Consider the following 71240-nt stretch of genomic DNA (forward strand, 5'->3'; position numbering starts at 1 on the left):
AAAGGAGGACTTGTGGCACCTTAGAGACTTACCAATTTATTTGAGCATAAGCTTTTGGGCGCTACAGCTCACTTCATCGGATGCATTCAGTGGAAAATAGTGAAATCCACTGAATGCATCCGATAAAGTGAGCTGTAGCTCACGAAAGCTTATGCTCAAATAAATTGGTTAGTCTCTAAGGTGCCACAAGTCCTCCTTTTCTTTTTGCGAATACAGACTAACACGGCTGCTACTCTGAAACCTGTGTTGTTGATGATACCATCCTTCAACTAAGATAAAATGCCAGTGCTCTGATAATTTCCGTTTAATACAGAGCTGAAGTACTTTTAACGATGACAGGCACATTAGCCATGCAACCTGTTTTGCGGAATTACCTAATTATGCTTACAATTTTAATTCGAAACAGAATTCCTTATTTATTGTTGCTTACAATCCATTTAATCTCTGATAAGCACCTGCTGTGTTCCAGTGCAGAAGTACCTGCATTTCAGTGACAGAATAAACAATCCCTATTTAGAATAATCAAAAATGATAACTTACAACATTGTAGACTCTGTCTTAGCTGGCCTTCAGCTTTCATCTAGCCATTCTCTCCATTCACTGAGAAGTGGAATTTTTAAAATAGTCAGATAAGGAACTACATAGTTCAGAGAATTAGAAACAGGATACAAAAGTGTATCCATCTGTAGGATTCCAGTTCAAATCGAGCCTGGGTCGGTAACTGGAAGCCTTCCTTCTCCTTGCACAATGTCTCCCATCAAAAGCTTCCCTGCTTCCTTCCTTCAGGTGACGCCACAACAGATTTCGAGCTGCATTGTAACAACTTATGAATACTCTACATTGGGGTTGTTTTCCATATGACTGTATTAGTTTACAATAACAGGAGAGTGTCTTAAAAAAATATCATCCAGGCAGGAAGGAAAAGAATGGCTCAAGATAAGCTACTTCTCTGCAAATGCTTGAGTTGCTAAGGGACAATGACAGGACTATTAGCTTTGTTGGTTCTGCCGCCTCTCTAACTAAACTACAACACTAGTGTGGACCAACTCAGGAAAAGGCAAAAGATCTAAAGTCCTGGGGCAGGTTTATAAGGGAACATAGTCTGAAGAGGAGGGTGGTAATCGTTCGGAGGGAGACTGGGGGTGGCTAAAGAAGTCGGGCCTGCCTGCGTTACCGGCAGCAGACAGGGACGCCTTTAGGGAAGGGCGATACGCAGGTAAGAGGGTGGTTTTAGAACCCTTCTCTCTCGAGGTCTCGTTCCTGCCGCTCCAGCGAACCCGGCATGGCCGTCGGGCAGACCGCAGCCCGCTGGGCAGACTCCTGCAGGGAAGGACTGCGGGCGCCCGAAGTCGCTCGGTAAGGCAGGTCGATACGCGGGGGGGACTGTAGCCCAGGGCCCGGTCGAAGGCTGCGAAAATTGGGGAACTCCCCCTAGCTTAGCTGGACCCCCGGGAGGGGACGCCGGTGCCCGTTGCCCTGTAAGCATACCAGGCACCTCCCCAAAATGGAGCCCAGCAGCCTCCCTTCTCCTCAAGGGCCACACCCCCAAGAGCAGCTTCCCCACACGATGCCCCCTCACCCCAGCCACCCTGCTCCCCCGACGCGCCCGCCAACAGCGGCCTCCCCCGCACGCGCGCCGCGTTCTCCCCGCTCACCTCACCCCCGCGCGCGGGCCTCGGCCTCGGCCGCCACGCTCCCGCTTTACTCGACGCCCTTCCCGCCGCCCGGCACGCTGCGCATGCTCAGTGCGTCCCTCTCCACACACCCCCCACCCGCACCCCTCCCCCCTCCGTCTCCCCGAGCGTGGCGTCGCGGCGCTGAGGGACGGCGTCGCGGCGAGGCCCGGATGTGTCGGTTTGGGGCAGTATGAGGAGACCACAAGGGGACAGCAACAACCAGCGGCGCAACCTCAGGTGAGGTGGGAGGGGGAGACCGGATGGCGGAGTGGGGCGAGACCCGAGGATCTCCCCAGGGAGGTGTTGGTGGCACCATACCCCCTCCGGGAGTCGCATGTAGGGCAGCCCCAAGCCGGGACTGACCAGCTGGCTGGGAGTGAGAGAGCCGCTCCGGACTGCCCCTCTTTCCATACTGGCTCTTCAGATGGCACTGCGACAACGGCAGCCCGCTGCTAAATAGTGAGCTCTCAGTGTGGAGGGGAACAGAAGGAGAACAGCGCATGCGCCGCAGCGCTGCCAAAGTGTGAGCCGCTGAGAGCCGAAACAGCGGGGAGGCGCGGACGCATTTGTTGGGAGGAGGGCGCGCGAGCGCGGAACTCCAGTCGGTGTTGGGAAGGCGCGTGCGCAGCAACAGGAGGCGTCCGCCAGAGTCCGAGATGAGGCAGTGTGCGCGCGCAGCCTCGATCAGGGTGCCGGAGGAGGGACAGTCAGGATACCACGCACGCGCACCTTGAAGGGAAGAGCCAGGAGCAGCAACATCCTGCTGCTTCGTGTGCTCAGCGCCTGCGCAGAACGTCGCTGCAGGGACCTGCGGAATAATGATCCTCTGCACCTGCGCGGGGAGCATTGGAGAAGGGAGACATGCTGCCAAATAGTGAGCTTTGGCTGCTTGTATTCTCACAGGGGGCTGGCTGCAGAAAGTGTGGGTAAGAGTCCTGGGGGAGGGGCTTTATCCTTAGCCACTGCACCTGTCTGGGCCTGGGCCAGGGCCAGGGCCCCTTTGACTCGTTACCGTGCTGTAGAACAAAGCTGCCTACAGCAGTAGGGGTAACTCACTGAAGCCAGGAGGTAAGAGTCTTGGGGAAGGGGACCAGTAGTTAAACCAGTGAGGATAATGGCGAAGGGGGAACAAGCTGTTGAATCAGCAAGGAGCAAAGTGAGGGAGAGAGGTAACCACCCACTTAAGGATTGGGTGGCAAGACCAGTAGTTAGGAGGGAAATAGTTCAGTCAACGAATTCGAGTTGGGAGAAGGGGGACAAGGATTGGCATAAGGAAAGTGAGATGACCAGCAGCTAAACAAACAAAGAGAGTGTGTTGTTGGGGGTGAGGGGGTGGAAATGACCAGTATTAGCTAAACTAATGAGAATTGTGAAGAAAACAGCTAACCGGCAGGGAATGTTAGTTTTTATATCTGCTTAGTACTGCATCGTATAGGTATTGATATTTCTCTTAGCAGAATGTCCCAGGCCTCAGACTGTATTAGTGCATCATCACAGTTGATGAAGAGGCAACAGAGTTCCTTTTGCTCATGTTAAATATGTTTATAATATAAGCTGATTGCTAGATGTGTTGGTATTTGTTACTGGAATACCTTGATTAGTGACGTACGCTATTACAAGTGTAAAATAATTATCTGCATGGCTGTGGTCTGTGAGAAGGAAAGTATTTTTGTAAAAGGAAAATTTCCTTTTTAAAATGTGTGTCACTTGATCGTGTCTTCATATTTCTGTTACCAGAGGGTGTTAGATGTGATGTGATTTTGTGATGTCAGGACATCATCATGGCTTATGAAAAGGAATGACTTTTTTGTAAACTAATGTTTGCTGGTTTCTATGTGTTGTCAGTCTGAGATGGCTTGCTGTAAGCAGTGTGACAAATTATTGTTAGCACTGCAGATTTGTCATAGCATTTTTTTAAAATAAAAAAATCGTACTGCAGTCATGGTAAATCTAGTACATGTTATGGGTTTAGGAGGAAATGGTGTATAAAGTCACAGTGTGGGGAGGTCAGGTCCTGTCCCTGGGTTGGGAGGTCATTGGGGGTGAGGGAGGGGGGAAGAGAGGTGGTTTTCAGAATGAGTGCCCTGCTCTCAGCCCTCAGCAATGGCTCCTGTCCTGCAGGACTGACCCAGCTCTCTGCTCCAGCCCTCTGGTTCTCGCCACATTGTGCAGGCGGGACGCTCCCCCTAGAACATGTTGCCCCCACCCTTCCTGGCCATGGTGCTGCCAGATCACTTGCCCCAAGCTATGGTAGTAAACATGATCAGGCTGTGTCCCAGAGTTAATCAAAGACACAAAGAAAAGTCACAGACAAACAGAAAAATCACAGTATCTGTGACAAACCTGCAGCCCTAATTATCAATATTCATGGTCATATGCTTTATGAAAATGAATAGTTTCCTCTGGAAAAGTCAAGTACAATGTGTGGGAGCCTTGATTCTGTGTGTGTGTGTATGGTAGAATATATATTCTAACACCAAGTGATAGGCCTGAAAATGGTTTGGTTTGATGATGTCACTTGCATCGTTGTAGTTTATGGAGTGAAGATATGTGGCTATGGGTGGTTTGTTTGTTTGTTTGTTTTTATCACTGGTGTATCTAGAGGCCTCAAACTTTGGCAGCCTGTTACTAAATCAGAAATGGTCAGTAATAAAAAACAGATACACAGTATAAGCCTCAGTAACTACTGTAAAATCTGATGTATGGACTTCAGGAACGCTTATTCTTTATTCTGATAAAATTTGATATTGAAAAATCAACTTTTATAAACCACGTATTTTACTCTTTGGTATTTCTATTATCAAGGTGGTGATATACTTTTTAAAGCCATAATAGAAAGTTACAAGATGGTTTTGGCACCTTTTTTTAACATTACAATTATAGTAAATTTCTAAATTTCTTAGGAACATGCCCGATCATTTTATATGTGGTCAGTGTAGTCAGCAGTACCCCTCTTCTGTAGCTGGAGCTTTATGTATGATGTCATTGTACTTTATATAATGGAACTTCATCTTCAAATTGTGGTGGGAACTGTAGTTGGGACACTTTTTGGAAAACAGTTTCCACGAGTGGTACCATTGCTGATCCTCATGTTAAGGTTGTGCAGTATCAACAATGGGAACACTTACAAAAAATTCCCACTAGTTCAGTTGAATGGATGTTAGAACTGGTCCATGATCTAATGTATATAAGGCTCTAGCCACGAGCCTTTTTTTCACTACTGTGTCAGTTAGACCTGCTGAAAAGTAAAAACAGTTCCAGCTACCAGAACCATCCCTAGATTAGTGTTCAACTGAACCAGTGTTGGCGCTAGTGGAATTTTTTGGGGGGTGGGGATGGGAATGTACATTTCTGTAGCATAGCCCAGGCTTTAGATGTACAATGTTAGATTTGTTGTGGGCTGTGTGTCTGTCCTCTGTGAGTTTTCTAGATCCAAATACAGTATACAATTGGAGGGACTTAGTAGCTTTATTCTTGGTATTCACCCTTCTGTTTAGTATTTGGCTCATGTGACTTGCCATTCCACTGCCTCACACGTATTCTCAACCTGTACACTTCAAACTATCTGGTTCAGTTCTTCTTGGATGTTTTATTTCTGTAAAAGTTTGACCCAGAGATGGCAAAAGGTATATTTATTGAACTAATAAGAAGCAGTGTTGATCTTTGCTTGAAAGAGTGATAGAAGGCTCAAAATGACTAGGTTCAAATTGGTGTGTTTGGAAACATGTGTTGATGAAGATCTGCACAGGTTTCTCTCCTCTTCCCCCCCCCCCCCCAACCTTTTGGCTTAGTTCTCTGCACAATTGAAGTATTACATAAGATCCTGCTGTAATGCTCCAGCCTCTGATTACTGCTGCTTGCTGTTCAGCATGAAAAGGGAATCAAACAGAAATTTATTTATAATAGAAATGATTTATGTACTCAGTTTCTGATGCATTGCTTGCTGCCTCACTTCTAATTCAGAATCTAGCAGGATGCTACTGGGTTCTAGCAGGAACAGTGAACTCAAGAGACTTATTAATGCATCATGTGTCCCAAGTTCTAAAGACACATGACAGTGCAGAAGGATAACATAAGATTAAAAATACTCAAGTCTGGGTTTAACATATGTCCTTTGTTGATCAGGCAGTTTTAGTCTTCTGTTTCAGAAACTCCTCTCCAGAGATTTAGCAGAGGGTGTCTCCTCTTCTTGGTTTCACATTCTTACTGTTGGCCCTGTACTGAACTCTGTTGGGATTGGGGGTGGAAGAAAGAGTGTTCTGTAAACCTATCTTTCTGTGCTTGTGATATGACGACGAATCAAGAAAATACATAGCAGACACTGAATGTGCTGTTTACTTTATTTATTTTTCCACATGTCTAGGACAGAAAAGATGCAGACCCACTGACTGTGCAGCAAATGCCCAGGAAAGACTTGGGAGTTCATTTTTACACTGTGAGTAAATTCTGTTGCTGATTACAGGAGTTGCATAGCTGCATTATGTGTGGCAGAGCTGGTCTTACAGCTTTGGGAGTGTTGGATTAATAAAGAAGCTAGCAGCACAGAAGGAATTAGACATTCAAACAATAACCCTTAACTGGACATATTGTTCTAGCTACTGCTTTGGAAGAGGCTAACAAAATATTGCTAACTGCAGTGGTGTCTACCACTGTAGGAACAAGTATTAGAATTTCTATACTCTTCTGTAGACATTAGTGTTATTACTTCTTAGCCTGTAATGTGTATCATATTCTGTCCATTACACAGTACGGTTATAGTCGCGTCAAATTGCATTAGTAATAGACCCAGTGTGTACATTGTTGGTGTTGACTATCGTTTTTTGGTACAGAAAAGGCTGAATTAATTTGACCTTCTGTATTTCACATGGTCCATCTAAAGCAATTTCCAGTGCTCTTTTGACAAAGCTTCAGCTTTCTCTAATAACGTCTACATAAAAGGATTTTTTGTTATGTATGCAGACATTGGGAGAATGGACTACAAAATAAAAGCAGAATATATGCACTTAAAAATAGCAGGTGAACATGCTCACTAGTTACTACTACAACCATTTTAAATATTTTGGAATCTCATTATTCATTAAATTGCACTTTGTCTGAAATATGGTAGAATCTGAAAAAGACTGAATTCTTGCAACTGTTACACTTTCAGGAGCCTCATAACTCAAATGTCGTCAGAGGTATAAATTTATTTAAATTATGACAAGGACTTCGAAATTATGGTATACTTAAAAAAGACACTGGGTTTGGGTCACTCTGACCCCATCACACATTCTTCTCTGTTGGGATTGGTGCAATTAAAATTGACAGTTGTACTGCTAGAGGGTCAGACCTCTCTGAAAATCCACAATAGATGTCTGCTATAAAATCTGAAACAACCCCCCACTGGCAACATCTATACCAGTGGTTCTCAACCTGCGGGCCACTTGTGACCCAGTCAGCACACCGCTACGGCCCATGTGACATCCTCAGGGCCATACGGGGAGGTGTGTGTGTGTGTGTGTGTGTGTGTATTTATATTTTTAATTTTTATGAGTGCGGCCCACGTAACACACAGAGAGCTGGATATGCTGCCCACAGTGGTAGGCTGAGGGTATGTCTACACTACGGAATAAGGTCAAATTTATAGAAGTCGGTTTTTTAGAAATTGGTTTTATATATTCGAGTGTGTGTGTCCCCACAGAAGTGCATTAAGTGCATTAACTCGGCGGAGTGCTTCCACAGTACCGAGGCTAGAGTCGACTTCCGGAGCGTTGCACTGTGGGTAGCTATCCCACAGTTCCCGCAGTCTCCGCTGCCCATTGGAATTCTGGGTTGAGATCCCAATGCCTGATGGGGCTGAAACATTGTCGCGGGTGGTTCTGGGTACATATCGTCAGTCCCCTCTTCCCTCCCTCCCTCCGTGAAAGCAAGGGCAGACAATTCTTTCGCGCCTTTTTTCCTGAGTTACCTGTGCGGATGCCATACCACCGCAAGCATGGAGCCCGCTCAGGTAACCGTCACTGTATGTCTCCTGGGTGCTGGCAGACGCGGCACGGCATTGCTACACAGTAGCAGCAACCCATTGCCTTGTGGCAGCAGACGGTACAATACGACTGGTAGCCGTCCTCGTCATGTCCGAGGTACTCCTGGTCGCCTGTGTGAGGTCGATCAGGAGCGCCTGGGCAGACATGGGCGCAGGGACTAAATTTTTAGTGACTTGACCAGGTCATTCTCTTTAGTCCGGCAGTCAGTCCTATTGAACCGTCTTATGGTGAGCAGGCAGGCAATATGTCCTTCTGCACCGTCTGCTGCCAGCCAAAGATGTAAAAGATAGATGGAGTGGATCAAAACAAGAAATAGACCAGATTTGTTTTGTACTCATTTGCCTCCTCCCCTGTCTAGGGGACTCATTCCTCTAGGTCACACTGCAGTCACTCACAGAGAAGGTGCAGCGAGGTAGATCTAGCCATGTATCAATCAGAGGCCAGGCTAACCTCCTTGTTCCAATAAGAACAATAACTTAGGTGCACCATTTCTTATTGGAACCCTCCGTGAAGTCCTGCCTGAACTACTCCTTGATGTAAAGCCACCCCCTTTGTGGATTTTAGCCCCCTGAAGCCAACCCTGTAAGCCGTGTCGTCAGTTGCCCCTCCCTCCGTCAGAGCAACGGCAGACAATCATTTCGCGCCTTTTTTCTGTGCGGACGCCATACCAAGGCAAGCATGGAGTCCGCTCAGCTCACTTTGGCAATTAGGAGCACATTAAACACCACACGCATTATCCAGCAGTATATGCAGCACCAGAACCTGGCAAAGCGCTACCGGGCGAGGAGGCGACGTCAGCGCGGTCACGTGAGTGATCAGGACATGGACACAGATTTCTCTGAAAGCATGGGCCCTGCCAATGCATGCATAATGGTGCTAATGGGGCAGGTTCATGCTGTGGAACGCCGATTCTGGGCTCGGGAAACAAGTACAGACTGGTGGGACCGCATAGTGTTGCAGGTCTGGGACGATTCCCAGTGGCTGCGAAACTTTCGCATGCGTAAGGGCACTTTCATGGAACTTTGTGACTTGCTTTCCCCTGCCCTGAAGCGCATGAATACCAAGATGAGAGCAGCCCTCACAGTTGAGAAGCGAGTGGCGATAGCCCTGTGGAAGCTTGCAACGCCAGACAGCTACCGGTCAGTTGGGAATCAATTTGGAGTGGGCAAATCTACTGTGGGGGCTGCTGTGATGCAAGTAGCCCACGCAATCAAAGATCTGCTGATATCAAGGGTAGTGACCCTGGGAAATGTGCAGGTCATAGTGGATGGCTTTGCTGCAATGGGATTCCCTAACTGTGGTGGGGCCATAGACGGAACCCATATCCCTATCTTGGCACCGGAGCACCAAGCCGGCAAGTACATAAACCGCAAGGGGTACTTTTCAATAGTGCTGCAAGCTCTGGTGGATCACAAGGGACGTTTCACCAACATCAACGTGGGATGGCCGGGAAAGGTACATGACGCTCGCATCTTCAGGAACTCTGGTCTGTTTCAAAAGCTTCAAGAAGGGACTTTATTCCCAGACCAGAAAATAACTGTTGGTGATGTTGAAATGCCTATATGTATCCTTGGGGACCCAGCCTACCCCTTAATGCCATGGCTCATGAAGCCGTACACAGGCAGCCTGGACAGCAGTCAGGAGCTGTTCAACTACAGGCTGAGCAAGTGCAGAATGGTGGTAGAATGTGCATTTGGACGTTTAAAGGCGCGCTGGCGCAGTTTACTGACTCGCTTAGACCTCAGCGAAACCAATATTCCCACTGTTATTACTGCTTGTTGTGTGCTCCACAATATCTGTGAGAGTAAGGGGGAGACGTTTATGGCGGGGTGGGAGGTTGAGGCAAATCGCCTGGCTGCTGGTTACGTGCAGCCAGACACCAGGGCGGTTAGAAGAGCACAGGAGGGTGCGGTACGCATCAGAGAGGCTTTGAAAACCAGTTTCATGACTGGCCAGGCTACGGTGTGAAAGTTCTGTTTGTTTCTCCTTGATGAAACCCCCCGCCCCTTGGTTCACTCTACTTCCTTGTAAGCTAACCACCCTCCCCTCCTCCCTTTGATCACCGCTTGCAGAGGCAATAAAGTCATTGTTGCTTCACATTCATGCATTCTTTATTCATTCATCACACAAATAGGGGGATGACTACCAAGGTAGCCCAGGAGGGGTGGTGGAGGAGGGAAGGAAAATGCCACACAGCACTTTAAAAGTTTACAACTTTAAAATTTATTGAATGACAGCCTTCTTTTTTTTGGGCAATCCTCTGTGGTGGAGTGGCTGGTTGGCCGGTGGCCACCCCACCGCGTTCTTGGGCGTCTGGGTGTGGAGGCTATGGAACTTGGGGAGGAGGGCGGTTGGTTACACAGGGGCTGTAGTGGCAGTCTGTGCTCCAGCTGCCTTTGCTGCAGCTCAACCATACACTGGAGCATACTGGTTTGGTCCTCCAGCAGCCTCAGCATTGAATCCTGCCTCCTCTCATCACGCTGCCGCCAGATTCGAGCTTCAGCCCTCTCTTCAGCCCGCCACTTGCTCTCTTCAGCCCGCCACCTCTCCTCCTGGTCATTTTGTGCTTTCCTGCAGTCTGACATTATTTGCCTCCACGCATTCGTCTGTGCTCTGTCAGTGTGGGAGGACAGCATGAGCTCGGAGAACATTTCATCTCGAGTGCGTTTTTTTTTCTTTCTAATCTTCACTAGCCTCTGGGAAGGAGAAGATCCTGTGATCATTGAAACACATGCAGCTGGTGGAGAAAAGAAAAGGGACAGCGGTATTTAAAAAGACACATTTTATAAAACACTGGCTACACTCTTTCAGGGTAAACCTTGCTGTTAACATTACATACATAGCACATGTGCTTTCGTTACAAGGTCGCATTTTGCCTCCCCCCACCGCGTGGCTACCCCCTCAACCCTCCCCCTTCCCTGTGGCTAACAGCGGGGAACATTTCTGTTCAGCCGCAGGCAAACAGCCCAGCAGGAATGGGCTCCTCTGAGTGTCCCCTGAAGAAAAGCACCCTATTTCAACCAGGTGACCATGGATTATATCTCACTCTCCTGAGGATAACACACGAACGGATGTTGCTTGAACGCCAGCAAACATACACTGCAATGCTTTGTTGTACAATGATTCCCGAGTACGTGTTACTGGCCTGGAGTGGTAAAGTGTCCTACCATGAAGGACGCAATAAGTCTGCCCTCCCCAGAAACCTTTTGCAAAGGCTTTGGGAGTATATCCAGGAGAGCCACGAATGCCAGGGCAAAGTAATCCTTTCACATGCTTGCTTTTAAACCATGTATAGTATTTTAAAAGGTACACTCACCGGAGGTCCCTTCTCCGCCTGCTGGGTCCAGGAGGCAGCCTTGGGTGGGTTCAGGGGGTACTGGCTCCAGGTCCAGGGTGAGAAACAGTTCCTGGCTGTCGGGAAAACCGGTTTCTCCGCTTGCTTGCTGTGAGCTATCTACAACCTCATCATCATCATCTTCTTCTTCTTCTTCGTCCCCAAAACCTGCTTCCGTATTGCCTCCATCTCCATTGAAGGAGTCAAACAACACGGCTGGGGTAGTGGTGGCTGAACCCCCTAAAATGGCATGCAGCTCATCATAGAAGCGGCATGTTTGGGGCTCTGACCCGGAGCGGCCGTTCGCCTCTCTGGTTTTCTGGTAGGCTTGCCTCGGCTCCTTCAGTTTCACGCGGCACTGCTTCGGGTCCCTGTTATGGCCTCTGTCCTTCATGCCCTGGGAAATCTTGACAAAGGTTTTGGCATTTCGAAAACTGGAACGGAGTTCTGATAGCACGGATTCCTCTCCCCATACAGCGATCAGATCCCGTACCTCCCGTTCGGTCCATGCTGGAGCTCTTTTGCGATTCTGAGACTCCATCATGGTCACCTCTGCTGATGAGCTCTGCATGGTCACCTGCAGCTTGCCACGCTGGCCAAACAGGAAATGAGATTCAAAAGTTCACGGTTCTTTTCCTGTCTACCTGGCCAGTGCATCTGAGTTGAGAGTGCTGTCCAGAACGGTCAAAATGGAGCACTCTGGGATAGCTCCCGGAGGCCAATACCGTCGAATTGTGTCCACAGTACCCCAAATTCGACCCGGCAAGGCCGATTTAAGCGCTAATCCACTTGTCAGGGGTGGAGTAAGGAAATCGATTTTAAGAGCCCTTTAAGTCAAAATAAAGGGCTTCATCGTGTGGACGGGTGCAGGTTTACATCGATTTAATGCTGCTAAATTCGACCTAAAGTCCTAGTGTAGACCAGGGCTGAGAGCCACTGATCTACACAAATAAACAGGCTCTTACAGATAAGTGAGGTGGTAAGTGAGACAGCTGAACTGTGATGTAATGGTCTTTAGCACTAGCACTTGTCATTTAAACATTGAAAAACCATTTTATCTTCCAGCAGAGTCAGAGATATAGAAGAGTTATACCATCTTAGAAACAAAGAATAATAACAAGTTAACTGTAAGCCAATGCATTTTGAGCTGACACCCCCCCCCCCTCCTCCCCTTTGAGTTACAAGTTTTGGTTGCACCCTCCCCCCACATCCCAGCCAAAAATAGACACATGTAAGGCTGGGTGGCCCACTGAGGTGAGTTAGGGGGTGGAGGTGGTGCTCCCTCCCCGAGCCCCCCAGGGGACACCTTGGAAACCTTTGCCTAAATCATACCCAAGAAGAGAACCACTTGTGGGTTAAATATTGCTACTCTAGTGTCCTGTCTCTTCAGTTTCAGCACTGCATTACATGACACAATAGTCTTCGTGTTTTCACCACCTAAGCTTACACTGTGTATAAAGTCAGACCTCAAGCAGTAGTGCATAATAATTGAATCAGTATCAAAACCAGTCAGGTAAAGAGATTTTTAGAATCCATTGTGGAGCGTTTACAAACATCTGAAAACTGTATTGCAGTTTTTAGTTTGAATTTGCCTGCTATTTTTCACACTAGCTATTAAGTGTCTGTCATTACATTCTGAAATATCTTCCACTGGGCAGAGAATCCTGTCTACCTTTTCTAGGTATGAGGAGCATAGTTAGTCAGTACAAGTGTTTGGAAGTCCAAAGGTTTGGTTGGAGTCTTGCTGGTACAGTTATGTAACTGCCTTATAGATATTTGCTCTCCTTCAGGCAAGACTGCAGTGCATTTGTATGCAAATTAAATTTCCAACTCAGAATGAAATGACATTCATTCAATTTACGCTACCTTTAGAATTAAGCAAGAAAATTAAAGTAAGTTCTAACCTGACCTCCTGAATAAAAGCATTTTAAAGTAACCTTAATTTTAGTGACTGCTTCTTTAAAAGGCAAATGGAACGTTCAAAGTATTTTGAGACTGTTTATGATGGACTTGCCCACTATTGTCAAGAGAGCAGAAAGAGAGTTACAAGTCCTACTGCAACTGATAGCGAATGGAAACTTTTCTTTTAACCTATGTTTAACCTGATGTTTGCAAAAAGAAAAGGAGTACTTGTGGCACCTTAGAGACTGACCAATTTATTTGAGCATAAGCTTTCATGAGCTACAGCTCACTTCGGATGAAGTGAGCTGTAGCTCACGAAAGCTTATGCTCAAATAAATTGGTTAGTCTCTAAGGTGCCACAAGTACTCCTTTTCTTTTTGCAAATACAGACTAACATGGCTGCTACTCTGAAACCTGATGTTCACAGTTGTAATATCTAGTCTCTATGTTGCATGTATGTGGTTAGCAGACCTTTGGTGTCTATAGTTCTATATAACATGCAACATGGCTCTATAACATTGGGACTTAGTGGGGTGTGAAAGAGAAGTAGGAAGAAGACATACAAAAGTAAAAGTAAAAATTCATTCTGCTTTCTGTTTGAGAATGATGGAGAAATGGACTTTGAAGCCTTCTTTTAAAAAAAGAGCAAGCTGGATTGGTATGGGGCAGTCTTTTGCGGCTAGACGTAAGAAAAAAGGAGGAAAGCTTAAGTGTCGCCCTTTCCCCCTTCCCCACCCAAAAAGAATCTGACTAAAAGAATATCACAATGATCTCCATGCTGTCTTTTTTGCTTTAGAAAGGTGAACTGAATTCTTTGTGCAGGCAAAAACTTAAATATATTTTAAAATAAAAATAGCTGGAAAATCAATTCCCCATAATTTAAATCTTGGCAGGTAAGGAAAGTCCCTTATTGTTTTCTATCCCTTCTACGAGTGATAATATCATTAATGCCAAATGCAGTATACAGATTGCAGCACCAAACTCTGCTTTAAGTGTTAATGATATAAACAGTTGCAGGAGAAATACAATAGTTTCTCTTGTGCAGTGTCTTTTGTGAAACTATCTAAAAATGCATTAAAGTAATACACACAGAGCATGTACTTCCTGAAGTCAATTCTTACCTTTGTCAAGCCAGTTGGACACAACGTTGCTTGATTAGTATCTGCAAACTTGGATCTATGTGAATGCCACAATTTTGTGTCAGTTGCAGAGTTCTTAATTCAGTTCTGAAATGTGATTATACATATAAACGTGTGGACTGGGCATTATACCCTAAAGTCTCGTTAGAAAAATTCAGGTTTTTTTTTAGCGAACATGGGCATACTTAAGATCCTTTGTGTAAGGAAAGCAAGACTACTGATTTGAAGTAAATTCAGGAGGTTTTGAAGTGGAAAGTACTGGCCAATTTGATATTTTTCTATCTTGTGACTGATAAGGTCACATAAAAAAAAAAAGTACGTGCAACCTGGGAGGGTGCCGCCCTCCCACCCCCCGGAAGGAACTCTTATGTCCTGTAAAGCAGAAGGGCCAACAAAGTGCTAGCTGATAGCAAATTGCAGAACTCTGACAAGCTTAATTTCCAGTCCCTGAAAAGCTCTGAATGCTTTTGATTAACGTGACATTGAGGGGTTTTCAGTGGCAGGAGTTTGTTGGGCATCTTGAAGGCTGATGTGTGGCTGAAGGTGGTGATCTTGCAAGGGTAGAAAGTTTTGGAACAATATACTGGAACCAGAGGAAGAGGCTGCTGCTACCAGTATGTTTCCAGGTTGAGAGGCCTTTCTACCACCTTGGGGAATATTGTGGTAGAAATGTGCTCTGGGGAAAACGAGTATCCTGGGCAATTTATGGACAAGGTTTATTAAGATTTTTGTTATAAGCTTATATATAACATCTCAAAGTGGCAACATCAAGTAATGAATGTGTGTACTCTGCCCACACTTGATAATTAACAGCTAATGTCTTAAAACTTAATTAGAAACCATAGTAGCATTTTGTAGATACATTCGCTCACACATTTAACAGTAACACAGAAAATAACACAGCCCAACCCAAACTCTTTATTATTTTTTGAAAGATCCAGTCTCCTGTTAAACAGGATTCTCGTTTTTAATTGACTGCCCTTTTAAGAGGTGGATTGATATGTTGCTTAACAAGAGAAGAGAAACAGTCTGAGAATAGTTTGTGCCTGTGCAAGAGGAAGAGAATGTAGCTAGAGAGTGTCAAATAGGAGACAAAAGTGAAATTGTCTCTTTAAAAGCCCTTACGGTCTGATCTCAGAAATTATGAGGAAGACTAAATTGTGAGAGGGAAACAGTTTTGAGAAGACTTTAGGAGAAGGAGGCATTTTCCTGAGAGTGTTAAAAAGATTCAAGTGGATGAGCATAGAAGAAAAAGGCAAATACCTGGTAAAAACAAAATAGTGAGTTAGCCCCGGAAATTCTTTAATGTTAGTTTTGAAACTTTCTTTTAACTTTTCATCATTCTTTAGGTTTTGATTTCTTTTTACTTATTTATTTGTGAGAGTAATGATTATGGTTTTTACTTCCTACTATGGTTTAGCCCAACAAAGCAAATATCTTCTAAGTTAACATTTCTTCCTTCACTTTGCCTTCTTGTTCTTAGGTCTAGAAGAGAAGCTCGCAAGATTAGTGATGATACATACCATACGAAATTTACCTTTTCACCATTAAGAGCCTGAATTATTAAAAACATTATGTTCTGGTCAGAACTTCCTCCATTCTGGTTTATACCTAGAATGCCTAAATTTTACATTAATAATGTTCTTTGTATGTTTTCACTGGCTTTGGGCATTGCAGTTTTGCTATATGTTCGCTCTTATTGGTAGTTAAAGGCTTTTGTGTTTTATGTGGGGTGGTTTCTTGTGGCTTGGATTCCAAATATGATTTCTACTTCTTTCTGCTTGAGCTGAGTTAAGGGTATATGTCACCTCCCCAAGAGAAGGACTCAGTATTTTAATTCAGGTTTACTGGAATTCTTCTGGGAGCCAGATGTCATTCACTGTTAATTTTAGTAGAATATTTCTCCAGTTTTTTAATGTGGTTTTTCATTTTATAATAGTGCTACTATTTGATGATAATAACTTCCTTCTCTTTACTATATAAAATGAGACTGTTGCTTCTCCACTTCCATCTGAAGGAGCCATTGACCCTATGATTTTCCTGGGCTTGGTTGTCCTGTGTTGTAGTATAAAATGCTTCTAAGAGATGCATTGGACATGGGTTACTTAAAAATATGAACACATTCTTTACTGGACTAATATATAATCAAATCATGAAATGCTTTGGGCCAGTGAGTCATTCCTGTGTTAGGTTTCAGAGTGGTAGCCGTGTTAGTCTGTATCCGCAAAAACAAGGAGTCCTCCTTGTGGCACCTTAGAAACTAACAAATTTATTTGGGTATAAACTTTTGTGGGCTAAAACCCACTTCATCAAATGCATGGAGTGAAAAATACAGTAAGCAGTATATGTATTGCAGCACATGAAATATGGGAGTTGCCTTACCAAGTGGGGGCCAACGAGGCCAATTCAATTAAGGTAGACATTGCCCATTCCCAACAGTTGACAAGAAGGGCTGAGTATCAACAGAGGGAAAATTACTTTTTGAAGTGACCTGTCCACGCCGAGTCTTTATTCAGACCTAATTTGATGGTGTCCAGTTTGCAAATTAATTCCAGTTCTGCAGTTTCTCGTTGAAGTCTGTTTTTGAAGTTTTTTTGTTGAAGAATTGCCACTTTTAAGTCTGTTATTGAGTGTCCAGGGAGATTGAAGTGCTCTTCTGCTGGTTTTTGAATGTTACAATTCTTGACGTCTGATCTGTGTCCATTTATTCTTTTGCGTAGAGACTGTCCGGTTTGGCCAATGTACATGGCAGAGGGGCATTGCTGGCACATGATGGCATATATCGCATTGGTAGATGTGCAGGTGAACGAGCCCCTGATGGTGTGGCTGATGTGGTTAGGTCCTATGATGATGTCCCTTGAATACATATGCGGACAGAGTTGGCAACGGGATTTGTTGCAGGCGTTGGTTCCTGGGTTAGTGTTTTTTGTTGTGTGGATCTACAACCTATCCTGAAGGACGATCCCTCACTCTCACAGACCTTGGGAGACAGGCCGGTCCTCACTTACAGACAGCCCCCCAACCTAAAGCAAATACTCACCAGCAACCACACACCACACAACAAAAACACACAGCAGCTCTGGTCCTTCCTCTTAAAGGAAAAATGATGCCTTCTGTTCTGTTTCCCTGCTCTTTTCTGGCCCTTCTACAAAAGAGGAGCAGTTCCTGCAACCCTGATTTCTGCCTCCTTTCTGAAAAATAGCACATGGCTCAAGTGCCATTCTGCTCCTTTCTTCCTCCCATCTTTCAAGGGTGTTGATGGCTTCTCTAGTCCAACTCTGCCCACTCACCTGGGTTTTTCAAACTCTTGGTTAGCTAGGATTTACCCAATCCTCAATCTAGTTATTGAAAAGCACTCAAACAATATAATCCAGATCCCACATCATAAGTGTAAAATGGATATTCATTTTATTCTGAACAAATGTGATGAAGAAACCACAATTTTTTTGTTGTTGTTCCAAGACTGATCACACATTCTAGTTCCTGATTTAAAAGCTGTGATAAAATTGGTTTTGTGGACTGTTCTGTTTTTGTACCACTTCATGCAGTTATCTTGTTTGGTGCTTGTTTGAGAGAAGACTTGAGCTCTTGCAGATAGTTTTGCAGGCACTTGCAGGGATATTTCTTTAGTTTGTACTCTGATAATATTTGTTTTGTTAGATGTTGATCAGCTCTGCCTGAAACTCGCTTAAATAGAAGATCTATTGGAAACTAATAGAAGGAAACCAGCAGCAATACCTCAGTTTGCTAGTTAGGTTTCGTTTGTTTCTTTGTTTTTCTAAATATAGACTTATTCTGCCTAATATCAATAGGCTTCTGAAAACTCCTTTGTTAGTAGAGTTCAGTAGATCCTGAAGTTATGACATTGCGGGTGAAACAAGTGGCTTTAAAATTACCCGGCTCTTTGCAAAATTATCGTTCACAGAAAAAGTTTATAACTGAATTATTAGCTTCTAAAAGAGGCTGCCATTGGAAACATTGATGTAGTCTTAAGATCTGACTCTTTTGTGTTCAGATCCAACCTGGGAAAAAGGTGGGAGAGCCTCTTTTTTCTGTACTACATATAAGACTTACCACAGAATTTTAGGGAGAACAGTGCAGTAGCAGAAGGTAAACATCAAATTCTCTTAATATGTAGCTTTAGTTTGACTTGATTGTATCTGAGCACCTCCCAAGCATTTCAAAAGAGAAATAATCTATCTTCCTATTCTGTGGGGGAAATAGTTCAGTTAGTTTATATGACTTTTTATTTTGTGTGGGGAAAAATTCAAAGAAAAGCCACATCAATGAAATTCGTTTTAAGTTTAGTTCTAAAAATGGTCATGTTCCTGGTCATTCTTGTGCTGGAGTAAGTTCATGTAGCTCAGCCCCTGTAAATTCTGTCTCCAGCACTCGCAAGCCTCCACCCTGTTGTTGTGAAATGTAGCTGTTGGGAGAGGTGATTTATTGGGTAACAGAAGCCAGTCCCAGGGAGGGGTTTGAATATTGGTACAGAGATCTTGAACTGGACTCTTAACTGGAATCCCATGCAGAAGACAGAGCTGTGGGGAGATATGTTAACAGTGAGTTGTGTTCTCATTTTGGACCACTGGATTTTTTTTATAGTGTTTTGCTTCATTCCTATATATCACTTTTAGTATTGTATTCCGAAGATCTTGAATGCATGCTGCATCATTGCCAGGTCTGTGTGCGATTGGAAGTGATGCACTTTTCTAGCCCTCTGCAACCAGTAGCATAAAGGAAACCAGAAAAAGCCCAAGGCTGTGGCTTAATTTAACAACTTGAGAAAAAAGCCCTTGCTGGCAGAATTGTTATAAGGAGGCAGGTTCCTTCTTCGTACCATCGATCTCCTCAGTCTTGCCTTAGTTTAGCTTTAGTCATCTGCTGTTCGCCCAGTTTTGATTTTAGTTAAACCCCAAGGAAATGAAGCTGTGGTGCTGTTTCCTTTGATGTAAAAGAGATATGGAATTTGGTCTTGTCTGCATACTCTTGTCTGCACGCTCCAACCTATGGTGCCTCCCCAGTTCTAACGAATTCATGTGACTTTTGAGAATTGAGCCTTTTGGGACTCTACAGATGGGTGCTTTGAAGGAAGAGGAGCAGTTAATAGAAAAGCTTGAAAACTTTTTAAAAAAGGTTTTTTGACATTCTTAAACTAAGTTTTTAAAGGTGGAAAACTAGCAAATGAAATTATAATGGGCTGCCAGTCTTTAGGACTGTCCAAGGAAACCCACATGTTTGGGTTCTGTCTTGATGATATTCTGGTAAATTGATCCTCTTTGCCTTCCTATGCTCTCTCAATAAAAAAAATAATTCTGTGTGTCCAGACTAGGTGGTGGCAAGAACTTAATGCAATGTATTTAACCAAATTACATGTGCTTGTTGCAGATTTTATTTTATGCATCTTAAAGTCACTCAGCTTCCAGACTCTCCTATTACCTCCGTAACTCAGCTGACTAGTTAATAGAGGAGGGAAGCGTCTATCGCACACTATGCCAGGGACTGTTATAGAAATGAATTGGCATGGAGTTACTTTAAATAAATTAAAATAACAACAGGGTGTCTATCCAATGCTCTTAAAGCACCGTTAACAATACAGAATAGCATGTATGGGCAGTTGTGATTTAAGGGCGCACCTTCAACTTAATCACATCTCTGAATATTTTGGACCTGGATAACTGTAACTGAAAAAAACTAGCACAAAAACAAACAAATTGTGTAGTTTGTTCATTCTTCCTCCTGTATACTCAGTTTCTCCGTTGATGAAAAATCCTGTTGTTTGTAGGGTCATTAAGTGTGTAAAGAGGAATATCATTAGCAAATGGTTCTGATTCGCTTATACATTCAGAGAGACTATTGGACTGAGACTGGCAACCAGTTCACTGGAACCTAGAGTGACATGCAGAGGTTTTTGGTCTCTGAGAGAGCATTCATGTTTTGATTAATGCAAATAATCAACTGAATTTATTTTACATCCCAAATAGGAAGTAGTGCAATGCATCAAGGTGGAATGAATTTTCCAAAGGACGCTTCTCTCCTTACTATGATGATATCACTTTTCTAATCTCTTCTTCTGCCTGTGAACATCACTATTGCCAACCTCCAAAGATTAAAAATCGAGAGATTGACCACAAAATTGTTTGTGTGTGTGTTGTCTTTTGATTATTTTTTTTAACTCCCTCTGCCAATCCTGTGTGTGTGTAACAATTAGTGTTGCCTTCTCTTCCAAATTTATTGGGTAGGTGATTTTTGACTGTCACTGCAGGAGCTTTCACCACCTCATCCGCCTGTCCTTTGCCAAGAATTAATTTTGCCCCCCCCCCCCCCCCCACCAGCCTCCAAATCAGTCCTGTCCCCACCGTCAGTTCAGCCCCCCAGCCTCACTGCAGCACCTCCTGAGGTTCTTCACCCCCCATCTCCCAGGCCTGAAGGGTGCTGCAGCAGGGTCCCTCTCCTCTTCTAGGTTTGGGGGGGCAGCAGTTCCAGAGACTCTTCAGCCCCTTCTGCCTCTTCCCATGCTTGGTGTTGCCGGGAGAGAGTGAGGATGAGCAGAGGAGCCATGCTGACAGGCGTCGGGGAGGGAATAGATGTACCTTGAACTGCTTTTTCTCCTGCTGACTCCTCTTCTGTGAGAGAATGGCTTCAGGTTGCTGTGGGGATGGGGAGAGGGAGAGGAGGAGAGTTCTTCCTACATCAGTCCTGATTGGTGGCTCTGTTCCAGCGGGTGAGAAGTTGAGGAAGGCAGCTAATCGGAGGATGTTTTTCCCCCTCCCAGGCTGGGCTCAGATTCATGTTAGGGCCAGAGTTGCTCACGTAGTGATGAAGTGGACTCTAGCTCCAGACAGAATCCCAACACTGGTGGAAAAAATCACAAGAGTTGCCAGTACTGGAACACATTGGATGCAAACTCTGTATCTGTTTGCCTTTTGATTCCCAATAATTCTTCCTTGGTACTTAGTTAAGAAGAAGAGATCTGTAAGGTCTTCAGTGTTTGATTGTTACAGAATGCAAAGGAGGCTGAAGTGCAAAAAAAAAAAAAAAAAAATTAAACTGGATTATCCAGCTCCTGTTTGACATAAATGGATCCCTCCCTCTACCTTAGAAAAGGAGAACCCTAGCTGACATGGAAAGAGTTAAATTTCTGCACATCCCAGTTCCCTTATTTCTCCATAATTGGCATGTTTAATTCATAGAATTTTGCGCATTACTGTATTTCAGTTTTCCAGAAGGAAAAGTCTTTGGTTGTTAAAGGATGTTTTCACCTTTCTGAGACGTAGCTTTATATTAGAAGGAATAGTCTGTCTAATGTGGCAAGTGCTTTAAGGTGAAAAACTATCCATTTTATTAATTCAAAATAATCGCTTCCCACAATTTCTCTGCATGCCACAGTTACAAATGTTTACATGTCATGAACTCTAAAAATTACACGGCTAGAGGCTTACTACAAACTATTTATTCAAATCTGCCTTTTCTTTGCAGCAAGATTAGCCTTCCTATCTGGTAGGAGAGGTTGTAATAATAATCGGCAGCAGCAGTATCACTTGAACAGTCATTAGCAAAGACCGTATGAAAGCTTTGCTGCTTAATCCACGGTTGCTTTCTTCTGTGTGCACTCCAAGTGGGGAAAAGCTGACATTGTTTCAGCAATGTTTAAGAGCTACATTTAATTCTGAAAGTTCCTTCTCTCATTAGATAATATTGCATCCCACTTTCAGTCTATTACTTGTCGTCTTGTTTTTTTATGGCATCAAGTTCAAGCTCTTCCTCCTTATTTTCAAGTCTGTGCATAATCTTGCTCACAATTATGTGTCTTTTCATTTGCTCCTACTTCTTCCAATCCTCTTGTCCTGTTGCTCCTGTTTTCTCCCATTCCTTCCTCTTCACATTGTCATTCTTGGAACATCCTTCCTCTTCCTGTCCACCAAGCATTCCCCCTCTAATTAAATCCATTTTTTATAAATCCTTCAGTTAATAGTAACTGTCCATATCCTCCCTTTGGGTCATTGTTTTTATGTATAAAAACATTATATATAATATATGGAGGGGATTGGATTGGAATCTTCTCTGGGCTGGGAATGTAACTGCTTGTAAACACCTTGTAAATGTATAGTGCTGTAGAAGTGATTATCAGTGATAACTGGTGTCTAAAGAAATACAAACTGAGAAACTGTTACTTGAAAAACAACCCCTTAGAGACTTTTGGTAGCCTTTCCTGGAATGATTGATTCATTTTGTTTGGGTTTTGTCCTCTCCCCCAGTTCAAACTTCCACTGTTCACAAAGTTAGTTTTTCTGCATGCTCCTCAGTAAATGGGTATGAGCTGCTGGGGTTTCTAGACACAGCCACTGGATCAGGAGATGATCAATAGGTCAGGATGGCAAGGGAACACTTCTTCATGCTTTGAAAGAGATCAAAATTGCCTGTGAAAGTTTCTGCATCTAAAAGCAGTTGTGTACAAAGTGAGATCTATTCTGTATCTTAACCTTTGCACTGATTGTACTCTACTAAACTGCAGAGGCAAGTGTTGCTTGTTGTCGTTCTATATCCAAGAAAGAAGGATACTGACAGATTGTAAACAGGCAGCTCACAGAGGTCTGTAAGGCAGCATGAGCATTCTGCTGCTAACTCCTACGACTTGCCATTTGTTTGTGCGCCCTCCTTGTCTATCCCCTCTCATGCCTGCCAGGGAAAGATTTGATGTCCAAACTGTTTATGAAATGTCTTCCTAAAATTTCTGTGTAAGCAGAAGCTGGTCCAGGCTTCATGGTGTATTCACAGCGCAAGAGACACCAGCATTGTTACTAAGCAATAGTGTTACATATTGGTGAGTATTTGTATAGAAATAAGCGCAATGAATACTCTAAATGTTTAAAGATTTTGTATACTAAGTATATTTAGAACATGTAGTTATAGCTCTTTTTTAAAAACTAGTTTTATATCTGGCTATGTCAGAAAACTGTTTACCATTGAATTTAAAGAGCTTGTTCCACCAACTGAAATAAGTAGACTTAAGGACATGTTTGGGTATCTTTGTGTGTTTTGTAAGCAAGAACAGTGGCAAGATTTTCCTACCTTTTTAACATCTGTTACTCAATTTTGTGGAGATTGTACCTGTTTTTGTTTGTTTTTTTCTTTTCTTTATGGTTTGCTACAGAGTCGATAAGTATGGGTATGGTGGGTTGAGCTAGGGGTGAAGTGCACTGACCCTGGGAAACTGGCTGTCTTTAAACCATTTAATTGGCATGCAGAGTGTCTTTAGAAAGATTCATATTCACAAATACCAGACTAAAACTGTTTCTGAAGTAAAGAGAAATCTAGATCCTTCTCCCCCACTGGGCCGTTTTAAAAGTATTGCAATCTAGTAGACGGGTTCTCAAGATGGGGTCGTGACCTCTCAGGGGGTCATGAGGTTATTACGTGGCGGGTCGTGAGCTGTCAGCCCCCACCCCCAAACCTCGCTTCACCTCCAGCATTCAGAATAGTGTTAAATATTTAAAAATGTGTTTTTAATTTATGGGGGGGGGGGTCATACTGAGAGGCTTGCTGTGTGAAGGGGGTCATCAATACAGAAGTATGAGAACCACTGATCTAGTAGGCCATTTGTTACAACTCATAAGAACACAAGAATGGCCATACTGGGTCAGACCAAAGGTCCATCTAATGCAGTACCATCTTCCGACAGTGGCCAATGCCAGGTGCCCCAGAGGGAATGAACAAAACACATAGTCATCAAGTGATCCATCCCCTGTCGCCCCTTCCCAGCTTCTGGCAAACAGAGGCTAGGGACACCATCCCTGCCCATTCTGGCTAATAGCCATTGATGGACCTATCCTCCATGAATTTATGTAGTTCTTTTTTGAACCCTGTTATGGTCTTGGCCTTCACAACATCCTCTGGCAATGAGTTCCACAGGTTGACTGTGTGTTGTGAGAAGAAATACTTCCTTTTGTTTGTTTTAAACCTGCTGCCTATTAATTTAATTTGGTGACCCCTGGTTCTTGTGTTATGAGAAGGAGTAAATAACACTTCCTTATTTACTTTTTCCAAACCAGTCATGATTTTATAGACCTCAATCATATCCGCCCCCCTTAGTCGTCTCTTTGCCAAGCTGCGAAGTCCCAATCTTCTTAATCTCTCCTCATATGAAAGCTGTTCCATACCCCTAATCATTTTTGTTGCCCTTTTCTGAACCTTTCCCAATTCCAATAGATCTTTTTTGAGATGGGGTGACCACATCTGCACTCTATTAGCATCTTGTCATAACTTTATTACCCTGCTTGTCTAAGCTTTATGGGGGGAAATTATATCGTGTAAAATTAGCAGCTAGGTATGTAGGGCAATTTCACCTATATCTAGGTTCATGTGTTTGATGTTTAGTTTCGCGCTCTCTCTCTCGTATAAAGGCTACTAGATCTGATAAAAGATAAACAGTTTTCTGTAATAGGAGTGTACAAATAGTGTGTGTAATAGCAAAATCTGGTAGCTTAGAGAACGACCAAGGTGGAACTTACTCCTCTCAAAGAGAGAAGGTGTAGTCTATACTTTGAGAAGGGGATTGGGAGTAAGGATTCCTGAGTTTTATTACTAGCTCAGCCACAGAATTGCTTATGTTTTTGAGCAAGTTGCTGATCCTTTCCCTATTGGTGAAGTGGAGATGAAACTGCTTAAATTCATTTTAGGAATCATTTTGAGATACACAGATGGAAGATAGCTATATACGTTCTTGGTGGTGATGGTGTTTTATATCTTTGCCCCTCAAATGGCTGATGCTTCAAAATGTAACTCTGCTTTTGGTGTTCATTACCTGGAGACTGTGGAACAAAAATGAACTTGAGCAGAAGAGCTTTAAAAAGTATTTCTGTGGAAACTGTATAACCTTAGAGGGGACCTCTACCATTTCTGGTGGACTTTACTAGCCATTCAGGTTTTTTTTTATCACATGAAAAGCCAAATCAGATCTATATAACCCACTAAACCTCTTTTTTAATCTGGAAGGCCTTGCACTGAATAATACTCAATTCAACAGGCAAATAAACAATGTTTCAAACTTAGATGCCTTATGACTATCAGAGATTCAGTAGCCTGCTACTTGTAAAAGAGCTGTTCCCCCTGTACCTGCCTTCTGTGTTTAATTATGGAGAAACTTACCAACCCCTTTCCCAAAAATGGCACATTGACGTTTACGTAGCTTTATGGCACATTTCATTTTAAACTAGCTCTCTGGTCTGCAGCCTACGTTTTTCAAAATGACTAGTGATATTTAGGTGCCTAAATTTCTGGGTGTCCAATTTAAGTCACCTTTAAAGGAATCTGATTTTTCAGAAAGTGTTGGGCACCTAAAATCACTCGCCACTTTTGAAAATTTAGGACCACTTACTATAGTATCTAGAGGTTAATGTGACCTGTTTGCAAACTAAGAGGGCAAATAAATCAGTTCACCACCCAAACTCTCCATTCCTTTTAACTTTAAGAAAACACTTTTCCTTGTATCTAACCAGTGTAACTAATATATTCATAATATATATATCTAGATGTATTCTGCATGATTCTCACATACAGTTTTATCATGTTGCATCCACACTGTTTTCTTCTTTAAGAAAGCAATAAAATCTATAGATAAAAAATTACTGTAACCAATGCTTTTCTCCACAGTGTAGATCTGTCAAAAAGCACTCTCCATATTTAGTGTAACAGAGTTGAAAATAATTTTTTGACCTCTAGGGCCTCATTTCTGTCCTCTCCACTGTAGTTGGGATTCATGCTGACATGTTCCTTTTCATGTTGGCATCATCTTAGATGATGATTTTCTTAATGTCCTACAAGGCTAGCAGCACCATAGCCTTGTAATGTCACTGGAAAGCATTCTGTAGAGATACTTGTGTGGAGGTTTCTGTTAACCTACAAGTTAATGTCTTTACACTGTGGCTTCAGCAGTTGTGCTGTGAAGGTATATACAGAATACTATAAACTGCTTCTGAAGTCCCTTTGTAGAGAGGGGGAGCTATCTAGAGGCAGTAAAATGGATCGTTCTGGATTGAAGTTTGATGCTTAGCACTGAAATGTGAAATCCTGATTTGGAGAGGGATGTGGCGATGTTCTTGGTGTCAATATTTAATATCAGTATCTGCTGCATTCCACAAAGTTATGATCTCTGTTTAAAAGGAAAACTAAACTGATTCTTTTTTCTCTTACTGTTTCAGAAGTGTGTTGGTCTTGTCTCAGCATGCCTTGAGCCTGTAGTGCATTTTTTATAAAGATTGTTAATTTACAGTATTTCTCACATTGAGTTAGGAGGAAACCTACCCTTTTAAAAAAATTTCCTGCATGCAACTTCTGACAGAGGCTACTAAGGAATTAAAGTACCGTCAGTCTCTGTAGAAGCACTTTACCAATGGTGTCCAATACAAGTGAAATTAATTAGTGTGATTGTAGTCAACTTCTCCTCACTGAAGGCAAAGTGTTTGTTTCAGTCTAGTGAAGCATGCTTGTTTCATCAACTTCTGGCCTGAACATGAAAGAAGCGAGAGGATGAAGTCTTAAATTACTTTTTTTTTAAATTACTTAGCTGTGTTATTTAATAGCATCGTAAACTCTTGAAACTGAAGCGATTTTAAAAATCTAATTCTAATCACCTTTTTTATGTTGCTCTGTTTACCTTTTTCCCTTTCTTCTGATTGTATTATGAAATTAGACTGGTCTGTTAGTTTCATTTCCCGTTTCTCATACATTAGAAGAATGCTATAGAGCTTGGGTTGCAAACACACTCTAGAGGAGTGCTTAAAAGTGGGAGGGAAAAATTTGGAACTCTCCCTGCCCTGCGCCTCCCTCCCCCACTCCTTTTATTCTGTATAAAGAAGGCACGAGAGGTTGCTGCTTTTTCAGAAAAGAATGGACAGGGTGTTTCTTGTTTCTTGTTGTTGTTACATTGGAATTTAAGGTTTTATCTATCCTCAAACTCTATGGTGACTGGAGATCAGTGGTGCCATTACCAGAGTCACGTGAAAATTGAGCAAGGAAGGGCTGTTTAGCTACACTATTCAAAAATTATTTTTGGTTGTTAACATGTTTAATTTCAGTGACTGACCAACATTTTGGAGATATCCTTAATAAAGACTCAATCCCAGTAACCCTTTAATTAAGATGTGAGAGCACACAGTATACATCTTCTGAGACATTGGGGAAGTCAATAGTATGCAAGTTTTTAGGACAAATTTGGAAAGAACAAATGAAGAAAGACATGGATGTAAATGAGATAAAATGCAATATGGGTTTACCAAAGTTGGGTCACATCAGACTAAACTGATTTTTTGATAACTGATTTCTTAGACAAGGAAAATGTGGCAGACTTAATCTATCTTGACTTCCATAAAGCATTCATATAGTAACACATGGGTAATTATTATTTAAGATGAAGAAAATAGCATTAGTACAAGTGAGGAAGTAGCTAAAGGGGGAGATAACAGTGGGTTGTGCTAAAAGGAGAATCATCAGCTGGAGAGACGTTACTGCTACTTCCCCCCATCCCCTTTTTTTTCAATGCTGCACTACACAGTGATCCCTTCCAACCACAACCGTGGCACGTTTGGGAAGGTGTGGTTGTGTGACCAAGATTTCACCAAACGGGGCAGATTACTTGTTGAATTGTTTGCGGTTTAAGGGCCAGCATTGAAAACTTTCCCTGTTTTCCCCTAGGTGACCCTGTGCGATATCACTCTCCTGGGGGTAACAGACACAGCAAGGGAGCAGATGCTGCAAGTGTCTGGGTACAGACCTGGTCCTTATGCTGAAATGCTGTGTGCTGCAATGATGCCAGCAGATGTAATATTGGAGTGGTGCCGGAAAGTGTCCTACTGTGGTGGACAAAGTAAGGCAGCCCTTCCCAGAGACCTTCTGCAAAGGATTGCAGAGTACCTCCATGAAAGCTTCCTAGAGATCTCCATGGAGGATTCCTGGGCCATCCACTACACCTACTTTTTTGTTCAGATTAATATTAAAAAATAATAATATGTAACCCCTACAGTTTGATTGGAAATGTTTACTCACCAGAGCTGCCTTCCCCAGCATCACGCTCCGCTGCCAACTGGTTCTATGAAGGGATGGGCTCCAGGGTTAAAAACAGTTCTTGGCTGTCTGGGAGAATGGATCCTCTGCTTGCCTGCCTCACATTCTTCTCCTCCTCCTCTTCCTCATCAACAATGTCGTCCTCATTGTTGCTCAAGATCGCCCGGGGCTCCTGGGAGGTATCAATGGAGCCTTTCGGGGTTGTGGTTGGGTTTTTTAATGATATAATCAGACTGATTTTTGTCATATTTTGGGTGTCATATATGGCAGACACTGCTACTGAATGCAACTAATGTTGAAGAGCTGCTGGAAGCCTGGAACAGGGACTTAAATTATTATGTTGGTTGTCTTTGATTACAGCAGTGATAGTCAATGTGTCTCACTTGAGGCTCATCAAACATATCCATATTTTGTTCTTCTGCTTTAGTAAACAATTTTGTTATGGCGCATTTGATCTTGAATAAGCTGACTTCCTGCACTTCTTAAAATGAGCAAGAGTCCCTTTTTAAGCTTATTTAACACTTGACAATGTTTACATTTTACACTGCAAAATTTTTTTTTTTTTTGACTACAGTAGAATCCACTTATTAGCAACCTGTTGGTTCCCAGCAAAAAAGCTGATGATCTATCTAAAGGTTTCCAGTAAGAGGAAGATAGATTTGCATGGCTGCAGCTAGTGAAGGAAGCGCTAGGGTGTGCTTTCCCTGGCTGCAGCCCTGCAGACTTACCTGCAGCTGGAAGGGGAGGCTGTGAGCAGGGCAGCAGCGAGGTCTGTGGGGCTGCAGTCAAGGAGGGCACATAGATTCATAGATATTAAGGTCAGAAGGGACCATTATGATCTTCTAGTCTGACCTCCTGCACAACGCAGGCCACAGAATCTCACCCACCCACTCCTACGAAAAACCTCACCTATGTCTGAGCTATTGAAGTCCTCAAATCGTGGCTTAAAGACTTCAAGGAGCAGAGAATCCTCCAGCAAGTGACCCATGCCCCATGCTGCAGAGGAAGGCAAAAAACCTCCAGGGCCTCTTCCAATCTGCCCTGGAGGAAAATTCCTTCCCGACCCCAAATATGGTGATCAGCTAAACCCTGAGCATATGGGCAAGATTCATCAGCCAGATACCCAGGAAGGAATTTTTGGGATTTGCCAAACCCAAGGCCCAATTGCAAGAGCAGGATGCAGCACAGAGAGGTACTGTGTAGCCCTCTGGATCCCCAGCATCTGCTCCCCACGGAAGGCCGCAGCATCTGGGCTTCAGTCCCCCTTCCTACTGCTGCCCGACCTGCAGCCTCAGGCAGGTTTGTAGGGCTGCAGCCAGGGAAGGCACATCAAAAAGTTGTCAGTTGGATACTGGCGACAGGCATGTGACTTAAGTCCCATTAACATTAGAGTCAATGGGAAGGGATTGGTTCCCAGCACAATGTTGTTCTTAATCAGTTGTTAATAATAGGATTATTATTAAGCACCGTCCACTATATAATCAGTTGTTTTTGTTTTACCGCTTCCTTCAATTTCAGAGACGTTAAGTCAGATACATTCATACACTGTTTAGTAATCACTAAACACTAATCTTCTGTTCACTCTGTTGACCAGCAGCTTCTATGTTTACTGCAATTAGAATGAGAAACAACCGCGTAGTGAATTCAGCCATATGAAAACTGAAAAATAAAGCCAGCTTTAGACAGAACTGTGGTTTCAAGTGCCCTGACCACCTTCCGGAAGCTTATCGATCCTTGCAAAGCAAGTCCTTGTAACATTTCCCACTCCTCTCTTGTGAACATTCAGTAACAGTTGAGTCCACAAACTGGCCACGCCCCTTCTCCAATCACTAGTACCTCCATCCCTCTTCTCTAAATTTCTTGTTAGTTGTATAACTTTCTCATTGTTTTTAATAAGCATAAGAACCACCCATATGTCATTACCACTTCTCTCTCAACTTTTCAGAATAATTTCAATCTGTGAATGAAAGCTAGATCCTATTGTTTCTAGTATTAAAAATAAAAAAATGAAATACATGTGTTAATGCAAATGTTTATGAAGTAAAATTTTGGTGCATTTTTTTTTTTAAATGAATCCTACCAACTGGGTCCCCTCCCCGCCACACGAAAAAAAGAGAAAATCCTAATTAAAACCTAGGGGGTGCAAAACAAGTGGGTTGTTCATTTACAGAACAATTCTGGGTTTTTTCATAACCCTGTACAGCAGCTGAGTAAATTCTGCTGACCCATCATGGTGGTTGTGGGTTGTGAACTTCACTAGCATATAAAGGTGCGGGGGGGGGGGGTCCCCTCTAAGCAAAGCTTTGAGAGAAAGCTTAGGCTGAAGTTTTTTGTGATGTTGGTGCTTCAACCACCAATAAAGCCAAACCCCACAATTGGAATAAGTTTGGACTATGTACTAACTTCTGTATGTTCTACTCGGATCAGGAACACCATTTCTCACACAGCCGTGTATCAGTTTGGGACTGTGCCAGAAGAAAAATGAGGAGTAAATGTCAGGGACCTTAACTGATAGTCTAGGAGAATCATAGAATATTAGGGTTTGAAGAGACCTCAGGAGGTCATCTAGTCCATATGAACAACAGTAAATCCAGGTCAAGCAGGGAGTGCAGTGCCCTAGTCTAGGAGTAGGGTCCATATTCTGGTTTTGTTCCTATCGAGAGTTCATATATTGAAAGCACTAGTGAATATGGTCTTTGTCTCAGATTTCTCTCTCTAGGCGTATGTCTACACTTCAGTCAGAGGTTTAATTGCAGCTTGGGTAGACATACCTATGCCAGCTTTTTCCATATCTATACTGCTAAAAATAGCAGTGTAAATATGCTAGTATGGGCTTCAACGTGAGCTATACAAGCACGCCAAGGACCCTGGGTATGTACTTCCATTGCTAGTCCACGCTGAAGCTCATGCGGCTGCATCTACGCTGCTATTTTTAATAGTGCTGATATGTCTACTCAAGCTGCACGGACACCTTGGATGCTACGTAGACACCCTAACCATGCTTCTGTCTAAAGATGTTGAAAGGAGGGGGTGAGTGTGACTTCTTGTTTTGTTTATACAAATGTCCGGCAAGTTCTAATGGAATTGCCCTTTTCTTCTTTTGGGGGGCCAGGTAGGGTGAAGACAGCATAGCTATTTCTTTCACTGAATTGTGAAATCCTGTTTAATCTTCAAACTGGCGATGTCAAGGGTGCCGAGTCCTCCTCCTCCGGCAGAAATGTCGAGTGGACCTGTAGCAGAAAGCTGGTGCTACACTCAGGTAAATTCACAGTGTGCTCAGATGGTCAGTTTACTAAGATTACACCATACAAAAAGAAGCTTGGTGATCTAAACAAATTTAGAGCCCAGGTTTTCAGAGGTGAAAGTCTAATTACCAACTAACTAAACCAATGCAACTAGGACTACATCAGATTTTAGATACAAATATTTAGACTGCTCCATCTCTAAACTCACTGTTTTTTCTTGTGGATCTGCCTATGAATGGAAGCAGCATGGACTGAGTCAAGTCAGAGGGAGACTAATGTGTCTCTGTCTCCTTCCTTCTTTCCTGTCTCACTTCTATGGAACTTCCTGAGGTAGACTGAAAAAGTTGTGATGGTCCATTTTGGACATGCAGCTATTATAGAATTAGATTAGTTTTTGCTTCCCTTGGGTTACTTTTCACACACACAAGAGGAAGTCAAATGCCTTGGCAGAACCCACCATAGGTTGCTATGCAGTGCAGTCATGGGTGTGGGCAGATCTTAATCATGTCCTTGGATTAGTAATATAATGATGTGGTTATTTCAGTTCTTCCCCTATACCTGTTCATTGTGCATAAGCATGACCCTGAATTGCTTCCTTGTTTTGAATCTTCAGATTAAGGTGGTAAAGTTTTCATACATGTGGACCATAAACAATTTCAGCTTCTGCCGGGAGGAAATGGGTGAGGTCATCAAAAGTTCAACCTTTTCATCAGGAGCCAATGATAAACTGAAATGGTAAGAAACATAGCAGAAGATACTCATCATCCAGCATATACAGACCGGAGAGATACGTTAATGCCCTTAGCAGACTGGGAAACATCAAGCTTATCTAAACTGCAGAGAGGTCCCGGTTCCTTTGGGCACACACAACATACGCTCAGGAAAAAGAGAGTGTTGCCTTGGCACAGTGTTTGGGTGCATACAACATAGACATCAGGATCTGTCTCTGTAGTTTATGGTCTTTATACTTTGCTAATGGAGACCGTTAATAAGTATGTAGCTCTTTCATGATTTTGAATTGATTGTCTTGTAGACAGATTCATATTTCTGGACCTATCTAAGTGCCGATACAGGATTTGTAAATTAGAAGAAATATCACAGTGTTCTTGTTTTGTTTACCGTAGTCAACGATCAGTGTAGCAGAACTTATTTGCTGTACACTTTATTGTGTAAACTTTATAATACTCTTTCATTGAAAGCTGTGAAGGTTTTGCCAGAAAACTGTTCCGAACATCTCATGCAGATGTCTATTTCTACAGGTGTTTGCGTGTGAACCCTAAGGGCTTGGATGAAGAAAGTAAAGATTACCTGTCCCTTTACCTATTATTGGTTAGCTGTCCAAAGAGTGAAGTTCGTGCAAAGTTCAAATTCTCCATCCTCAATGCTAAAGGAGAAGAAACAAAAGCAATGGGTATGTGTAGCTCTTATCTGTTTGGATCACTTACTTGTGTTCTATGTTTGTTCATGCTAACAGCGCCAGCATTTGTTTGAATCAACATATCTGTCTTTCAGAGAGCCAGCGAGCATATCGATTTGTACAGGGCAAGGACTGGGGATTCAAGAAGTTCATTAGAAGAGACTTTCTCTTGGATGAGGCCAATGGACTTCTTCCAGATGACAAACTCACTCTCTTCTGTGAGGCAAGTCTCTTTGTTCAGCTGAAATACTAGCAATTCTATTGGCTTCAGATACTTACAATTGTCTTTCAGGATTGGTTTTTAAGGAGCCACAGGTGGACCCCCTGTGAGGGAGGAGTGTTGGCTATGTTTACAGTGCTGTATGGGATTTTTTTTTTATTTTTATTTTTATTAATTTGTGACTGACCACAATATTGCCTGTTCATTTATTTTTGGTTGCTGTGTTTCTGAGGTTACCTGCAGAGGTAAAGGACAACAGCCAAACACATTCAGATGCTCCTTGTCATTCCAGCTCTGGTTCTATATCAACAACACATGATTTGACACTCACTGGAATAGTAATCAACTCAGGGGTTTTTTGGTCCCAAATACTTGATAATATAAGTGAGTCCACGAATAAATTTGGTGATGGAGCAGACGTAATGTGAAGATTCCTAAACTTACCCACCATACATCACTCTTACAGTAGGAAACATTTCTTTATAACAGTGTGTAGTTTTTGATTGTTAAATATATACCTTGCTTGGGTCCCTAAGAACTTAGTCTCCTCTGCAAAGGCTGTCAGAGTAAAACCTCTGATACCTGTCTGAGTCAAAGGGAGAACTTCAGCTAATGACTGATTATTGCCCAGTTCTGTGGGGAAATGTTTCAACTGGTAGCTACGCAGGAATAATATTCTGAAGGTCTGTCACTATGAAGACGAATCCAGTGTTCAAACTGAGCAGGGACTCCCCTTGTGAGTTAGAGTGCATTTGAATTAAAAACTGCAACGGTTTGGGACTGTAGCAGAGCAAGAACTGCACACAAATATCTTGAAACTGAAAGATATAGATATCCCTTTTGGAGTTCAAGAACAAGCCACATGGATAGTATGTACCTTTGAAGAGGACACAGCAGTGGTAATTTATGTAAACTGTCAGGGACGCATTGAACAGCTCTTAGACTGATCATGAATGGCTTGAAATTTTGCTTTATGTGCAAAAGGACATACTCTTCCAGAGCCTATGCTTGCAACACCAAACAACTAATCTTTTGCTGTTGACCTGGCTCGTGAGAAATAATTTTTGGAGAAATGAAAGATTTCCAAGAGTGTTATGAAGACCCCTCTCAAAAGAGTATATTTAGGGAGGGTCTCTTTAAAAGTGCTCAGTGTTGTCCTACTTCCAAACATTTTACCATTAACGTCAGCTGGAGCATTAATTTAAATGGGAGCAGACTTTAGGTTAATACTGAGAGCGTTAGAAAATCCTACTTCTAGTATATTACACGATCTGTATTGTATTTGCTTAGTGAGATTTTCAAAAGTGCCTCACTGATTTAGGAACACAAGTTTTGTGGACTTTCATTGAAACTTCTGCTTTTAAGTCACCCAGGTACTTCTGAAAATCCCAGTCTCAATGTTGTGCATCCAAGAGTATCTCTGATAAGAAATGGGCATTCCAATTATTCGCTAGTGAGATTTAGAAAAGAGCTTCTCCCTTAGTTTTGTATGTTTTCTGAGTGTGTTCTAGCCTCCCTGAGGAAAAGAGTGGGGAATTTTCAAGTGGGTTCTCTGTCCTCTAGTTTCCTGTTTTCTGTGGGCAGTCTCTTATCTACAGCTATTTGGAGGCCTCCAAAGCACTGTAGAGCCATAAACCAAAATTAGGAGCCTAAATACAGTTTTATATATTTTATTTGACATCCAGGCTTGAAAATGTTGGTCTTTAATCTAGTTCTTAAAGTGTCTCTCTTTGAGCCCCAGCATTCTGTTTCTGTTCATCCTTTACTGGAAATTAGTGTTCCTGGTACCTATGGATCTTTGCCAGAAGGCAGGGACAGCTGGACCCCTTTTTTTATGTATCATGGACATGAATTTTCATGAGGGTAAAGTCTTTGCTTTTGCTGCAGGAGCCTCCTGAACCAAAAAAGGAAAGACTTCAATTACAGTTGTACAGGGTGGCTATTTTCCTCTGCATATTTTCTTCCAACGTTATAGACTGTATCTATTTGCCTCAACAGACACCTCGTTTAAGAGACTTATTCAATCAGTTATGTGCTAACTGTTGAGCCATTAGTGTCATGGTTGGGATCCATGCTTTAATTTTTGTGGTAATGTTTTTATGGTTGGGGAAAATATTTTGGATGAGGCCTCTGTAGCTTTAGCAATTTTTGTTTCTCTTTCCTTTTATTATTATTATGAATGACTATGAATTGCCATGAATGACAATGAATAGTCAGTGGGCCAGGGAAAGAGAATGAGTGTGACTTTATAGCCTGGTAGTTAGGGCACTCGCCAAGGATGTGGGAGATCTGACTTCAAGTTCCTGCTTCAGTTGCTGTGTAATTACTTCTAAAAAGTGGAACAGCTTCAAGAGACAAGATGGAGAAAGACCCACACCAGAAAATCCCATAGCTGGTGGTTGGGGCATTGTCCTGCAGTGTGGGAGACCCAATTTCAAATCCCTTCTCCATTAGGCAGAGGGAGGAATTGAACCCAGGTTTCCCATGTCCCAGGAGAGTGCCCTAATCACTGGGCTAATAGTTATAAGGAGGGTACCACCAGCTCCTCCCCCTCCTCTTCCTGTTCTGTGAATCAGAGGGTTAGAAGGGACCACAAGAGTCATTTAGTCTAACCCCCTGCCAAGATGTAGGATTTGTTATGTCTAAACCATTCAAGACCGATGGCAATCCAGCCTCCCTTTGAAAACTTCCAAGGAAGAAGCTTCTACAACCTCCCTAGGCAGTCTGTTCCATTGTCCTACTGTTCTTACAGTTAGGAAGTTTTTCCTGAGATTTAATCTAAATCTGCTATGCTATAGTTTGAACCCATTGTCTCTTGTCTTGTCTTGCCTTCTGTGGCAAAAGAGAACAACTTTTCTCCATCTTTTTTTATGGCAGCCTTTCAAATATCTGAAGACGGCTAGCATATCCCCCCTTAATCTCCTCTTTTCCAAACCGAACATACCCAGTTCCTTCAGCCTTTGCTCACATGGCTTGCATTCAGTCCCTTTGATCATCTTTGTTGCTTGCCTCTGGATCCTTACCAGTTTCTCTATACCCTTTCTATACATTGGTGACCAAAACTTGTTTTCCTTTGACATGAACTGAAATTTTTTTCAATTTTTTTGAATGGCCAGCGAACCAAAAAAATCATTATTTGCCCAGCTGTCATTCCGTATCGTTAAGCCAAGTGTCTGCATTCCCCAAGAGAAAAAGAGAATTTGTTCCTGGTCTCACATGGCAACCTTTTTTCCTGTTGTCTGTTCCATGGTTTGTTCTGTCTGTCTGTATTCATTGTGCAGGAGGAGAAGCTTAAGTTTATAGGTTGCTGATGTTGGAGGGGAAGGGAATGTAATTTGTAAGCTTAAAGTTGTTGAGAGGGAACTTTTGTTGGCTTTTGCTGATGCTGTAAGTTTCTTACCACATAAACAGGTGTGCCATATGCTCTTCTAACACTTCTCTGCTGGCCACAGGTGCTGAGTGCTACTCTTTGCATCTGTGCTTTCGTTCAGCAAGAATGTTACCCACTCAGAAGCTCTCTAAGGAATTAGGAACACGTGGTGTTGAGAGACTATTGTGTGGGGGTTGTCCAGTGGTATGTAGGGTTTTGGGGTTGTTGGGGGTTTTTTTTGGGGGGGGGGGAGGTTAAAGGTCAGTTCTGTATAGACCGGAAGATTGCTTAATTGTCTGTCTCTCAGCTGCACCTTCTCTGTTTTGTTAGCTTTTCTAAAAAGTCCCCACTCCTTTGTTCATCTCTAAGGCTGACCCCTGATATCAACTTATTGAGAATGCCATTGGGGAGGAGAATAATGGTCCTTGTCTAGCATTTTCAATTCACACCCCACTTGCTCATCAGTTTGGAGATTCTCTGGACTGTCTGTGCAAGTGGTGTTTCACTCTCCAAGACTGCATTACCTTTTGCTGTTAAATCGCTCTCTAATTCCAGGAAAGTAACTGGCTACAGAGGATTGATACTTGCAGCCTGGAGAGAATGGATGGTTTAGTCTTTCCTTGATGAGTCCTTTGGTTATTCTTTCCAGATAATTTATTTTCTTCATTCCAGGAAGGAATTCACTATGCAGATATCTGGAAAATCTTATTTGGCTGATTCAAAGTCAAAATTCTGGACCCTGAGTATTCATTGCTGAGCTCAGATTTGGAATTCCTCTTACATGAGAAGGGCCTCAGTCATAGCTCTTTGAGTTCAAGTCACTGTTCTTGAAGACCTCTTTTTAACAAGTCAAGAAGACATTATAGTTTATGTACTTAGGTGTCTGCTACTTCCTGAAAGCTGTCAAGAAATGAGTCCAGCCATCAGATCCTGTAGCCAGTTGGCCCTTAATTTGGACCTAATGCATTGATGAAACCTTCCTTTTGAGTTATCAGGGAAGGTCTCCCTCTATTTCCTTAAAGCTGGTTCCTTGAGTCTATAATGCTTGTCAGGAGGATACAAGAATTGAGGGTCTTCTTTTGCAGAACCTTGTCAAGGAAAGACTGGAAAAAGGTTTATTAAGGCATCTCCGACATTCACTCCAAAAGCTTAATCTCCCTTTCTTCTTTACTCAAGAAGCTTCCCTTCCTTGAGGTCCATCTTCACTTGTCAGATATTGTTAGGGTTCTGAAATTTATCTTGGACAGGACAGAACAAAACAAGTACATCTGCAGCCATCCAAGTTTCACTTGTGCTGCCCCTATCAATGTTCCTCAATTTTGTAGTGCTATGGGGTGAAAGTAATTTAATCTCCATGGTCCATTCAGTCTTTGCCCAATCTGAGTCTGCCAAAAAAGGTGTCATTTGTCATCTTGCAGTATGGATTCCTATCCACTAGAAATTGGAAGATATCACTAAGGTTCACATTTTGTCACGATTTTTTTTAGTAAAAGGCACAGACAGGTCATGGGCTTCTGTGAATTTTTGTTTATTGCCCGTGACCTGTCTGTGCCTTTTACTAAAAATTGGGGGGGGGGGGGGGGAGCAGCTAACAGCACCATAGCCCCCGCAGCTGCTGCTGGGAGCTCCGGGGCACCCGTTGCCCAAGGGCATAGAGCTGAAGTAGAAAATGTCACTGAGGTCTTTGAAAGTCACAGAATCCGTGGTCTCTCTGACAAAATCATATCCTTAGACATTACTAACTCATTTCATATAGGCTTCCACAGCCATCACATGGTAGCTACTTTTGGTTCCTACCTAACTTGGCTGAGATTAGAGCTAGTGACCAGGGATCCTCTCCAAATCCCCTAAGTTCTCCAATCCCCTCACTAGTTGTAACTATTTTTCTTACCCAAGATAGAAATTCATTGCTTGTAGATATGTATCATTGTAAAAGAAGTGGGGGTGCTGAATTTTGCAAGAGGAATACTGGAGCTGAATCAGAGACGGCAATGGTGGAAAAATCTGTAGGGTAGACAACTCATTAGGTGCACAGAATATGTCTTACGTTGGTCAGACTCTTCTTTTGTTATGAGCTCTGTGGATCAAGTGCTAGATTATAGAAGACGTTTGTACATCTGTGACTTTTCCTGTGTATCACTGTCTCTGACAGCTGCTTGTAGCATTGTCTGTGAAAAAGCTTCTCTATTGGGTAGACTCCAAAAAGTTGATCTAGAGAAAGAACTAGGTCAGGAGTGGTGTCCAGAAGATGGGGACTGTTTTCCAGCCCTATTGAGGGTATTGCCGAATTGGATGGAGGTGGCTTTAGTTTGGGATCTAGCAGGGGAGGACTTGGATGGAGACTGTCTCTGATATAGATGGCTCTTCAATTGGGCCTATATCTAGTTCCACTGTGTTTCATTTGGGCGATGAGGGTTTGATCTCTGTCTCCCTTCACATGTCCTGGAAAGTGAAGCCTGTTGTGGACAAATTAATACTCTGCTTCTTTTCAGGTGAGTGTGGTACAGGACTCAGTCAATATCTCTGGCCAGAACACCATGAACATGGTGAAGGTACCTGAGTGCCGCTTGGCGGATGAATTAGGAGGACTCTGGGAGAATTCTCGCTTCACGGACTGCTGTCTGTGTGTTGCAGGCCAGGAGTTCCAGGCTCACAAAGCCATACTGGCAGGTCGGTATTGACTTGTGCAGGTCTTAGCAGGATGGGAGACAGCAGCATCATGGCAGATGGAGTGCTCTCATAATAAGTCTTTGAGTTACTTCTGCTTTTAGGAAAATGCTCCAGGAAATAGCAGCAAAAGGTGCCTCAGATCCCTGCCAACTATAGTTCAATAGTGAAAGATCCTGCTTTGAATATGGCAGCTAATTTACTGCCATAATGGTGCTGCGGTGGGGGTTCTCTTCCCCTTTAACGGAATTGCCTGCTTCCTCACTAGATGAGAATGGTGGGGAGGGATGTTTGTGACTGACACTGTAATGTGTCCCCCAGAGCAGCTGTGGAGGGAGGTTACCAGCTTTTTCTGAAGTATCTTTGCTCAGTGCCATGAAATATATTTGACTGCATTAGATCTCTGCATGTGCTCTTCAGCCTTGTTTGAAGGGCCACAGGAAACCCTGACTTACACATTTGGAAGTTACATTGGCACTTGGTCACCAAAGAAGTGTATAGGTGTAATAGTATTTTGAGTTTTTGACTGCTGCTATCTTGTAATATTTCCTGTCTTAATACCAGGGAAATTGGGGAGGGAAAGCTATTGGTTATTACCCCTTCTCCCCCAGAGGAGCTGAAGGCTATATCTCTAGTATTTTAATTGTATTTGTTTTATTTTTTCCCCCACCCCACCCCGCCCCGCCCAGCACGTTCCCCAGTTTTCAGTGCCATGTTTGAACATGAGATGGAAGAAAGTAAAAAGGTAAGTGTCTAAAGAGAGAAGGAGCTTTCTCAGCTGGGTGACTAGATCTCAGGTCAATTCTTAATATCCTTGATGACTTGAGAATGTCAGTTAGCAGCTGATGTAACTCATGAGTGCAAATTTTTGAACATTTTGGGTTTTTTTCATATTGGATACAGGACTCTGCTTTAGCTGCCCTGGAGGGAGGAAGAAAGATCAATGAAACAGTTGTGATCTTTGTTACCCTTGAGAAAGAGTGTGCGGTAGGAGAGGGACAATTAGAGGATATTAAATAAAACAGAACCTTTTTTACTCCCTCTACACACTTTTGTGAGTAGTACATGTTGCTTAAGAGTTCTCTGTATAAATAATTTCAAAATTCAGAAAACTCTAGTGTAAAGAGATCTGTCTCTAGCATCATGTCAGGATCTTAATAATCTTCATTCTCCTGAAACAGAATCGGGTTGAAATCAATGATGTGGAACCTGAAGTTTTTAAGGAAATGATGTGCTTTATTTACACGGGGAAGGCACCAAACCTCGACAAAATGGCTGACGATCTGCTGGCAGCTGCAGACAAGGTGCAGTTGGGATTTGTGGTTGTTCGGGGGATTGGCAATGACATATGCTTTGTTTTACATGATGAGCCTTGGAGATGGCTGCATTGATGTTTTCACAGAGATCCTTGAACTGTACTAAGGGAGTGTTGGGTGAGGTTAAATGAGCGTGTGTGTGAACGTGCTCTCATGCACATGTTTATTGCTGAAAAATACACCTAGGCAGTTCTGTTGAACTGCTCCTATTAGCTGGACCTGGTCTTTATATAACATAGCAAAAATGATAGAAATACAAAATGTAACTCTTAAGAGGAATTAATGCAAACCACTCTGTCCTCAGCTCAAGTAGTGAGAGGAAATAGAGCACCTCTGTTCCATTAAATTTGTGATGGTCATAAATATTTGTCCCAAGTGCTCCTTTGAAAATCTGTCCTAGAACTCAGGGTTCATCTCTGTTTGTCATTGTCTAGCGTATGAGCTGGGGATGAGGTAGGAGGCAAGTTCAGAATGGAACCAGAAATAAGTGGCCAGGGCCCCTGAATCTCAGAAGTAGCATTCTGTTTTGCCAGACAGGGATCATAGTCTTAGTCTTTGCTTTTTCCCTCTGGGCTGGCTGGTAGTGGCAGCTTCTAGCAGGGATGCTCTGAACATAAGGGAGATGGAGAATGATGTTTGCAGTTTGAGGAGAAATGGGTGCACTGGAGGAAGCTTCTTGCATTAACCCTGTTGTGACTTTGCAGGGCTATTGCAGGGAGGTATGGGGGATATTTTGGCTAGAGGGCTGGTGGTAGTCCTTGTCTGGCAAGAGCACTGCAGTGGCCTAGCCTGCCAGCCTCTGTCCACCTCCCTTTGGAGCACCAAGGACAGAAGATGCGTTGCTGGCCTATGAGTCATATTTACTGGTGGAAATTCTTAATCTATAACCAGAATTTTTATTTCCTTTCTTTTGCTTTTAAAAGTGAACTTAGTGCTGGTGAAAGGTGCCAGTTTGACAGCACTGGAGACTAAAGTCCTGTATTTATCCACCAAACAGGTTCAGCACGGGTAGCAGCAGTGCAAGATTCTCCACACTGCCCTGCCATTGTGCCTCAACTCTGACCTGGAGGGACCACCTCTAGGGGTGAGAGCGTAGTTCAGTCTCCATGCTTCTTCAGTCCTTGGATTCTCTTGTGGGTGCCAATTAGCGTGGTGGATTTTAAGATGTGGATGCATGTAACTTTGTTCCACACAAACCACCATGCAGCCATCAAATAGTAACTACTTCCTGTCACTACTGACCAGGGCCTAATTGAAACTGGTGATGTGGAGGTGAAATGCTCCATATGGGGGCTTCATAACGGCATAACTAGAATTAAAATGGGGAATAATACAAACAGATCCATGGGCACAGTATAACCATTGCCATGTGTTTTTATTCTGTATTTAAAGAGTATTGATTGAAAGCTCATATATCCTCTTTAACTGAGGCAAGAGTAAATAAAGAGCAGAAGTATATTGAGGGCAGAGAGTCAGCTTTACGTTTGAATTTCTTGGCTTTTAATATAGCTTTTCCTTTTAAACTCCTCGTGTGTCTTTTTTAAAAGCAGAAACAATCTTTTGTGAAAGCATATAAAACATCTAATATTTGCCCAAGAGACCTGAAACAGCTTCTTCTGAACTCTTCCAGTCTCTTGGGAGAAAATATGTAATTAGACCCAAAAACAAAACATGTCTTCTAAACCCAGGAGACCCTATTTCAGTCTCTTGAGTAAGGATGCTATTAGGCAGTTTTTTCAAAAGTGTAATAAAGAAAGAAAAAGAAACTAACTAACTAACTAACTAACTTTGTACCTGAGAGACCAGAATGTCTACTTTGTGTCCAATTACATAACTGGGAGCTGTTATTCGTAGTGAAAATCCATATGAAAATTGTATGGGGGGGAAAGAAATTTATTCAGTATACACAATAATTTTAAGCTTCTGTTAACACAGACAGTAATATGGAATAACTGCTTGCAAAACGTCCTCCTTGACCCCTAGTTGAAACACTTTCAGTTAGAATTTACTAGATTAATTTGTATATTTCCCTTTCTCACATAGAGGTCAAACTATTAAACAGACTTGCCATCCTCGCTTAGATTCTTTGGCAGGGGAAAACTGTCCTTGCTGTGAGTGCCATGGTTCAAACTGAAAGGACCATTATGATCAAGTTTTTTTATAAAAGAAAAATGTCGTCTTCTCATATGAAGCCGTTGATTTTAACCTTAACTATAATGGAATAAATTCCACCAGAATGTCTAAAAATTAGTTTTACACAATGCCTTTCATACTGTGAGCTTCAAAAATGAGGTGGACACCAGCACTGTAGTGACTGTAGGTAAACTAAGCAGTCCTTATGAGTCCAGAAGTAGTTCATACACAGTCTCTCATATATTAATGAGGATCTGCCATTAATACAGCTTCTCATCCCAAAGGGTTCCAGAAAGCATTATAAACTATACACAAGGATCACTCTATCCACCACTGACGTGTAGTTACCTCTCAGATGAAAAGCAGCATCTCTTTAACAACACTCAGTAATGATACTCATCATTTTAAGATAAGAAGTGAGGAAACCTTACCATGTTTAAGTATTAGGAGAATTTATGTAGTCTGAACGTAACTACGCAAGTTAGAATTTGGTCAGAATACTGGGATTGCTGGCCTTATACTTGTGAAGGGCATCATGAGAGTCGTAATGAGTCAGGACCTCAGTTTTGTTTCATCCAAAAGACATCAACTCCAGGATCAGATCACACAGGCCAAGATTTTCATAAGTAACTAGTGATTCTAGGTGCCTTAACTTTTTGGTGCCCAACTGAAAGACTTTAAATTAAGTCTTATTTTAAGAGGTTGGATGCTCAGCACTTTCTAAAAATCACATTCTTTTAAGCTGTCAAGTTCAGCACTCCAGAACACTGGTTGCTTTTCAAAACCTAGATCATAGTGTCTACAGATTGTTTCAGTACAGATTCAGGTGCTGCAGAAAGTGGTGTGTGAGATTTGATAGCTGCTCTTCTTGTTAGTGTTCCCTTTCAGTTTCTTATCAGACTACTGACCTGGCCCTACTGAGACTGTTGCAACACAGGATGACTAGAAACTGTTTGAGAAACAGAAGCTAGAGTAGGGCTTTCAACCATGCTTTTCAGACGTGCTATGATACTTTCAGTTTCTCCTCGGATTACCAAAATAAACGGGTAGAAAGGGCCTCTGTTTAACATCTTAATATAAAAGTAGTACTTTGTGTTTGAGCAAGGTTCATCTTGACTTGCAGAGCATTAATGGCAAAGAAACTGAGTGAAAGCTGCCAAAGGATTACTGGAACATAAGAACATCTATGGAGCATTTACCACAGAATAGGTTTGTCCACTGAACAAGAACCATATGTGTAGCAATGGGGTAAGAGAAGCACTAGGTTTCAGCAATATGTGGTGTGAAATATCTGAGATAATAGGAGTTTAAAATTAGAGTTCCAGGTCATCCTTAAGCATGACAACGACACCAGTAATGCTGTAAGACAAGAAGGCTGGGATAAGAGTTATGGCTGATATGATGCCTGTCCATTCCTCTACTCAGGGTGGGCACATAATTACTCTACTCTTTTGCTGATCAGAAGCCTCTTATGAATACAGATTGCGTGTGTAACTAATAAAGTGGAGAAGTCTGTGCAGCATGATAGCATAGTCTTTGTAACTGAAGGGAGAAGCAACACAAATAAAGCTTCAGTGCAGATCAAATTAAGGCTTTCTCCATTGTAACCATAATTTGGCTTCTTTTTTACAGTATGCTCTGGAACGCTTGAAGGTGATGTGCGAGGATGCACTGTGCAGTAACCTGTCTGTGGAAAACGCAGCTGAGATTCTCATCCTGGCTGACCTACACAGTGCTGATCAGCTAAAAACTCAAGCTGTGGACTTCATTAACTAGTAAGTTTGCTCCAGTCTTACCCTTGGGCAGGAATGAAACAAATTTGGAGGAGAAAACAAACTCCTAAATTTACTCCAGTCTTCTTGTGATTAATAAACCCAGAGGATGGGACTAGTGATCTTCTTTAACCTTATAGGTCTGTAGTACCCAAATACAAACATAAATTTGTCTGGCATCCTAGAAAACGCCATTGTTTCTAAGGATGAATTAATGAGTTATCTCTGGGTCAGTTCAGGGGAGGAGTTTTCTGTAGACTATCGAACTGTCTTGCCATTTCTGTGTTGGTGAGAACTTAAAATGTAAAATACCACTAGAGGGAGACAGAAGTCATTAATATTTGTAAATGTTAATATAGCAGATATTTTCCTAAGTAAAATTGACTATATCGATGTCTGAAATCTCTTGTGGTGCTAGCTGATAATTCTCTTGTCTCCCAGCTATGTGGCGAAATCGTATCTCTTGTCATGAATGGGGGTTAAAAGAGAGATGCATTGTGTCTTTCTGGCCTTGGAACATTTATGTTTGAATCATTAAATCTTACCATGCTGAAGGGACAGTGCAAAGCAAAAGCTAGACCTGCAGGACCAAAACTTGTGAACATACTGTAAGTGATAACATGTGCACTAAACAAGAGAGATTCAAAAACAAGAGAGAGAGAACATCCTCAGGGCATGTGAAAAAAATCTGTTTTAATATTGTTTACCCAGCAAAATCAATAACTCCAGATTTGTAATGTTCTGTTTTCTTTCTAGTCATGCTTCTGATGTCATGGAGACCTCAGGCTGGAAGTCCATGGTGGTATCACATCCCCATTTGGTGGCTGAGGCATATCGCTCTTTGGCCTCTGCACAGTGTCCCTTCCTGGGACCACCACGTAAGCGACTGAAGCAATCATAAGGCCGTGCCTGTCACATGACCCCATGTTTTTCTGGAAGCAGCAGCAGCCATTGCTGCTCTGACCTTGACCATCAGGTAGACAGCGCAATCTGAGGAGCTTTTACTCTGTTGTGGGGGGAAAGACTGCTTCATGACACCCAGACTTTTAAAAACAGCACCAAGTAACTTGGGGAGAGGGGGGAGGGAGGGCCTGGGGCTCAGGGGCTGTTCAACTTAACGAATCCCTGTCGCTGCATCGTCTGTGTGTTCCCTTCGACTTGGCTGAGTCAAAAACTTACACGGGGTTCTGTGTAAGCACCTGCCCACTCAGACTATCCCAGTAGTGGTACTGGCGGGAAATAACGTTTCTGTGTCTGACAGCACAGAACAAATCGTCAGACACCTGGAGCAAAGAGGACGTTTTAGTTTTGGAGAGAGTAGGAAAAGAAGAGAATTTCCAGTGAGGTTCCGAAAAGGAAATACATGGTGGGAGCTCCAGTAGTATTTATATAAAAGAATTTAAGTCCTTCCAGTTGTGCTAAAAACTGGACATTTGTGTAACTCCTTAATGCCATTCAGCAACAAGAAGATCAGTTTCTCTGTTAGTAGCACTTGTATGTTGATTGCAAAAAAAAAAAAAAAAAAAAATCTTTATACTGAATGACAAGTTGAAGTGAAAAGGGACAGCAAAAAGCTGTGTGCTGAGGAGGATGTGAATAGACTAAAGGCAGCCTTTGCAAATCTACATTGGCTTTCCAGGACCGGGAAATCCTTGCTCTGAAGTGTGCTGTCTGACGAGGACAATGGTTACCTGTTTTTAGATATTGTGGGAAATGTTTTTGGCATTTTTCCCTGCTTTATTTTTTCCCCCTTTTTAAAAAAAAAAAAAAAAAAAAGTTTTATTGTTCATGAATGCTGCGTCAAAGGTCCCTGTCCTGAGTTGCTAAATGATTCTTATCAACTGTTTGTACCTGACTTGCTGACTGTCTAGGAGCCAGTCCTGTTCCTTTCTATTAGTCACTCTTCTTACAGGGAAGAAGTTCCAAAATAGCTGGTAATTTTTTTCTTTTTGAAAATATAAATAATTACTATTTTGTACTGTGTGGTATCTTTTTTTTTTTGTCTTTTTTGTTCCCTCTATTTTTAGACTCTTCCCAGTTGAAAACCAATTCCCAAAGGGTTCCGTTTCAGTCTGCTATAGGGTATATACTGACATGCCATTCCCAGAATTCAAATGGGATTTATTAAGGGAGGTTGTGCACAGAGCTGCAATGCCAAATTACATTTTATTCCTCTTCTCAGGTATTTTGACAATATCTGCTAACATTTTGTTTTAACACTAGCTGCATAAAGTTGATCCCTAGCCTTACCTGTGTCTGTATTTATATATAAATATGGGAAGGGAGCACAGTTGTTCAACTGATCTGGTTTATAACAGCAGTATGAAAGGCTGGATGGCTGAATGCAGGGGAGAGAGGTTATCTGTTTGGGCCATCTTTAGGCCCAGATATCCAGGGAGATTAAATTGAAGCACACTGCTTCAGGATGGTGGGAAACTGTTGTGACTTCAAGATGTCCAGACTAAGGCATGAAATATACTATAGAGAACAATTTAGCTTTGTCTGGGAAATGGATTAGATGACTTTTGTTTCTAATTTCTGATTCTATTATGATTCCCTTTCACAGCCTTTGTCCCTTGTGTGAAAGAGAGAACCTCCACTCAAATGCTCCTGTTTTTTTTTTTGTTTGTTTTGTTCTGTTTTTTTTAAATCCTGATGCTGTCTATATTTTTATCAAATGGTGACTTGCAGGAAAGTGTTTCCCCCCACCCTCCCCTGTTTGCTAGGTCATTACCATACACACTGCCTTTTCCACATTTTACTTGGCTCGTAAATTCCCATAATATATCTGTTGCTTAAACTCTGACTCAACCTGTGTGTGGGATTTAGTATGCACTTCCTTTTTAGGTAGAGTGAAGCATGGAGCCAACTGTTCACATTCTCCCCACTGCTCCAGCCTTGTAAGAGCTGCAAACTGGCATCCCCAAGTTATAACTACATTCTAACTTTAAAAGTTTGCTGCCAGCTAATTGAGAGGCATAAAGCTGTCTAATTATTCTAAGGAAGCTTTATTGTTTACTGAAAAGTTAAAACCACAAAGCTTTCAACCCTGTTGGGATAGCATGACCAACTGTTCTGGGAGTCTCCCTGGCTCAGCCTTTCCTGGGGATTCAGACATGCCTACCAGAAGGTAAATGGGTCTTGGCGTCACTTGTCCCATCCCTTCTTTGGGGAGGTACTTACTGGAAAGCAAATACAGATTTGGCAGCCTCTTTCCCAGAGGGATGAAGATATACCTGCAGGAAGATAATCAGTTCTGGGACTTGTCTGTCCCAGCCTTTCCTGTAGGGCCAGATATGTCTCCAGGGTACGCTCCGTGTCATGAAAGTTCTCTGAATTTGGATGCATGAAAGAGGCTACTTGTTCAGATTGTTCCAGTTGAATTAACACTTTATTTGTCAACTTCACTCTCTCTCTCTTTTTTTTTTTTGTTTTTTTAAATTGTAAATGATACAGCTGAAGCCATCTGGTTATAACAACATCAGAGCTGGAGCATACTGTTCATAAACCTCCCACTGACATCCTCCCCTCCCCAGATCTGAAATGTAATTTGAGTTAACTCGCAATCTGTGGCATGTGTCGTTACTGCAGAGATGTTGGTGCCAGTGGAACAGTTGGAGATTTGAATTCCACAAGGAGAGGCATTTTTATCAAAACAATATTTCAGAGACGTTTTTACAGAATCTTCTCAGCCACAGTGCGGCTATGCTGAGGGCCGAATTAAGCCTTTGGTCTTGGCCCTGTGGCCCCAATTTCTTCTTCCTCCCCCCCAACTTCTCCCACCTTAATACAACGTTACAGGGATATACCCAAGCTTTTGTATAGTCACACATCTGTCTCCATTTGCGTGTTATCTCCCTTCTCATACTTCCTCCAGTTGCTTCCACACTGAGCTAGAGGCTGCTACTTTCTCAGGGGGAATGAGAAATACCTGCATGAACTTATTAGCTTCTTCAGGCAGCAGTAAGGTATACATCAGCCTAAGCCCAGAAGCAGTGTCTGCTTTTTCTGAGCATCCAAGCACCGAATAATCCGTTGCTGGCCAAAGAGATCTCTCATCGACTGCCCCTTGGGCTTTCTGTTTATTATAGCGTCAGAGTCTGCTGACAGGTTTCAGACTAGCAGCCGTGTTAGTCTGTATTCGCAAAAGGAAAAGGAGTACTGTTAGAGACTAACAAATTTATTTGAGCATAAGCTTTCGTGAGCTTCAGCTCACTGCATCCGATGAAGTGAGCTGTAGCTCACGAAAGCTTATGCTCAAATAAATTTGTTAGTCTCTAAGGTGCCACAAGTCCTCCTTTTCTTTTTAGAGTCTACTGAGGTATTTTTCTCCTTTTTGTGTAAGTGTTCGCAGACAAGCTGTTTCCTTTCATCTGGAAAAAAACAACTGAGCAGGGAGAACTGCTGTGCTTTGAAACAGTCTCTTGCTTTGTTCTGGCTCTAAAACTGCTGTTAAGGATAACATACTATCTTTGTAAAATATCTGTTATGGTTCCTTCCACTTTCCTTTGTTTCAGAAGACTTTCTCAAGTTCAGTGCCATGTTTTCTGCAAAGACTTTGCTAAAATAATTATTTTGTTTAATCAGTTTGGGCCATGCAGATCTCCCCCCTCTCTCTCTCTCGTGACTTCCTTCAAACTTGTGATTCAGAATTACTTAAATTCTTTATTTCTAATGACTTTTCAGTTAATTTAATATGAAAGTATTTAATTATACAAGGTGTCTCTCTCTGCTTCCCCTCCTCCCCCAACCTCCTGCCACTTGGAGCTTTGCCTTTGATTCCAGACACATGCAGCAGCAAATTCTGACTTGGCAATTCTTGTTTGTGTTAATTATCACGAAATTAACCTTAAAAGCACCAGTGGTGCTGCTTTAGTGTGCACAGGAATGGGTGGTTTAAGCAGATTAGTGCCAAGTTTGACTGTACATTAAACTAGGCCAAAGAAATTGGGAGACAGTGGAAAATGTCATGGAGTTGGAGAAATAATACACAGGGGTCTAGAGAGGCTAAAAATATAGACACGAAATAACCCAATGAGAACTGTGAATTAGACTTTTTTCCAATACAAGTTATCCCTTCAGGTCAGAATTGAGATTTGTTTGGCAGAGAGTGGTTTGAAGAAGTTTGCATTACTGATTTTTGCTGTACTTATTTGGTACCTAGGATTTTAGTCTTCAGGACTCAGTCACTAAATTCACTGGAAGAAGAACTGTAATAGAAGTATTGGGAGGGGACAGAGGCAATTGTCATTTGATCAGGGGTAATAAAAGAGAATGCACCTGGGCAATAATCATCAGAAACTCGGAGATTCTTTGGAAAGAAGATAATGATCAGATAATGATGCCAAAAGAAAGCAAGGGGAGATGGTGAACAGTATATTGGATAGGTTTCAGAGTAACAGCCGTGTTAGTCTGTATTCGCAAAAAGAAAAGGAGTACTTAGATAGCAGGTTACAATGCAGTAAGGAAACCAAGATAAAGACAACTTTGGGTTGCATGAGCGGAGGTATTGCTTCATGGGCTATTCCCATGGTGTTCCCTCTGCACCAGCATTGATGAGACAAAAGCTAAGAATACTATATTTACCTCAGTTACTAGAAACACATTGATTTGGACGGAATTCCGAGAAGAAAACTCAAAGATTAGCTAAAATTATTGCCATTTGGCAAGGGAAAGTTGGGAATGTAACTGTTTACTGTTTGTACAAAGAGCAAGGAGGAGATGAATCCAGTGTTCAGACAGGCAGGGGTATATAACTAGGACTAATGGGATGAAACTGAACAAATTAAAACCTCGTCTGACTATCAGGAAACCTTTCCTGTTACTGAGGTTCTAGACTAGTCTCTCAGAAGCGGTGGGTATCCCATCGCTTTTAATTAATTCAAAACTAGACTAGACAAAGCACTTCAGTATGCAGTGGGGAATGGATGAAGCTGGCTTGGGGATGGACGTAGTGACCTACCTAAAACAGTGGTCCTCCAGTGATTTTTTTTTTTTTTTTCATACTGTGGAGCTCATCCTTTTATGCATCAGCCTCCTGCCTTTATCTTACATCTTTCCTGTGATGGCAACAGTATTTGGTTATCTGGAAAAATACCAATAGGACAGTCGTGGGGAGACAATGTGAACATGAACTCTATTAAGATGGTTATGGCTCCTTGATTTAGGGTATTTTGTTACCTCCCCCCTCCACTTTTTACTTTGTCCTTCCAGAACAGGACTGCATTTATTAGGGCTGAATCTCCTTTCATTGCCTGTGGCCCCTCCTGAACTAATCTATCCAGGCCATGTTACTTTGGTCCTGCTCCCCCACCTTTTTTTCCCCCCTACCCTTCTAGTCTTGGTGTCATTGGCAAATTTCCTCATTGTTCAACTTATGCCAAGGAAACACATGACAGACACAAACCAGCTACACAGGATCTTGAGTTAATTAACTTCTCTGAAAGAGTCCTACACTGGGTTACAACTAGCAGGATGAATCACTCATTGAAGTTAATGGATACTTCACCACTGCAACAGATGTAACATTGCAGGCACCTGGCAGTACTTCATGGACCAGGGTTTGAAAATTATCAGCCAAATCGAATAGGTATTTTCTGCCTCTAACATCTATGAAATATATTAGGACTATGGAACTTGACAGAAGTTCTCATCTGATTTGCAAGATGAGTCTAGACGAAGCATGACACTTTAAAGTGAGAGCTTCAGCATTAGTATTTGGAAATGGTATAAAACTGTAGCGTACAGACAATAGACAAAGAGTCCAGATGACCCCAGAAATGAAGTGTGCTCCTCTGTATTAGCTAGCCTGTTGGTAGTAATGACACAATGATATAGCACAACTTCTGGAGTTGGCGACTTGTCCGGCAGAGAGGCCAGGGAACTGGAAGTCGGGAGTTTGTATTCCCACTTCTGCTATGGTCTTACGTTGTGGGACCTTGGGCAAACTATTTTGTTTCATACCTCCATAAGAAAAATGGGGCTAATGATACCTTTCTAAAGCCTTTAGAGGTCTGCGGATGAAAAGTGCTGTAAGTGTTGCTGATCATGATCCTTTCCATTCCTAGTGGTCCTGAAGTTTATTTTTCTTCCTGGCTTTCCCCCGTCTCCTGCATTGTTCTGGCTTAGGTAATGCCACCACTTATCCTGCTCAATTTAAAACAAAAGTAAAAACAAACAGACTTGCAGATCTGATCTCTAATGTGATACGGCAGATGGTAAAATCTGAAATTAGGCAGCAGCAGTCTCTTATCTGAGGCCTGTAAACAAAGCTGAACTGCAAAATTTTCTTTAATGAGCTAAATGTATTCCTGGGTGCTGAAGCCTCAAACAGTAAAGATAAAAGGGGGCATTTAGCATGCAGTGAGTTTCTAAACCAACCTTTTTATTCATTTCAGCCCCCCCCCCCCCCCCCCCCCGAAATCATTCCATCCAACGCCAGGGCTGTTAGAATGCCCTAGAATGCATCATTTGGTGATGTCATAATTATCCCTGGGGCCATGCTATGGCATGGAGCCAGGCTATTTGTAGCTAAGGTAAGTGGCATTTTTATTGTATTGATGTGGTTTTTGAAAGATGCCATATACCCTTTATGGTTAGAATTAATTTTGCAAAACCGTCCTCTATAATAAATGCCGCTTACCTGAGACCCAGCTCTGCTCTCCACGGGGGCTAGAATGGAAGTTCTGATGATGCAGAATTATGTATTCTGGAGTGTCAGCAGAGCAGGACTTGGCAGTGGGTAACATCAAGGAGATGAAAGCATTGTGTGAGTTAAAAAAACCACAGCTGTTTGGGCTGGCACATTAGTGTTGGCTATGGCAACTGCTACTCAGGGTAGCACTCTCAGCTCATTGCAAACAGAAAAGCTGTCTCCCAAATTTTAGCTCTAAGAAAACTTATCCTGTGAGTGAACAAGTATCAGGTATTCGTGCCATGTGATGTAGGGGTAATGCACATATGTTTGTGTGTGTGTGTGTGAAATTGAGAGGAAGAGAAATAGATGCTAAATCAGAAAGCAGCAGGAGAGCTCAGGGAATTGGTAAGTAGAACGGGAAGGAGTACTATTATATATTTGCAAAAAGAAAAGGCGTACTTGTGGCACATTAGAGACTAACAAATTTATTTGAGCATAAGCTTTCGTGAACTACCACTCACTTCATCGGATGCATTCAGTGGAATTCAGTTTTCCACTGAATGCATCCGATGAAGTGAGTTGTAGCTCACAAAAGCTTATGCTCGAATAAATTGGTTAGTCTCTAAGGTGCCACAAGTACTCCTTTTCTTTTTGCAAATACAGACTAACATGGCTGCTACTCTGAAACCTATTATATATTTGTATGTTACTGATATTTGATACTCAGTTTCAGCGCCTTAGTGGCTTACCTGAAATAATTTGGGGGTCTCTGTCCTTGATAGGTCACGGAAAACTGCTGGTGCTTAATGGTCCCCTTGAAATCTCAGCAGAGAGGCCAAGTTTTGAATGGATCGTGGTGACCGTTACCCACTCCTTGCAATAGATAAGGTGGGGGAAGCTTGTACTGCTACTGCCCAAAGTGCACCTGTTCCTGAAAATGGATGGTTGGGTAGATAATATTGCAAAACAAAAGTTGGCAATGTTCATTTGGCCAGTACGCTATTTCTGTAGGATTGAGTGACGCAGAGTTCTATGCTAGCCAAATCTGAGAGCCAGAGGCTTTCAACCAGTGATGTGCATCCTCCCTCCTTCTCTTTCTATGCCTTATTTCTGGTATGAAATAAAAATTTTAAATTGAAGCATAGGGGGACAGCCCAGTGGTCCCAGCGGTAATTCTGAGTGTAGCAGAGACATCACTCCCAGCTCAAAACTTGTAACGGAGGCTGGAAGCAGAAGGCTGGCTACCAATTGTATAAGCAAATAGCTTTCCTCCAAATAGAGGCTGCCAGACGTCCAGAGGACTACAGAGATCTAAAAAAGGAACACGCAAGGTAAGCAACACTTTCTTGTGGTAACAACTAGGAGAGCAGCTAGGCCTGCTCGGGTCCTGTAAACCGACATTTATTCCAGCTGAGTGCAGGCGTGCTCAGAGAAAGGCTCCTGTAGTAGACACTAATGGAGATGGCATGGCCAGAAAATCTGTCAGACAGCAAAGGGTGTATTTCCGCATTAAACCGTTGTCTCAGTGGGCCAGAGTCAGATTTGAGGTGGAAAATATCAACCACTGTTTTTTGCTTTCCTCTCTCTTCAGGTAGCCTTTCTGAAAAACTCATAAACCACTAGCATACTCTTGGGCTGGTATCAGGTGTGATAGGCTCCCAGGCTATTTTACCTTGTGCTATCTTCACTCTCATATTTAGCCCTCAGTCCAACATCGCTTTATAGAATTTATTGAAGAGACTCCTCTGGACACCTTGTGCTCACTGTCTTTCAGATGAGAGAGAAAACTGAGAGTCGGTCTGCCTGCTGATAAAGATCTCTAACTCGATTTATGCAGTGCCTATCACTGTGGTATCTGAGCAAAACTCTCCCCAAGAGATAGTATTAACCTAGCTGTCCTGGCTAAATTCCAATATAGGTAGAATGTGATTAATCATCTAATTTCCTTCCTGTAGTTTCAGTTGGATGCAGTGTTCTTTGTTTCAGATCCTAAAATGTTGTGTAATGTTTCTGTGATCTGTTAAAACAGCTGCTTTGTTACACTTCAGAGGTGGCTGCATTTCAGTAGTGTATGAAAGTTTATTCCTTAATGTGTGCAGTTTGTGCAGAGATTTGATCCGTTTTTGATGAGAGGATCTATGTAAATGAGATGATATAGACAGGCCCACTTAAAAGATACTGTTCCTGACTGTAGGGAAGCCCCCAGGTTGTTTTATGGTTTGTGTGAAGCTCCATTTCTGACTTGAGAGATTCAGATTTGGTAGCTAAGTATGAGCATATCTACTGTCTGGAGTTCTCCTGTTTATAGCTGTGTTGGCCAGAGGCATAAAGAGGCATGATCCCTGACCGACATAACTGTGCAAGGAGAAGCCCATAGTGTAGATGGTTGTAATGGCAAAACTGCTTTTACTGGTATAACTTGTTTTGCTCATATGGGGGGAAAGGGAGGATGGTTTTACTCTATTGGTACCAACCACAGCTTTGTCAGTATAGCTGTGTCTACAATAGGAGCGTTTTGCCGGTATAGTGTACCGGTATTCCTATGCTGGTCAAGAGCTTCTAGTATAGACACAGCCTACGTATTTCCTAGGGATTTAACCCAGTGCAGTTCTCAATGTGCTACGGGTATTAGTGCTTTTCCCTTCTGCTTTCCAGTTTGTCCCTGTTCTGAAGCAAAAATCTCCATCCTGTTGTCAGTTTTGGAGGGGAATCAGCCTTGGTAGAGAGGGTGGTCACTACACTGGGGTAGGTGGTAATTTGCATCCCTTTGGCACCATTTGGTCTGACCATTAAGTGGTCAGGCTTGACAAAGCCCTGGCTGGGATGATTTAGTTGGGGATTGGTCCTGCGTTGAGCATGGGGTTGGACTATATGACCTCCTGAGGTCCCTTCCAACCCTGATATTCTATGATTCATTGAATCAGTGTCTAGTCTTCAGGAAGAACAAATTTAAGAGTATCCACCGAGGGATTTCCGGGTGGCCTGCAGAATGAAGTGTTTTCAGGAAGCAAGAAGAGGGTAAGGGTGGGATCCAAGAAGGGGATTTTTCTCTTTCAGAACAATTGGCAAAAGGGCAGGGAAAATGGAGAACCACTGGGCTAAAACAACGTAATAAAGGAATGTGTAGAAGTTCCAGGCACATGACCTTGGAGGCAAGATACTTTGAGTAGACTGTCTTGGTCCACACTTAAATTTAAGGTTGACATACTTAGGGCACTCAGGAATGTGAAAAATCCGCAACCGTTCGTGCTGTAGCTGTGCAGACTTAATCCCCAGTGTGTAGGCACAAGCAGGCTGACAGAAGAATGCTTCTGTCAATGTAGTTACCATTGCTTGGGGACGTGGTGTTCGTAGGATGATGGAAAAAACCCTTCTGCTGCTGTAGGATGAGTCTAGACTACAGGATTATGTTGGTGTAGCTATGTTGGTGTCCCCATAGAGTAGATGCAGCCTAAAGAAGAGAATTTTTTTTAATGTATGGGAATATTTCCCAGTGAGGAAAATAGATAAAAGTGGGCATTTCTTGATGCAATTGAAAGCAGAAACACATCTGCCCCAGATCAGATAAGCCTGGCAAGTGGAAAACACGAGTCCTCCCTACCCTATCTGCTTTATCATATGCATGATACATCTCTACTCACTACATGTGTAAGTCACCACACTGATGTGGACATCACATAGCTTGTCAGAGAACAGCAGTGATGACAAACCGGTCTGCTGGCATAGATCATTTTATTGACCAGATGCATTGACTCTCCCACCCCCTTCACCCCAGTGAAAAATGTTAATCGTTTATCCAGTCTCTCATCAAAACACTGCACAAGCATCCAAATGCATCAGGAACTGGGAGAATTCCACAGCTCAAGAGCATACAAGGAAAACTGAATTATTTAGCATGTTGGGGGGGGGGGGGGTTAGTGCAAGCAGGTGCATGCTGTGAAACAGTTTTGGGTTTGGAATCCTCTGTGGAGAGGTTAGTGCCTTGTGGGATTTCAAAGAACAGGACAGGTTTTTCATCCCTGCCTTCTTGACTCCTCTTAGACAGCCTTTTCTTTTGAATTCTCCTTCCCTATCTTCCTCCCCCACTCCCCACCATAGCTTCACACTCTTCGTATTTGCTTCTGATACTTCACCTGCTGAAACAACTCTTCTGAAGCTGTTGTAACGATCTGTTGAGCACTGACAGCATTTGTGACGCTTTGTACAAACATTAGAAGATGTGGTCCTTGTCCCAGGGGGCTTTGCGATCTAATGCAGACTCTGACAGTGCAGTTCAACTGTACACTCGATGCTAGTTCAACTAGAAACTGAGCAGCTATCAAAAGGCTTGGCAGGAGGAGTGGTGGTCTTCCCTCTCCTCCCTTAAGGAAGCATTAGAAAAAAGAGGGCGGTCATCTAATTTTGTGAAGGGAGGAAGCACTTCCAAAGACGAGATGGCTTGGAAGAAGTGTCTTTTTTATTAACTGAGTGCTGGTAGGGGAGGAGTCAGGGTGTGTGTAAACACCTTGTGACATTTTATACCTTGTGGGGGAGCATCTTGGAACCCCCATATTCCTTATTTGAATATAATTGTGATCTTACCTTACAAGGCATGCTTTATATGTATCAGGGGAAAGGTTATACCTGTTGGAAGTCATTTCTCTATCCATATACATGTATCATTAATGCATATGAAGTTGTGAGAATTGTGTAGTATGGTGGTCACTAAAACATGCTGTAAGTTGTGGAATCAGCCGGACATTAGCTCCCCAGAGGCAACAGCAAGGAAAGTCACCAGCCCCTTGGCGGGGTGTCAAACAACCCATCAACAACCATTGTCCAGCAAGGGAGCTACAATGCAATGACTCACCTGCATGAGGCCACACCAGGGGAATTGCTGGACCTTGGGTGGAGAGACTCAGCAATGCCCCCAGACATGCCTGGACTTGTGTTTTCCAAGCACATGGACTGAGGGTATAAAACAGACCGTGGACACATACTGGGCCCTTCTTCTGCCCCTACCTATGCTGCACACAACCAGGACACTGAGAAGAAGACAAGACTCCAACAGAGGAGATTGGCCCAGGTTTAAGGAGCAAATCTGTATATTAAGGACTGCAATATCCAGTGGAGTGAGAAAAACTGCTTCATCTAGTTACTGCCCAGTCTAATAGGGTTGAGAGTTTAGACTGCGTTCTTATATTTTATTTTATTTTGGTAACTACAACTTTTTGCCTATCACTTAAAATCTATCTTTTATAGTCAATAAATTTGTTTAACTGTTTATCTTTACCAGTGAGTTGGTATGAAGTGTGGGGGCAAATCTGCTCAGTTGTGACACAGGCTGGTGTATGTCCACTTTCCATTGTTGAAGTGGTGAACCAATTAATAAATTAGACAGTATATTCCTGAGGTACAGTACTGGGAGCTGGAGGGGGATTTGGCTGGTGCCTTTCTCTGTGAGATGCATGAGTGGCTGTGGGAGCATTCATGCAATCTAGCTGAGTGTGGGGCTCCAAATGCAGTTGTGCTGAGTGATCGCAGCACCTGGAGGGGTTTGCTGCTTGTCACTAGCAAGGCATTGTGAGAGACACCCCAGGCTGGAGAGTTAAGGGGGCACAGCGGTCCCACAGTCCCAGGCTGGACCACCGTGGGATCCCGTCACACACCTAACGTGCTTTAAGCAGTAACTGGAATACTGAAGGCAACACACTCTTCACCCCTTGTCGTGCCTATTTGTACTGGAGTACGGAGAGGAGCCCTAAAATCTGCGTGATGCAGATGCCAGTTAAACAGGATGCTGAGTGCAGCTCCACTGTGAACCCATTCTAATTGTCCAGGAGCATTGAAGATCTGTTGGAGTTGGCTCTTGTCCAGTCCCATGGGCAGGTTTTAGCTCTTGTGTGACAGTTTTTTCTCACTTGATCTGCCCAACCCATGTCAGTTCCAAAGCTTTCATACAGTTTTGTTAAAGACAGTGTGTTACAATTTAAGGGCTGGCTGCTACCTCTGAAAGTGCTTAAATAGGGATATGTCTATATGGAAAATCACAGTAGAGGTGATTTTTACACACACACGCTCTTCAACTGTTAGTTTACAATGTAAGAAAACAAGAGAACCCCATGCTACAATCCTGCTAACACCACCTGCTCAAGCCGTTATTTCTAGCGTTGTTTAAGTCACAGTGCAGCTGGGGATCTAAAGGAAGAGCCAGTGGGCATGTTTCTGAGCCTCTCCTCCCTCAACCTCCTTGGGCACAAGTCACCAGGAAGAGGAGACTCTGGTACCAGATGGGTGCTCTGTGAGGTCTGGGAATCCATCACAAAAAGTGAATTCTTTCCTCCCACCAGGAGGGTTCCAAGCCTCATTTTGCAGAACAAGAAGTACAAGCTGAACTCCCCCATGGGATTAGAATGCCCCATCCCTCTAGCACTTGGATGAGTGCCATCATGCCACCAGTGCATTAAACAGCAAACAGGCTGTTTTCTTAACTGTCAACTTCTGTCCTTTCTGCCGCAGAAATTGGCTTGGTTGGCAACACCCCAGCTTCCAGGTCAGAGTGCGGTGGTTTTGGGTGGCATGGCGGGGGATTGTTCTTTCACCCTGAGCCTACCCAACAGTGGGTATGTTTTTTGCATGGGAAGAAATTCCAGTGATGGGATGATTTGTTTTCGTAATGCAACCTCCTATTTTTCTTTCTCAGTGAGCAGTGTGCTCGGCTGTTAATTGGAGAGAGAACGATCAGAAACCTGCTGCTGCTGGAGTTTGTTTAAAGCACGAGGGGAAGCTTGTGTGTGAGACAGCAGCTGGTGCTAAGCGGTGTAGTGGAGGCAGTCCTACTTGGGGACTGTACCTCAGTATAATTGGCGACCGAAGCCATAGTCATTTTTTTAGATCAAACGCCATACTTCCAACACACAAGCACGTTTCGGGTCTGACGTGTGGAATAGCAAGCCACAGTGTTTGGAGTCTTATTAATAGAAATAATTTGTCCTTGCATTTCCCCCCTTTCCTCTGAGGATCTGTAAAGTGCTTTACAAACGCTAAAGCTCACCACATCCCTGGAGAGCAGCCGAGTATTATCCCCATATAGATGGGGGCCAACTAGAAACACACAAACAGAATGACTTGGACCAAGGTCACCAAGCAAGCCAGTAGCATAGTCAGGAATAGGGCCCAGGAACTGTGCTTTTTGAACTACTAGATGGCACTGACTTAATAAAATGCTGTCCTGGTTATGCCTAGGTATTGCAGCAGATGTGGTATATGAAAAGGAAGTATATTGCCTTATTAGAGACAATGCAGAGGAAGAGGGTAGGGATGACATCAAGTAACAGGGAAGACTCCAGAATGACCTGAAAGAAACTTTCACCATTTTGTCACTTCACCAAAAGTAGAGTATTTAGCCTTACAATTAGATAAATTGAGTGTGGTTTAGTGGCTGGGAATCAGGCAACATGGGTTCTATTTTCAGTCCTGCCACTGACCTGCTGTGTGACTTTGGGCAAGTCACTTCTGTTTCCCCTCCTACGCTTTGTCTCTTTTGTCTGTAAGCTCTTCAAGGCAGGGACTTTCTCATTGTGCATATGTACAGTGCCTAACACAACAGGGCCTTGTTCTGGTTGGGGTCTTAAAGCACTATGGTAATATTAATAATAAACAAACTTGGCTACAGCTGCTTTATGCAGAGTAATAAATGGGCAGAATAAGTTACCAGAGAAACAACTGAAGCAAGGAATATAAATTCATGGAGACACCTACAGCTTTAAAAACAAAACAAACAAAAAAACCACCCAATTCATAAATACAAGCTAACAATCTCAATGAAAATACTGGGTTATATATTTCCTACAGTTCTCATGGACTATAGATCTTCAAAGTTTGTCTTAACCATTGGATATTTCAAGAATATAAAACAGTCACATACATTGATTTTTATTGTGGTAGCACTTAGGAACCGCATTCTGAACCAGGACTGCAACATATTACATGCTGTACAAACGCAAAACAAAAAGCTCCTGTTCCAAAGAGCTTACATTGTAACAACGGCTCTCCAGCCCCAGCCTGGTCAAAATGGAAGGGGCAGCGACTACTGAGACTTGGACATTTCCCCCAAAGAAATCTTAAGTAATAAATTCAGTGAACTTTTTAACTGCTTAGAAATCTTTCAATATTTAAAATGAAATTAGCATAACTACTCCTCGCTGAGGTTCAGCGAGCTGTGTAGTTTGAAGTTGTGCTACTTCAAACATAAGAACAGCCTACTGGGTCAGACCAAAGGTCCATCCAGCCCAGTATCCTGTCGGCCAACAGTGGCCAATGCCAGGTGTCCCAGAGGAAGTGAACCTAACAGGTAATGATCAAGTGATCTCTCTCCTGCCATCCATCTCCACCCTCTGACAAACAGAGGCTAGGGACACCATTCCTTACCCATCCTGGCTAATAGCCATTAATGAACTTAACCTCCATGAATTTATCTAATTCTCTTTTAAACCCTGTTATAGTCCTAGCTTTCACAACCTCCTTAGGCAAGGAGTTCCACAGGTTGACTGTGTGTGGTGTGAAGAAGAACTTCCTTTTATTTGTTTTAAACCTGCTGCCCATTAATTTCATTTGGTGGCCTCTAGTTCTTATATTATGGGAACAAGTAAATAACTTTTCCTTATTCACTTTCTCCACACCACTCATGATTTTATAGACCTCTATCATATCCCCCCTTAGTCTCCTCTTTTCCAAGCTGAAAAGTCCTAGCCTCTTTAATCTCTCCTCATATGGGACCCGTTCCAAACCCCTAATCATTTTAGTTGCTCTTCTCTGAACCTTTTCTAATGCCAGTATATCTTTTCTGAGATGAGGAGACCACATCTGTACTCAGTATTCAAGATGTGGGCGTACCATGGATTTATATAATTATATATAATTTCGAGCTTTTTTTTTTTCCTGCAGCCATCAGGGCTAGAAACTTTTTGGTTTTTTAATTGAAAGCTGAGATTCTTAGACAATAAAATGACTCCAGTAGCCAGAGTTGTGCCAAAAAAACCCCAAATACCGCAAGACTCATGATAAAATTACAACAACTGGCAACACATCAACTTTAGGATTATAAAAAGAAGTTGTATCCCATTAACTATGACACTTGTGGCAAAAAAGCTTTACTTACAAATTAATACTAATAATTCCTTCTCATTCAAAATCTTGGCATCTGGCTGGAATATTTGTAGGACATTTATTGAAGAGTCTTGAGGACATTATGGGCTATAATGGGAGCCTTGGTGTTTCAAGGGATTCCATATTTTCATTAAGCTTCAGAGTCTGCCATCCTTACGTTGAGATGGGCCTTTCTTTGTGACTAGTCCCATTGTAATCAATTTGACCAGCATTTCTCAACCTTTTTGGTACTGGGGACCGGCTTGCTGCCTTCCTAAACTGTGTTGGGGACATCTCTGGGACCGGTGTTGGTCCACAGACCAGTCGTTGAGAAACACTGAATTCGACCACTCAGAGTAAGGAACTACGGTAAATATGACTTAGGGTTGCATAATCAGTCCCTTAATGTCAAGTAAATATCCCATTTAACATATCCAAAACTAGCAGTGGCAGAGCTGAGTGTGGTGACCTGAGAGGAAAGACCAAAAAAATTAAAAATGTGTCATTGATCAGATGATGGCAAGGGAAAGCTACGTCTACAAGTATGTAAAGGGTCTAAATGCCCCCCAATAAAGGAGATGGATTTAGGGTTTGGTTTAGGCAGGTACCCTGGGAAGTAATTAGGAGTAACGAGATGAGAAACTAAACAAAGGAACGTTTAGGCTGAATGTAGGGATGGGGAAGACGTACTAACTCTTCAAGTGTAAAATAGTCTCGTAAGGGAAATGGTGAAAGCCCCATCATCTGAGCCACTGAAAATGGACAGGATAGAACCAGAGAATTTACAGTGCACAGAAGAAGCCCTCAGTGGCAGGGGGAATAGAGAAGAAGCCCTCAGTGGCAGGGGGAATAGAGAAAATGACAACGCTATAGGTGGTCTCCATCTCCAATTCCTGTGATTCTGTAGTCCCTTTTCCTCAGCGAAAAGTGTCATGTCGCTGTTCCGTAATAACTACATTTGATTTGTTTCTCAGTAACTTCTGATTTTCCTGATTCTTCTTGTCCTTGGAGCAGTGGCCAGCTGGCTTCTTTCTCCCCTGGAGTCCTGACCGTGTTGACTGTTGAAAAAATGAGTTATGTTAATAGCAGGGCAAGGGTGGTTGACTTTGGCATGGGGCAATTCATTCTGGGAGGCTGAGTTTCTGAACAAGCCGAAGCAAAGGTTGAGACGCATCTTTGAGACTCATTAAAACAATTTAGAAGGATTTAGTGGGGAAGGAAGAGACTCTATTAGCCAACTGGGAATTCCATACTGGAGATGGAGGAAATCACTGCCATGTACTGTGTGGTTCTACATCTCAGCCAATAGCAGATGCAATCGAGAGCTGTTCTTTCTCCTGAGACTTAGATATCAGCTTCCACTCCCATTGAGTTACTCTGCATGGTGGGAGTCTGTTTATAAACAGAGATGGATGATTAACTGCAAAAATGTTTCATAAATATTGCTATGAATTTTTTTAATGAACTCCCCCTGTCATGGATGCATGACTTTTGTTTTTGCTTTCCACAGTTGTTCCTGGAACTGACTTTTTATTGTTCGCATTTGCAGTAATAATAGTGTCTTTCAAGTGTATGTATTCATGGGAAAATAACTTACACTTGCTTTTTATATGCATTTGCAGCAGAGATTCCATCATGAGTGCTAGACTCATCTCGTCTGGGAACAAGAACAATATTGTGTGGCCAATCTCCACTTCATAGCGCAGCTTGAAGAGTAAGCCACAGAGCAAACCAAATTAATTACAAAATAGAGCTCAATAAATTCAAGGAAATCTCCGTGTATTCTCAGACATTTCCTTGAACATAAGGTGAATAAATTGTTACAAAGGGTCTCATTCGGATCTAGTTGGAACAAAGAGGGGTGAGCCACATAGTTGATAGAATGCGTATCTAGCTTGTGTGTTTTACCTTCTTTTGTTTGCCGTTTAGTTTAGTGAAATTCTCTTTTGAACATCTTGTGTTGCTTGTTTAGTTGGGAGGAGATGATTCTAATCTAGAATAATAGACGGTGCTGGTCTCCTAGTAACCACCAACTGCCCGATTGCTTTCTAAAATACTGCATCTCGTATAGCCTGGCTGTCTGTTTTTGATGCTCTGAAAATTTTAATTTTCAGAAATATCTCCAAGTGAGCAACTTTTGTGTATTTTTTTCTCTTACGATGGGAGGGAAGGGGTTAACAGATTTTTCTTTATTTCTTTTTAAAGGAAGCATGAAACCTTCTGGGGATGTACCTTAGCTTGTTCCCCATGAGATGAAAGCAATCATTTCAAAATATCAGATATTATGACTGTTTGGTTTTTGTGTTGTTTTTTACAACTGAACTTTCAAGGTATTTTGTGCTCTGGTTTGTGAAGAGTAAAAATTCTCTGGTTATTCAACTAAAGCAAATTTTTTTAATTTTTTTTTTTTTGAGTGATGATGTCTGGCTGGCTTCTCTGTTACACTCTGTAAATGTTCAGATACATATAATAGAGCCTCGCTGACTTTCTGTAATAACCAGAAGATCCATTTTGAATTAGCAACCAGGTAAAGAAACATTTAAAAACAAAAGCAAAACAGCACCACACTGGATAACAAAACCTACTTTAACTGTCATTCAGTTTCAATGCATAATACAGTAGTAAATGTACTTGGATAGGAGTTTACTGATGTAATAAAGTCTTTGTAATGTGAGACCTTGGCACAGTGTGGGGGTGGGACGGGACAGAATGGAGAGCTCGCTGGGTCTGCGTGTTCTGATGCGTCAAGGTGAAGTTTGTGTGGTTTTAACGTATGGGGAAAGGCAGAGAGATTTGAGGCTATGAAGCCCCCTTTAGAAACTCAGAAGCAACACATCCACTGCAGAGTTTCAACCCCATACTGTGCTTGATTTAAAATGCTAAAGGTCACACATTCAAGTCCTGCAGGCTAATAAAAATGTATCCAATGCTCAGATAGTAGAAAAATGAGTGTAGGGGAAGAACCTGAACAGAATAGTATATATGGGCAGTGGGGTTGGGAGAGGGCATGCTAGGAGAATGGATCATGCATTTTGCATTTCTCATTCATAACTGTGAAGATTTTGTTTTTTAGCCAGGGAAGAGACTCTCTTTTAAAGACCAGATGGTTCTCAGTGAAAACACTTACCCTGCCCTCTTAGCACTGGGGAAACTTTATTCTCCATTTCAAGGACAAAATTTTTTTTTTTTAAATAAATTAAATGACACAGGCAGCACTTGACTTCTCTCTCTCACACACACACACTCACACACACCCCTCTTTTCACCAAAATAATAATACAGAAGCTACATAGTGTATAGGTCTGAGATGCTATGGAGCTCAGTGACGGGTGGAAGAGATCTGCTGGAGGTAGACCAATAATGGAGAGCAGGAAGAATGTGGCGTGCTGACGTGACTGAGAATGCAGATACAAGGGGAGAACAGGAGTGATGTGGGTCATGGATTTGATGAAGGGAAATTCGTGAATCCTATATACTGTGTCAGCGATTTTGACTGAGTTGACCAGGCTTTCTTTATCTGTCAATCCATAGGGCTGAGATTCTGTAAAAACTCCAGCGGTCAGGAGTGCCTAAGTCTGAAAACCCCCCAGGGAGGAGAGATGACACTTCATCTGGAAACTTGTCATCCCCAGACAATCTAATTTCCCTTCTTGGTTACTGCCTAGTTGTGGCAGAGGATCCTCCAAACATTTCTACTTCTGAGCTTTTAGCTCTTAGTCTCTGGAGGCACCTGCACTCCCAAATACAGATTGTACACATAAGACCCGATAGTCAACTCCAGCTCATACTTTGGTAGAGTTCTAAGTACATGGTTACCCACTCATGTCAAACAGCCATCTTTAATACACTAGCATGAGTCCCCTTTAATATCCTCATCTCCAGCGAGACCTCTTACTCTAGAGCCAGGCCACAGTTTGTTTGGTTTTTAAGCATGTGTCTGAAGATCCCTTGACCCAATGTCCAGGCCTTCGTTTCTTGGCCATGTGACCTAGGTCCAGGCAAATATTCTTATGTTGAGAAACCCAAATCCTGATGTTGATTTCTGTACTTCATGTCCAGGCGTCTTCTACATAGCCCAGTCTCTAAAGACCACAGCTCTGGGTCAGGTTTAGAAACGCCAGTACCCTGAGTCTAGAATTCCTTTCTTCAACACTTAGGCTTTTAGGGAAAATCAGTACTCCTTCCTTTTCTGTCCTGCATCAGAACTCTGGTTTCTAGAGACCCCTGCACTCTACTTCAGCTTACAAAACCATTTCCCCAGGACATGGGTCTCTGGGCTATCCTGAGATGGAAGAGGTCTATTATCCAGAGGGGTAATAAGGTACATCGCTGTGGTAGTTATAGTCAGGACACACCTTCTGCACTAGTCTGTAGTCTATGCTGTAGAAGGTGATGTAGATGCAAATGACTTTGAAGGGTTTGGAACAGACCCAGGAGACGTGACTCTGGGTGTGCTCATAGTAGCAGGTTTTGGAGGGGTCGTAAGTACAGAGCGTGGTTTTCTTGGCACGATCCACTTTCTCATAATCCACCCGGCAGTTGAAGATCTTGGATTCTTTGGCCTCAATGAAGATCTGCTGCTCCAGGTCAAACTCCACTGTCTTGGTGGGAGGGACGAGGCTGACGGAGATAGTCCCCTGTCCAGTGGAGTTGTGCCGGAAGAAGACATTAACGGTACCGTTACCATGATCAACGACCTTCCCAGTGATCAAGAGGTTCAGTTTTACTGTCTTGATGTTGGAATAAAAATCACCCCAACCAAAAATTTTCTTAAACTTTCCTGTGTTTGCCACGGGTTCTCTGCGTCCTCGAGAGTGTGGGCCCTGGTCCAGCTCAGACAGGTTGTTCAGGACTTCCCAGAACTCTTGTGAACTAGAGACCAAATCTAGGTGAGTCAAATTCTGCAGTGGGGTTTGAGTTAGTAGGGACTTCGGGGAGAGGTGCTCCCTCTTCTTCTGCAGTTGAGATTTGTCTTGAACTTCATTTTCACCTTGCGCAGCATCCTCCCCTTGTTCCTGTCCACAGATCACCTGAACAGGACAAGAGGTGAGAATAACAGAGATGTGTATTCTTCCTCCTGCTGTTCTTGTACTCTACCCTCTTTCCACTTACCTCTAGACATGTCATCACAAGTCTCCCCTCTTTCTCCTTCTTGGTTTGCTGCTCCCCTTTCTCTTACATGCTGCTTTTTTCTCTGATCCTCCTCTGAATAACCTTGTCACTCCATCTACCCTATTCTCTCTCTACACTCATCCTTCCTTTCTGCCCTGAGTAACTCGCTTTCTTCCCCGTGAGACACTGGGATTTTGTGTGCCCTTTTGCTTGGCGGGAAACCTAATCCCTCCGACTTTCCAAAAATGTCAGCTGAGGTCAATTCCCTGGGATCTCTGCTTAAACCTGGAGGAGAGGGGCGTAGAAGAGATGGGCAGGGGATTAGGTTAGTGCTGGCTGGATGTAATGGACTAACACCAATCACTGTTTTAAGAATGCTGGTCTTATAGCCTTTCCTCAGTTACCGAGATTTCCCCCTCCTCCCTCCCCCACCACCCCTATGGTTCAGCTGCCTATAGCCCCATCCCCTGGCCCTTCTGTGGCCCAGCTGCTGTGGCAGTCAGGCAGTGGGTGAGAGGGAAAGACAGAATCAGGGTCAGCTGTGGACAGGCAGTGGCAGGGCCAGTCCTTGGCAAGGTCCAGTTCTGAAGCCGGGGGGCCAGTGCCTCTTCCCCCCCGGCCCCCCCCCCCCCAACCCCCTGCAAGGTCTGGTGACAGCTCAGCCCTAGGCTGGCTCTCTGCCCCGGCCCGCGGAGCTCTCTCGCTGGTGGGAGGGGAGGGCAACATCTGGCGGGAGGCAGGTGAGAGATGCAGATGTGGCTCCCCGGGGCAGTCAGGTTGCCGTGGTGATTTCAGCCACACCACTCGGTGTGTGTCCGCCGGGGGAGACGGGAGGGCTGGCTGGGACCCTGCGGGCTTTCCGCGCTCACCTGGCGGACAAGGATGCCCGGGATGGGGGGAGCCACCTACGGCCGCCCCCCCCCCAGCGGGCAGGCAGGGGGGACAACGGGGCACGCTCCCACGGGGGAAAGGTGCCCTCCGCCCTCTTCAACCCACCCTCGCCCCCTCCCCCTCGGGCTGGGGAGCGGGGAGGGGGGGGGATTGGTCACACGAGTCCTTGAACTCCCCACACTTTGGGGGAGCTGCCTCCTTTCCTTTCCCCACAGCCCCCTCCCCATCAGCCAGATTCCCTCCCCCCTTCCACGCACCCACCCACTCCAATACCAGCTGCACCCTCACACAAGTTTTTTTTTTGGGGGGGGTGGGGGGTTTAAAGGCTTCTTGCAAATGCCTCCTTATACTTTTAAAGAGTCTCTCTCCCCCTCCCTCCCATCCCCTTTCCCCAGCCGGCCCCCGGGAGCTTCCCCCTGCCCGCCCCCCCGCCACTCACCAGCAGGGAGATGCTCCCCTGGACCAGGAAGAGCAGGCAGGAGCCAGACAGCTGCATTTTCAGCCGGCGCCTGGAAGTGAAGGGGGGCGGGGAGGTGTGGGTCCTCTTATAAGCGGGGCTCCTGGCTCCTACGGCCCCCCCACCCCCAATCCCATGATCGGTCTGGCAACTCCCCTCCAGATCTCGCTGCTGGGCAGAGGCAGGCGCCAGCGGCCGCCCCTTACACCTGCTGCCGCCGCTGGCTCCCTCCATGTGACGATCTCTCCACCCCCCCTCCCCCCCAGCCCACACCCCCCGGGGCACTGTTCGCCCCCTCCCACCGGCAGGTACCAGCGGTATCTCCAGGCTTAACCCTTCCCTGCCTGCACCGCAGCTGGATGCTCCAGCGGGCAGGGTTCCTGGCAAGCTTGGGGCGCTCAGTGTGGGGAATGCTCCCAAATATGCCTTGAGACCAGGCGTCCCTATCAGTGCCTGAAACATCTGGGGGGGAAGGCGGGGCGGGACTCGGGAATCAGGAGCAGGAAAGATCTTTGTCCGCCTGAGCTCCCCCAGGCACTATGAGATCAACAGGCCAATGCTGAACAAAGGAGGATGAACTGTGAAAGGTAAGGAAGCGAATGAAAGTTTGGGGAAAGCAAACCCAGGACAACGGATTGTCCTCCAAGCCAGGATTTTATGTTTAGGCTCTGTACTTGGAGGAACTGGTCTCCCATTGCCCTGCTGCCCTGACTTCCAACCTTTTGAGTCCTAGGCCCACATAACAGGAAACAAAGTTTGGGGCGCCCCTGGGGGAAGGGTAGTCACGACCTGGCTGGGACCTATTTCATGAATTCAATGATCACTGTTAGAACCGGTGGGGAATTTTTTCAACCAAAATGTGTTTCATCTGCAAACGGGGATTCACAGAAATGGACCCTGTTCAGGAGAAAAGGTTGGTTTTGGGTGAATGATTAGGCTTGGGGGGAAAGTATCAGTTATTCAAATGTTTTGACATTTTCATAATGACTTTTTGTTTAGAGATTTAAGCTAATTACAGTAAAAGCAGGTTATTTGTTTAGGTTGTTGGTTCATGAAATTTTTTTGAGCTTTATTTCTCTGTCCCATTCAGGATGGTGAAAAAACATTTGACATTTTTGCAGGACAGGAAACCTGTCCCCTTTGGGGAGGGGTAGTTGTGTTGTTTAGAAGCTATTTGACTCATTCAGGGGAGATTCTATAGGAATGGAAAGAGGGGAAATGTAAAGAGTACTTAAATAATAAGAAATCAACCTTCCTCTAAAATCACTGGTTCTTGAATCGCCACTGCTTTGTGCAGCCACTCGCAGTGTGGATATAAAACACTGTCATTCTGATTTCTGAGGTATTTTAAACTCCCCTTGCATACAGGTGTAAGTGACTTATTTAGGTGTATGGAAGTGCAGAACTGGGCCCAATATAATTGTTCCTTGTCACTATTTCTTGCACGAGAGTGGATAAAGTCGGGGAGGGAAGAGATTTGAAAAAATAAGCGTGGAATAAATTCAGAGAGATGATCTCCAGGTGAATAGTCCAGGAATGGAACCTGTATTCTTCTAAGAGACTTGAGAAGCAGTGCGGTCCAGTGCCTTGCCCATTGGGCTGAGAGTCTGGAGATCTGTTCCCAGCTGTGTCACTGACTTATTGTGTGACCTTGAGGCAGTCACTTCCCCCTCTGTTTTCCCTGTCACCCCTTTGGGTGTCTTGTCTATTTATAAACTCCTCAGGGCGGGGTGTCTCTCTTTTATGTGTACGTACAGCGCCTAGCCTTGATTTCAGGCACTACCATAATACTACCACTAGTGAATATATTGCCTATGAAAGCCTTGGTCCTGTACTATCAAAGTCCAATGAGAGCTTTGCCATTGTCTTCAATGTGCATAGGATCAGGTCCAAAGTAGGCATCTATTCAACTTGTCATTTAGCTTGTCAGTTGTTCATAACATATGAAGTGCTCTAAGATAAAGCTAGGAGAGCTTAGTTTACCATATCTTCCAATGTCCAGAAACCTTGAAAGAACAGTAGTTAACTTTTGTGGTGTTTTTGTTTAGTTGACCTGGCCACTGGAGGTTCACAAGACTTAGTTCACAAGACTTTATGTATTTTGAATTTCAGCTGTAAGCCCTGCTGATCACTGACTGGCTTGGAAAACACCACATGAAATCAGCATAGTGAATAACCTACTGCAATGCACAATCATAACTTTGACCCCTCCTCTTTCCATTTTTTGTCGTAATTTTAGCTCTGGCCTGATCTCCTCTCCCTCCTGTGTCTGAAATTCACAAGAGGCAAGGAACTGAAGAAATGTAACTTAATTCCCCCAAAGCCACTTTATTTGTATTTATATTATCCCAAAATTAAAGCAGCCACCCCAGACTCTGACCCTCTTTAAAAATATAGAATTCCCCAGTAAAATAAACAGCCCCCACTGATTGCTTCCAGCCACAACTAAGAGAGAAAATGGAGCAGTATTTTAAATCAGTAGCTCTAGGTGGTATCATTATGCTCATTTCACAGATGAGGAAACTGAGGCACAGAAAGGGGGGAAAAGACTTGCCCAAGGTTACTGCAGCAGGGCAGTGGCAGAGCCAACAGTAGAACTCAGATCTCCAGAGTCCCAATCTAGTGCTTTAGCTACTAAACCACAGTGTCTCCCACAATAATCCCACCAGAAATACCTCTCTCTCCCTCTGCATCCTCACTAATCTCCCTCCTCCTCATGAACCAGGTAGAAAAGATGACCCTCGCAGCACATCCTGAAGGTTAACAAACTATGCCTCAAGGAGGGCGAATTCCAAAGGCACTGGCAGGGGGTACTTGTGGAAAATGCCCTGCCAGCAGCCCCATCTTTATACCAGTGGGGCCCCAGCTCAGGTGCTGCCTTGTGGCAACGTGACACAGGAAGAGAGGCTGTCTTTCCAAAGGTAGGTCTCAGGCCCTTTGGGGCCAGGGGCAATCAAAAAGGACAAAGATCTGGCATAATTTTTAGCAGATGCTGAGTTAGTCATGCATTCAAGGTGCTCTTTCTGCTGCTTGTGTGGGGATATATAACCTTGTGGGTTTTTAAACCTTAAATGAAGGTGAATAAATAAGGGACATTTTAATCTCACCTTGGTGCCTAGGGAGTTTCACTGGGGATTGAGTCATCCTGTCATCGATGTTTAGTTAGGGTGACAACTTGTCATGGAAGCTTAATGCCCCATGTTATGGTTTTAGTGTTGAGTTTACAGACAGTGTTGAGATTTTTTTTTGGAGGAAGGAGGTGGGCGAGAGCACCCTCTAAACTGAAAGGGGAGGGAGGAATTGTGTTGGATGATCCTAGTAGATATAACCAGGAGCAATGGGACCCAACCAAGGATGAATCCTAGGGGAAATCTTCCTAGCAAAGATTAAACTGCAGAATACTCATCCAAGAGAAATGGTGGAAGTGTGACATTTAAAACCTCATTGGACAGAGCATTCGTGAATGATCCTGTCCTCGCCCCTGGTGGGCGGATTATATGTTCTCATGGCTTGCATGTCTCTAACCACTATGATTCATATGGAGAATTGTTGCTCTTTCCTCTGTGGGAGTCCGTGGAGAGGGGAGGTGGAGGACGTTGAGAGTGTCCCCTGGCAAGCAGGAAGAGCTGGTGCAATGTTACATCCCGAATCATTTCACCCGTTGTGTTTGCAGAGTTGCAGCGTAGAGGCTTTCGCTTTTCAGAAGCGCTGGTTGAGCAGGGCTCAGGACCAGTTTGTCTAAT

At 43.2% G+C, this 71240-nt stretch overlaps 2 protein-coding genes across 10 annotated transcripts; one reads left to right on the forward strand and one right to left on the reverse strand.

Annotated features, from left to right (window-relative positions):
* Positions 1–1792: 1792 nt before the first annotated feature.
* Positions 1793–45585, forward strand: SPOP (speckle type BTB/POZ protein). Of its 9 annotated transcripts, none has more exons than XM_074940548.1 (12): positions 1793–1913; positions 6040–6111; positions 27767–27938; positions 31248–31394; positions 31994–32115; positions 32640–32791; positions 32893–33020; positions 38880–39057; positions 39744–39799; positions 40236–40358; positions 44136–44278; positions 45032–45585. In XM_074940548.1, the coding sequence occupies exons 4-12, from the start codon at positions 31317–31319 to the stop codon at positions 45174–45176; spliced, it is 1125 nt and encodes a 374-aa protein (XP_074796649.1). In that variant the 5' UTR covers positions 1793–1913; positions 6040–6111; positions 27767–27938; positions 31248–31316; the 3' UTR covers positions 45177–45585. The 9 variants fall into 9 exon arrangements, with proteins under 9 accessions (XP_074796649.1, XP_074796645.1, XP_074796650.1 ...); XM_074940547.1 differs by lacking the exon at positions 1793–1913 and adding an exon at positions 2087–2602; XM_074940544.1 differs by lacking the exon at positions 27767–27938.
* Positions 45586–62847: 17262 nt separating this feature from the next.
* On the reverse strand, positions 62848–67625 carry NXPH3 (neurexophilin 3). Its single transcript, XM_074940573.1, has 2 exons — positions 67480–67625; positions 62848–66067 (listed from the first exon to the last, which is right to left on the reverse strand). Exons 1-2 carry the CDS (start codon positions 67534–67536, stop codon positions 65339–65341), a joined length of 786 nt encoding a protein of 261 aa, XP_074796674.1. The 5' UTR covers positions 67537–67625; the 3' UTR covers positions 62848–65338.
* Positions 67626–71240: the final 3615 nt, after the last annotated feature.

The sequence above is a fragment of the Natator depressus genome, chromosome 27 (assembly GCF_965152275.1).
Source record: "Natator depressus isolate rNatDep1 chromosome 27, rNatDep2.hap1, whole genome shotgun sequence".
Taxonomy (NCBI): domain Eukaryota; kingdom Metazoa; phylum Chordata; order Testudines; family Cheloniidae; genus Natator; species Natator depressus.

Bases quoted from the DNA above. Each gene is read 5' to 3' on its own strand.
- SPOP (XM_074940548.1), top strand. From the start codon at position 31,317: ATGTCAAGGGTGCCGAGTCCTCCTCCTCCGGCAGAAATGTCGAGTGGA. The intron at 39,800-40,235 runs GTAAGTGTCTAA...CTCCTGAAACAG, and splicing joins AGATGGAAGAAAGTAAAAAG to AATCGGGTTGAAATCAATGA. The intron at 44,279-45,031 runs GTAAGTTTGCTC...TTTTCTTTCTAG, and splicing joins GCTGTGGACTTCATTAACTA to TCATGCTTCTGATGTCATGG.
- NXPH3 (XM_074940573.1), bottom strand. From the start codon at position 67,536: ATGCAGCTGTCTGGCTCCTGCCTGCTCTTCCTGGTCCAGGGGAGCATC. The intron at 66,068-67,479 runs GTGAGTGGCGGG...TGTCCTGTTCAG, and splicing joins AGGGGAGCATCTCCCTGCTG to GTGATCTGTGGACAGGAACA.